Genomic DNA, 72,089 nt, shown 5'->3' with positions numbered 1-72,089 from the left:
TAGATATTTTATATTGCAATAAAAATGCATGAAAACATAAAAGAAAGATAATAAAGAATTAAAGAGTTATAAGCAAGGAGTCCTCTCGAGTGATCGCACAATTAGTTCCCTAAATTTAGGAGAGAACTTATAAGCACTGGAGGGTTCATTTTCGAGGGGCCATGAATTTTGGAGAAGGAATTTTTATAGAGAAGGTTTTGAGAGAAGAAATTATGGTGGGACGGTGAATCAGTTACCACTAAAATAAATCTCAGATCCCTTAGATGTCAACAATAAAAGTTAGTTTGATAAAACTAATCACTGGTGCAACTTGGTAAACATACAAAAATTGTTGTAACTCAGTAAAATGTAGAGTGTGTGTTACTTTAGCAGATCTAATACTATCAATAATTATCTTGCACACATGAGAGAACAGAAATGAACACTTGAGACACTAGATTTTAACATGGAAACTCAATATGGAAAAAACTACCAATGTAACTAGTTACTGCTTTCCACTCTTCTAAAGTGAGCACTGTTAGGAGCCAACCTGATTAAAGGTTACAAAACACACTATTAGGTGTGACCTTGATAGAGGATTTAATCACCCTATTAGGAGTGGCCTTGTGAGAAGTCTTAAAAAACAATTCAATGGAATTGCCACCTTGTTAGAAGATTTACAATTGGCTGTTAAACCAATTCAATTAAGAGATTTTAGATCACTGCTACAATGGTTAGAGAGTAACAATGAAATGACTTGATTGTGATGCAACTAAATTTTTGAATCTACATCACTATTCTACTTAAACTTGATCCTTCTTGATCGAATATTACTTTTTTTCTCCACAAGAATATCTACTTATCCTTCAATTTCTCTTTCACTCTTTTCTTTTTTAATTCAATCAACACACTAGCACACACTTGAAAATCACAACTTGACCTTATATTTATATCATCTAGGTTGTCAGGTCAATTCAATACAAAGTAGAATGACCAATAATCATTATCATAGCCGGCTAGAACTAATACTTGAAATAATTAATCTTCATATGTCAAAACAACAAAATCCTTCTTTGGCCTACGCTGCTCGATAAACACTAGTTCTGAGATGATTTCTTGTGTTAACCAACAAAGTCTTGATTAACACTACAAACTTGCAAAAAACCTTTGATAACCAAGTGAACTCAGTTAGCACTAACTTTGTCCAACTTTCTCTTTGTTAACCAAGTGAACTTGATTAACATTCTTTTTTGCCAACATTTCTTTCGACAACTGAGTGAGCTCAGTAGACACTATCTTAGCAAAATAAACTCTATGAATGCTTGGTAGACAAGTAAAACTGTCTTGCTAACCAAGTGGGCTTGGTAAGCACTAATTGTCAACTGATATGACATTTGTGTAACATTAAAGACAACACACAATTAAACAATTGTATCCAACAATCTCCCTCTTTGGCATTGATGGCAACACAACATGTCATAGCACAATGAAATTTGAGAACAAGACTTTCTCTGACAGAGAGTTTTCTCCCTCTTAGATTTTACACCAAAAACTTCTTCTTCATGCATTAATCTCTCTGTGTGAAGGAATTACATAAATTATCCCACTTGGAATGACAAAAACAAATTTCAAAAAGATACGATAGTATACTTCTCCCTCTTTAAGAACACATGCCAAAGACAACACATACCAAACTAGTAGCAATGTACCTTGAGTACTAATTCATATGCAATATTCTCTTGACTATGTTGCATCAACTGATTGATCTTCAACTTGGTTCTTGTTGATGCATCACTAAAACTTCATTTATTGAGCTTCAGATAGGGTAATGACCCCTAAATTACCTCTTAGATACAAGAATGTATCTTTAGGTAATGTCTTGGTGAATATGTTTGCAATTTGTTCTTTTGTATGGACATATTCCAATCTGATTTCTTTGTCTTGCACCAATTCCTTGACAAAGTGATATTTTATGGCAATGTGATTTGTTTTGGAATGCATCATTGGGTTCTTTGATATATTAATTATGGTGCTGTTATCACAATACATGAAAAATAGTTCTTTTATTTCAACCTTCATACCTTACAACAATTGTTTAAACCAAACAATATTAAAACAATTCACTACTACTGAAACATACTCTACTTCTGCCATGGATTGGGATGTGCAGTTTTGTTGCTTTCTTGTCCAAGATACCAACCTTTTACCAAGAAAAAAGCTCCACCACTAGTGCTTTTTCTATCATCAAGATTTCCTGCCCAATCAGCATCAGTAAACACTTTTAGGTCTAGATTTCCTCCAAGTTTGTACCATAACCCATAGCCTTCAGTACCTTTTAGATATCTCAAGATTCTTTTGATTGCCATCATGTGGTTTTCTTTATGTTTTGTCAAGAATCTTGCCACTATTCCAACTGCTAAGGCAATATCAAGTCTTGTATGAACTACATACTATAATTTCCCAATCATTGATCTGTATAAGGTCTGATCTACCTCCTTGGAGTCATCATCTTTTGTAAGCTTTAGTCTAGTACACATGGGGGTTCCAACTAGTTTTGAATCTTCCATTCCAAACTTCTTGAGTATCTCTTTGATATACTTAGATTGAGTAATATAGATACCATTTTTTTTCTATTATATCAGCAATTCAAAAAAGAATTTTATCTCACCAAACATGGACATTTCAAAATCTTTTTTCATTTATTCTAAAAATTCTTTGCATAGGTCATCATTCCCTATAAATAGAGTATCGTCCATAAATATCTCTGCCAACACAATCTTGTTATATAGTCCTTCCTTGATGTACAGACTACTATTATATTTTTTATCTAAAAACCAATCTATATTAGATAGTTATGTAACCTTTCATACCATACTCTAGGAGCTTGTTTCAGACCATATAGAGCTTTGTGTAATTTGCAGACCATGTCCCTTTTTTCTAGATCAACAAAACCTCCTGGTTGTTCAATGTAGACTTGTTCATCAAAAATTCCATTGAGGAATGTAGATTTAACATTAATCTGATATACTTTGAATCCTTTGTGTGCTGCATATGCAAGTAAAGTTCTAAAACCTTCCAATCTTGCAACAAGATTGAAAGTTTCACCATAATCAATACCTTCTTCTCAAGAGTAGCCTTTACATACTAGTATTGCTTTGTTTCTTGATACTTTACCATCTTCATTCAAGTTATTCCTTAATACCCATTTTTTTCCAATCACATTTTTATCTTTAGGTCTATGTACAAGGGTCCAAGTTTTGTTCTTTTCTATTTTTTCTATTTCTTCATTCATAGCTTCAATCCAACTTTCATTTTCCAATGCATCTTTAACACTTATAGGTTCAAATTTAGCCAGTAGACATGTACCTTTTAGCTTATTTCTTGTCATAGTACCTTCTAATTTATCTCCAATAATCTGGTCAGGTGTATGATGCCTTCTAACATACTTGGCCAATACAGGTTCTTTGCCTTTTGAATGAATTACATTGTCTTCCTTTTGAATTTCAACTTGAGAATTGGTTGTTCAGTCTATGGCTTGGTTCCTATAGACTCGATAGGTGTTAACTCGATAGCTTTAGAATGTAGCTCAAGTTCTTGTGACTTGGTTTTCACTTCTTGCAACTTGGTAACTATAGGGGACTTGGGAGGTGTCTTGTTATTATCATATATGCTTGGGAATGTATCAGATTTGAACTGGACAAATCTTCTATAGTCTTCTAGTTCTTACTTGCTTTCTTCTTCAACCTTTTTTGCAAACTCATCAATTCTCACATGTGCACTTTCTATGATTTTGTGAGTAGACAAATTCAAACATCTATATACTTGTCCTTTGTAAGAATATCCTAAAAATATACCATCATCACCTTTTACATCAAACTTTCCTTTTCTATATTATTTTAAGATATAACATTTACTTCCAAATACTTTCAGGTAACTTACATTTGGTTTGTAGCCATACCATAGTTCATATGGAGTTTTGTCTGAATCCTTCTTCAACTAAACTTGGTTCAAAGTATGAACTATAGTGCTAATAGCTTCCTTCCAATATTTGATGGCAACATTTTTTTCAATCATTAGAGTCTTTGCACAATCTATGATGGATCTATTTCTTGTTTCAGCTATCCCATTTTGCTGGAGAGTAACAGGGGCTGACACTTGTCTTTTGATTCCTCTTTCAATGTAGAAATTATTGAATTCATTGGAAATGAATTCACCACCTCTGTGTGATCTTAAGAATTTTAATCTTTTTCCTATTTCCTGCTCTACTCTTTCTAGATACCATTTGAATTTCTCAAATGCTTTTGACTTTTCTCTTAGATACATAACAGTCATCAACAAAAAGAATAAAGAATTTTTCTCCACTATAACCTTGTACACCAATTGGTCCACATAGGTCAATATACACAATCTCCAAAACATCTTCAGATTGATAGTTTTTTCTTTTAAAACTAGTCTTCTCCATTTTGCCAATTTGACAGTTCTTGCATAAACCAACATTTGGTTTCTTCAAACAAGGAATACCTCTTACTTTTTTGAATTTTCTTAGTTTGACCATATTATCAAAGTTCACATGACATAACCTTTTATGCCATAACCAAGATCAAGATAAAATAGGTTACCTTTTGTTTGTTTGCATGATCCAATCAGATTCCCTTTGTCATCCAGCAGTCTTGTCTTCTCATGCATGAATTCTACCTTGAATCCAATGTTTATTAGCTATGCCACACTTAGCATATTATGTTTTAGTCCTTCAATCCAATAATAATTTTCACATACAAGTTCATTGGTTAATGAGATATGACCTTTTCCTTTGATGCAACAAGGTTCATTATTTCCAAATCTTACACTACTTCCATCATAATGTTCAAAATGTTCAAAAAAATTTCTGTCTCTAGTCATATGAACATCCACTATCTATGATCCATGTATCATTTTTACTAACATGAGAGATAAGTGTCATCTTATCTCCTTCATCATCTAATTCATCTTTTACAGCAATGTACACTATTTCATCCTCACTATTATTAGAATCCTTAGCCATAAAACAAATTTTCTTACCTTTGTCTTTGTATGATTTGTGACTTTTGAAATCCTCTTTGACTTTATGCTTGTGTCTCTTCTTCTCATTATTATTGTCTTTGTTTGGGCACCTAGTAGTAGTATGACCAATTTCTTCACATGAAAAATAGATTAGGTGAACTTTACCTTTGTATTTTCCTGTACTTCTAGAATATTTCTTTGCAAGTAAAGCTTCAACAACTTTAAGATCACTATCTAAGATTTCCTTAGTTTCTTCTTCACTATCTAACTGATTATCCTTTATCTTCTTGCCTTTTTCATTGAGTAAAAGTTTGGCCTCAAATGTAAATTCAATACTTTTAGAAGCTGGAACATAATTGTCAAAGTTCTCTAGCTCAAAAGTTGTCAATCTTCCTACTAGGGCATCCAAACCTATCTTGCTATTTGTATCACATATCACTTCTTGAATAGCAGATACTCTAATTACATAGATGGAAAGAAATTTTTTGAGAATTTTACTTATAATAGTTTCTTCTTTGATCTCTCCTCTAGATTTTCTAATTGCACTGACACTGGCTTTCATTCTTTCCACATATTTGGCAGCATTTTCATCTTCTCTCATCCTCATTTGATCAAATTTTCCTCTAAGGCTCTCAGCTTTGGCTCTCCTTACATTGTCATCACCACCATAGATGTCCTTGCATTTGTTCCACATTTCAAAAGTAGTTTTATAGTCTTTGACCTCATAATATTCTTCATAGCTAAGAGCAAATGCAATGTTAATCATCATGATGTTATGGTTCTTTTTTCTAGCAAGATCTTCAATGGATAATGTACCAGTAGGAGTTTTGTATTTTGCATCAAGGTATTTGAAACCTGAATCACTAATGGTAGCCAGATGAAGTCTCATGAGTTCCTTCCATGCTAAAAAGTTATCTCTATTTGTCTTAGAGATTTCTCTCTTGTAAGACATCTTGATCTTTTACTTAGGTCCTTGAAACATTCTTGCAAGCACCAAAAGCTTTGATACCAATTGTTGGAAATATAAGAGTAACAAAGAGGGGGAAAGGGGTGAATCAGTTACCACCAAAATAAATCTCAAATCCCTTACATGTCAAAAATAAAAGTTAGGCTGATGAAACTGATTACTACTGCAACTCGATAAACAAATAGAAATTGTTGTAACTTTGAAAATGTAGAGTGTATGTTACTTTAATAGATCTGATACTATCAGTAATTATCTTGCAAACATGAGAGAAAAGAAATGAACACATGAGACACTAGATTTTAATGAGGAAACCCAATATGGGAAAAACCACCAATGTAAATAGTTACTACTTTTCACTCTTTTGAAGTGAGCCCTGTTAGGAGCCAACCCTGTTAAAGGTTACAAAAAACACTATTAGGTGTGACCTTGTTAGAGGATTTAATCACCCTTTTAGGAGTGGCCTTGTGAGAGGTCTTAAAAAAAATTCAATGGAATTTTCACCTTGTTAGAGGATTTACAATTGGTTGTTAAACCAACTCAGTTAAGAGATTTTAGATCACTACTACAATGGTTAAAGAGTAATAATGAAATGACCTAATTGTGATGTAACTAAATTGCTAAATCCAGATCTCTATTCTACTTAAACTTGATTCTTCTTGATCGAATATTACTTTTCTACTCTGCAAGGATATCTGCTTATCATTCAAGTTCACTTTCACTCTTTTCTTTCTCAATTCAATCAACACACTTGCACACACTTGAAAATCACAACTTGACCTTATATTTATATCATCCAGATTGTCAATTCATCTCAATACAAATTAGAATGACCAATAATCATTACCATAGTCAGCTAGAACCAATACTTGAAATAATTAATCTTCATATGTCAAAATAACAAAATCCTTCATTGGTTGACCCTGCTTGGTAAACACTGGTTTTGAGACAATTTCTTGTGTTAATCAATAGAAGCTTGGTTAACACTACAAACTTGTGACAAACCTTTGGTAATCGAGTGAACTTGGTTAGCACTGACTCTATCCAACTTTCTCTTCATTAAACAAGTGAACTCATTTAACACTCTTTTGTACCAACATTTTCTTCGATGACTGAGTGAGCTCAGTAGACACTGTCTTCATAGAATAAACTTCAAGAACACTCGGCAGACAAGTAAAATTATCTTGCTAACCAAGTGAGCTCGATAAGCACTAATTGCCAACTGATATGACATTTGTGTAACATCATAGACAACACACAATTAAACAGTTATATTCAACAGATATTTCTCTCACAAATCTTTTGGGTTGTTTGCAATTTTAGCATTAGAACCAGGTAGATTCTTGTGTTTTGATTCACCCAGTTAATTATGTTCTTTATTATTCCTATCTTCTTTGTGACTACAAATTGTTTATCTAATTTCTTTTGTGACAAATATTTCAATTTGTAATTACTAGTATTCATATTGATTTATTCTATATATGTAGAGATTAAAATATCCTAGAATCCTTATTCAATAATTTTACAAATTAGTTTTAAACTTGGAAGGGTTTTGAATTGAAAAAGAAATTTTAAATTGACAATTTGACTAGTTGGTCATATTTTCCCTAACAGAGTTTTGCTAGGATATATATATATATATATATATATATATATATATATATATATATAAGTTTGTGGGAGGGATTTTGTTTTGAATTGATTAAAAATAAATTATAAAAAATTATAATTTGCCAGGGGGGTGGGGCGGGCTACACACATGATCTCCCAAATACCGCAGATTTAAATGCCACAACTATTGCTTGCAGTAGTGCTGCATCAGGAGCACTTAATACTTGTTGCGGTTGTAGCATGCCTATAGCAACAACTGTATATTATATGGCTGGTGGGCCTCAAACGTATTATCATTTCAAATTTTATTTTTTAATAATTTATTTATAATTTTATTAAATTTTAATTGTTATTTATTAATAATTTTTGTTAATAGTTTTAATATTATTTTTTAATTTAATTAATGATTAATGGATATTAATATAGTTTTTATTTCAGGCAAAAGCCTACAACACAACGGTAAATTGCGAGCCTCTTATCGAAGAGGTATTGGGTTTGAATCTACCCATGCTTATAAAATAATAATTAATAATAATACATAATAATTAATCTTGGCTTCGGCCTCTTACTGATAAAAAAAAAAGTTTTTATTTTAAAATTATTAATTAATTAAATTAAATTTAGTTTAATTAAGTTTAATTAACACTGAATGTTATAAAATGAAGTTTTAAATTTATTTAATTATTATTATTGATAATATTGATTTTAATAAAATTGTAAAGAATTTTACCTAAAAATCAATAAGTATTATTTTAATAATTTAAATAAATAATTACCCCTAAATTATTTTTGAATAATTGGCTTAAAATCAAATAGGGATAATTGTGCATTTTATTTGAATATAAGAATGGATTAAATTGTGGGGTAAAAAATGAATCTTATCTGCTTGAAAAATTTCATTGAAATGAGAACTTTACCTTACAATTAACTCAACTATATGTTTTCAAATCAAACCAAACTATGAAACTACTATGTTATATGTATGTTGTTTATGTTTTGGGTTTTGGTTGACTAGAGTGTTGACCAATTTTTAAAGATGTCTACTAAAGGCTTGGGAGTTTTACGATTGTGGTATTATGTTGATTTGATCTTTGATCTTTTAAACTCAACTATGGTAATGTGTTGGTACACTCTATGATGAGTTTGATTATATTGTTATTTATTGGTTTCAGTGTCATTGTGGGATAATGAGATGGAGGTTATGACATACTTGACTTAACCATTTTTGAGTCTTCAATCAGTATATTTGGAATATTTTTTTGTTCCTTATATAGAACTGATGGGTTATTGTGAATTATCTTTTGATGCTTTCCAATCACTTGTATAGGATTGAGGTGATATTATATGAATATTTGATTTGTGATTTCATAAGCTTAGGGTAGGTTATCTATATGTAATGTTAGGAAGTGGCTTGCAATGGAGGTCGAGGCCCTAAGTCGCTGGCAAGATAACCCATTGTAAGTTTTTAATAAGTGAAAATACTAGACTAAATGAGAGTAAAATGAACCTAATAAGAGTATTTATTTGTTCTCACCCATGCTTCAAGTTCTAGTACAAACTAGGATGAGAGTAGAGAGAACACTTGGTTGTGACCATGCATTGTTTGTATGCCACATAGAGTCACTAGGGGGCTAGGTCAAGTTAGACTGCCAGGGTAACTCTAGCATTGATTCATGCAATGGCACTTGCCCACTTACATAGTAGATTCCCTATGTGTCTTTTTGTGCCTCTAGTTCTAGATGTCAATTTATCTTGGAACCTTTGAGTTAGATTACTTTTTAGGATTTCCTTGACATAGAGATTATTTGTGATTTTGGGATTGATATCCTATTTGGGACTTGAGACTATCTCCTTAGCATAGTGGGAGTGGGCCTTTTTGGGTTACCATGCGGTCTAGTGGTATTGCTCTTTTACTCTTACCATTGAGATCTATCTATTGGTGATGTGGTTGGAGTTCTTTGTTTGCATTTCCTTTCATTCTATCTTTTGTATTATGATGGATGGTTATATCTTTATGATGGATGATTTCTCTTATTGTATTGTACTTTGTTTCATGGATTCAAAAGGGATGATGTAATCTAGTTTTATAAATGTATATTCTCTTAGCCTTTCATACCCTATGGCATGTACAGTGGATGATTGAGCATTCCAAATTTTATTGCCAAGTGGCATTAAAAAAAAAAGTATATTATTTAAATAGACTTGGACTTGTAATTATTCTTTGATGTGGATGTGGTATTTATTAGACTTAGTTTTGATTAAATTTAAATTTGATTCGATGTCTTAGGATCCTTAAGGAATTTAATCTATTATGTTTGCTTATATACGATTATATGGTATTGCTTCTGCTACTTTATAATTGATGTGTATGTTATTCTTTCCTAAAAAAAAAGTTTGGAAAACTTAGTAAAACTTTAGGTTAATTCTTTTGGATCCCTTAGTGGGGTATTACATGGATTGTAGAATGAGGTGAGGAGGTATGTAGAAAGTTTTTTGAATTGTCAAAGGGCCAAAGGAACATCATCTAATGCATGGTTATATCAACCTTTTCCAATACCTACAAAACCATGGGATAACATAAGAATGGACTTTGTGCTTAGGTTACCTAAAACTACTAGAGGAGTAGTCATGGTGTTTGTAGTAGTTGATAGGTTCACAAAAATGGCTCACTTTATACCTTGTAGGAGCAACCAGGATGCATCTTAGATTGCAAACCTTTTCTTCAAAGAAGTAGTGAGAATTCATGGAATCCCTATGAAAATAGTGACTGATAGAGATATCAAATTCATTGGAAATTTTTGGAGAACCTTATGTAAGAAACTTGGCACACATTTGGCTTATTCATCAACTTACCACCTCAAACTGATGGTCAAACTGAGGTGGTGAATAGGTCATTGGAAAATCTACTTAGGTTCCTAACAAAACAACATGATCTGGTTTGGGATTAGGTAATCAGTCAAGTTGAATATGCATATAATGACTTTGTTAATAGGTCAATAGGGAGGAAACCTTTTGAGGAAATATACGGGTCTCATCCAAGATGACCCATGGAACTAAGGGATTTACAAGTCATGAAATCTAGAAGTACCACTAGGGAGACACTTGCAGAACTAATGAAGATAGTCCATGATCAAGTGAAAGATCACTTCGAACAGTCAATAACTAAGTATAAAGACAAGGTAGATCAAAGGAAGAAATAGATTAATTTCAAATTTGGTGATCTAGTGATGGCATTTATAAACAAGGATAGGTTGCCTAAAGGTCTAGGAAACAAACTAAAAATGAAAAAGATTGGTCCTTGCAAAAATTTACATAAGTATGGAAATAATACATATGAATTGGAAATACCAAAAGGGATAGGTATATCACCTATTTTCAATGTAGCATACGTCACATTGTAAAAAAGGGGATAACAACAAGATGAATCCTAGTAGCAACAACAAGGTAGATTTTGAAGTGGAATGGTTGAAGCACGCACCTCCCAACAAACCATTGTAGTTAGAGTGCATACTAGAAATCAAGACAATCAAGAAGACAAGAAACAAAATATACAATGAGTACATAGTGAGGTGGAAAGGCTTACCTAAGGTGGAAGCAATCTAGATGACAGATGAAGATATCATAAAGCATGATACAACTCTTCAACACTTAGCAACTCAAGGGACTTGAGGTTTTCAAACTATGGGAGTATAGTGTAGGGGCCCAATGTCATAAATAAGGTGGTCAAACACTAATTTTGTGTAGATTAGGAGGTTAATAAGTGTCCAAGATGACACAAGTCAATAAGACAATCTCAAACATCCTTAGAATACATTTAGGCAATTTTCTTGGATGTTGTAATAAAGCCTATGGGAAAGTCAAAGGTCGATCAATGTTGGTTGAAGTTATAAGTTGACCAAAAATATTATTTTTATGTTTTTTGATATTCTTGCATGATTCATCAAGCTTTGGTAGGAATTTTATTTAACTTATTTTGAAATGTGGTAAAGTTGCAAAAATTGTCAAAAAACTTGTCATGCAACTTTTATTGCAAAAAAATGGACTGTCAAAAGTTAGATGTTTGTTTTGATCAAACATGTAAAGGTGAATGTGTAATTTCAAGATTCTTGGCCTATAAAATTGATATCTTGACCCTAGGAAAGGGTTGGAATGTGTTGTACAAAATTTGAATCAATAAAGCAAGTTTTTGGTGTGAAACCATGTACAGACAGTGAGTACAAACTTAAGATCTTCTTGCAAAGTGACAGTAAGTACATTCTATGATTTAGATTTTTTTTTGGATTACTTGTGCATGCATTAATTTGGATTGGTCATGTAGAATAAGCTTATATTTCTTTTGGCTTTATTTGTGACTATTTGTTAACCTAGTTTGTAGTTAGGGTTTTAACTACAATTAAGCCTCCCTCCTAATTCCCACATCGAAAAACCTTAGTTCTTGGTGTACTAGATGGTATTAGGATGGAGATAACTATTTTAGTTTTATTTTTTCTCCACTCACCTACTTGGGGGGTTTTGAGAACATTTGAGCTAAGTATCTAATGTGCTTAGTGTGCTGAGAGTCAAGAATAATATTATAGAAGCTAGAAGGACGATAATGGGTGCTTGAGATTTTGTAGATAGAAATGGGGAAGTATATCCTAAGTTTTGATGGAGGTATTTCTAGCATGGGTTTCTGTATTGGATATCTATTACCAAAAACTATGATAGTAAGCCTAATTAGTCCTAAACTAGGGCTCAAGATTTAAGGGGCTAGGAGAGTCAACCCAAAACCCATCTTGTGGAGTTTGTTAGGTATTCATATACCATTAGAGATTTTGTAACTATTTGGGTTATTTATTTGGGTTTTATTAGATTTTGGTGATTTTTTTTGGTTGGACAGAGCTACTAGGAAAGAGACCCTATTAGGCCTCTTAGAGCAACTTGTGGTTCTGGTTGAGAAGGAAGCCAAAAACCTATCAAAGGGTTATGAAACTTGGTGAAATGGTGGAAAAGGGTACATAGAGGTGTGTTGTAAGGTGAAGCTAGTGTGTTGTGGAAACCAATCACTACCACCCTTGTCTTGAGTAGGTCTTAGGGAAGGATATTAGGATATCCTTGTGGATTACACCCATTACTTGCATTAATGTCACTAGATGTTATTAATACGAATGTACCTAAGGATGAAAAATTTGATAACATTCCATTGATTTCTACTACATATGAAAATATTTAATGATCAATATAAGTTGGTACATATAAATATTTGTTTCATAAATTTTCTTCATTTATAATTTAAATTAGTAGTCATGTACATTCATACATACATATATACTCATGTACATTAAATTTATACATATACTTTGTCTAGGATAAGTTTTTGTAGTCATGGCAAAATTTGAGAATGTAGAAGGTGTTAGATATTATTTGTTTGGTTGCACCATGGAAAGAGAGAAGCAAACAAGGACTAAAATAAGTGATGAAATTATGTTTCCCACTAGTTTATATAGTTGAACATACATCTATAGTTTATCCAAGTCCATCTTGATAGAGCCCTTATTTACCCTATTTGGCTGCAAACTCACTCTTGTAGGCTTTCTCTTCTCCCTAGATTGGGATTGGACCACTCCCCCATCTCTGTCTCATTTTTTCCCCTTTCTTTCAAAAGGTCCTTCCCTTTCTATTTTGAGAAAATGTGGATTTCTCATCCAGTACTGGAAGCCAAGATTTCTTCATGGTGGAACATCAAGGTGGAGGGTACTACAATTTTTGGGGTGGCCAAAAATTTGAAGAATGTGAAAAGAAATATTAAAATATGGAGCAAAATGAACATTGGCCACATTTTCTAGGAAAAGGATGAGAGGACTGATCAACTTTGCACTATCCAAGAAGTGATATAGCAAGATGGATATAATGATCAAAATTGGTTAGAGGAAAGGACTATTCTCTCTGACCTTCATATCATCATTACCAGGGAAGAACACTAATGGAAGCAAAGATCAAGTGTAAATTGGCTTAAAGAAGGAGATTAGAACACTAGGTTTTTCCACTTAACCACCTTAAAACATAGGGTTGTTAACAGGATTTCTAGCATTAGGAAAGGGCAAGCTTTGTTATCTAAGGACAATGAGATAGTGGATGAAGCAATACAAATTTTCTCTACTCTCCTCACTAAGGATCTCACTCTATCGAGGCTAAATCAGGAGGATATTCTATCTACCATTCCTACTATTCTGCAAGCCCACCATAACTCAATGCTAAAAGCTATTCCTACCCTGGAGGAAATTTTTCAAGTTTTCACTTCTCTTTCAGGTGATAAGGCCCCTGGCCCAGATGGTTTCCCAACTTTCTTCTTCTAAGTCTACTGGGAAGTGGTCAAAGGGGACATTATGAAGGTTGTGCAAGAATTCTTCAGGGCCAAAAACCTTCTAAAAGAACTCAATGCTACTTTTTTGGTCCTCATTCTGAAATCCCCAAGGGCATATTCGATGGACAAGTTTAGGCCCATTAGCCTTTGTAAATCCTACAAAATCATTTCCAAGGTTCTAACTACTAGGCTTCTAAGAGTTCTTCACCTAATTTTTTCCCCTCAGCAAACTAGCTTTATTCCAGGGAGACAAATTTTAGATTCTATTATCATAGTGCACGAGGTGATTCACTCTCTTGAAGCTGGGAAGAGGGAAGGTTTTTTTCTTAAGATTGATATGTACAAAGCTTATGACAGTGTGGATTGGAATTTCTTGATGGCAGTCCTTCGAGCTTTTGGCTTTGACTCCTAGGTTTGTAAACTCATCTCTCGGCTCATTTCTTCCCCTTCCTTATCTATTCTAATTAATGGGTCTCCTTCAAATTTATTTTTCCCTTCAAGAGGGCTGAGATAGGTGATCCCTTATCCCCTGTTCTCTTCATCATTTTGGCTGACTGTCTGGGAACACTTATTTTAAGAAAAAGATAGGACCAGAGCTTGCAAGGTCTCAAGCCTTCATCTGGTCATGTTTCCTTCACCTACCAACAATTTTTGGATGATACTATTCTAGGGGGAAAAGCCACAGTCCAGGAGGCTAGAGAGTTCAAGGGCTTGCTCAATACTTATACTAGGGGTTCGGGCCAAGCTATCAACTAGGACAAGAGTTTTGTTTACTTCATCAATACTTCATTGGAGAGAGAAAGGAAAATTGCTCGTATATTAGGAAGTAGTATTGGCACTCTTCTTGCAAGTTATCTTGGCATGCCTCTAGGTTCCAAGCCTCCAGAATCTTTTTGGAATAGCATCATAGATAGATTCAACAAGAAACTTGCAGGTTGGAAAGGTGTGTCTCTTACCCAGCTAGGCAAATGCACTTTGCTAAAATCTATTTTCCAAAACCTCCCCACTTATGCCTTAAGTCTCTCTAGGATCTTGACAAAGCAAGCTGATGGAATGGAGAAGATTCAGATGGACTTTCTCTGGACATGGGTTGAAGAGCATAAAATATATCATTTAGTTGCCTAGGACCATGTTTGCCTTCCCAAATGTTATGGAGGCCCTGGTATTAAAAAAATCAGACATCTTAATAATGCCCTTCTAGCCAAACAAATCTAGTGCATCTTTCATAGTACAGGAGAATGGAAGGAAATCATGAATGAAAAGTATCTGAGAACACAGTTGCTTAGCCTTTTGCTTCATGAGGCTGATATCCCTCAAGGATCTTACATATGGAATGGGATCCTAAAGGCTATGACATTGGCTAAGTCCAAGGAAAAATGGAAAGTTGGCAAAGGAAATAAATTCTTGTTTTAGTAGGATGATTGGACTAGCCAGGGACCTCTCATTGACCACCCTAATTATGGTAGATGGGCAGAGCAATGCATAAGAAGATATGGTCTGGAAGTCAGTGATTATAGAATCGGTAATGGATGGTAGGACTTTGGTTTGATATCCCCTAGTCTTAATCCCCTGATGATTACTCTGAATGCTATTCCAATAAATAATAAGGATGATGAAGTCATTTGGGGAGGTAACTTGAATGGCCATTACTCTATTTCCTTTGGATGCTTTTCTTTGAGGGATAGAATGGAGAAACCCATCTGGGCAAAAGCTTGGGTCCCTAGTCTTACCCCTAAAATAAATATATTTTTCTAGCTTCTACTCCAAGACAAGATTCTTACTTTGGACAATCTTGCTAAGCATGGTCAGATTATCCCCAACAGATGCAGTTTATGCAAGAAGGCCTTGGAAATGGTCAATCATTTATTTATCCATTGTCCCTATTACTCTAATGTTTGGAAACTCCTTACCAGGGACTTTGGGATCAACTAGTTTCCTTCGACCAACATTCAAGATTTCTTCAGCCAATGGATGAGTTCACATAATGGCTTAATTTCTCATTTAATTGGCCCCTAGTCCCTTCTGCATTTCTGTTGTGGCATTTAGAAAGAGCAGAATAACCAAATCTTTAGAGACAAGGAAGCCCCCAAGTTTGTCATTCCCAAGAAAATTGAAGGTCTAATGAATGAGAACTTCACCACCAACAAGAAAGGTAACATTAAAGAAGGAGGGAATAGTAGATAGAGGAAAATGGAAAGGGATAGGAAAATATAGGAGGCCAGGTGGTCTTTTCCCCTTAAAAATTGGTTCAAGGCCAATTTTGATTGGGCAACTAAAGGGAACCTAGGTCCAGTGGGTAGTGAAGGCATCATTAGGAATAGCCATGAGGGAGGAGTTGTAAATTTTTCCTACCTGCTTAGACATCAGATAAATCATTTCATTGAAGCCAATGCTGCTAGTCACATTGTAAAGATGGCCCTAACTTCTGGGATTGAGAACCTATGGCTGGAGGGGGACTCATTAAACATCATTAATTGTCTCAATGGTCATGCTAAGCCCTCATGGACCATTGCAAATATAATATAGGAATTAAATTCTAAACTAAGCAAGTTCAACAAGACCTATATCACTCACGTGTACAAGTAGGCTAATTTGACAACTAACTAATTTGCCAATGAAGCAGTCACTAATAATGCAGAGATGACATGGCACGTCGGTGACATCTTTCTAACAGTAATAAATAATTTTCTATTGCAAGATTGCATTCAAGGAAGTACCAAAAATATTCAAAATAAATGATGGAAAGATTTTCAAGATTGCACGTAGGAGGGTGAGTTATTAAAAATCATGCAAAACTCTTTTTTCATAATAGTGTGTACGTATGGTATGTTTTATGGGCTATTTTGAATACTACCATTAATACTAGTATTTTCAAAAATATTTTAGAGTTTTGCAATCCAAAGAAGGCTAAAGCCTATAAGAAATCAGTGAGTAGGTGGGGGCTTTCAATATCAGAGGAAACCATGGTGGGAGAGATAAATAGGAGGAGCAGTCAAGAGAGGTGGGGAACTGGAAGGAGAAACTGAAGGTTTGGTGCAAACTAGAAAAGGGAAAGATTTCTTGATTCTTGGAGAAGCTCCATGGTTTTGATGTAGGGATAACCAAGGTTATGGTGGATTCCTAGAAAAATGGGAGAGTCAAAATTGATGGGGTCTCCCACCAAGTCAATGTGGAATTGATAGCTTGGGTTGCCAAAATCCCTTTAGAAGGGACCAATTTTTTCAAAGATAAAAAAATTTTGACAAACGCTATCAAAGTTTTTGTGAAGGATGAAAAGGAGCTGAATAAGCTCATTAAGGTGGAGACATACTACAAGATGGATTCAATCAAAAAGCTATGGCGGTATGTTCTCAAGATCATCATTGAGTATATTTCCCTGGACCCCATATTTGATAGGATTAGAATGCATCATTTTGTCTTGCTTAATCACTTTAGGCATAAAATCAAAATTTCTTTTCCTTTCTACCTTTTCACCTCCATGAGCAAGGGTATTGAGGGTTTCAAGAGAAAACCCACCACTAATCCTACCCTTCGTGAGGGATTAGTCCTCTTGGTTTATGAGTATCTGAAGACTCAAACCAGGGGAAAATCCCTTGGTGATGTTGGGTGTGCTTCCGAGGAAACTGGGAGGTCGGGCTCTAAGGAAGTGTAGAGCATAAAATTGGAGGAAGAGCAGTCCAAATCCAAAGAAGAAAGGAAACCCTCTTCCCATATCCCCTACAGAAAAAGCCGAAGAGGTTTACTCCTCATTCCCCCTAAGCCTAAGTCTCAAGAAGTGGAAAAGGATAGTGAGGATGAAGAGGACACTCATTCAGAGGAAGAGGAGAAGGAAGAGGGTGATGAGAAGGAGGAGGAGAAGGGGAGGGATAGTGAAAAGGAGGAAGAGGATTCTATCGACGTGTCAAGGAATCTTAAGAAAACGAAAGCTGAGGAGGCCTTTAACACTAAAAACTAGATTCTTGAGATTCCTGGCCCTGGACCCACATCTTCCCTAACTGTAGACATTCTAGGAAAAGAGAGTGGGGAGGTGATAATGAAAAATAGGCAGAGGTCTTGGAGGAATTTTAATTAGAATAATGTCAAATTGGGGATTTTCAAGGAGCCTTTGAATATTCAAGTGATGGAGAATATTGATGGCAAAACCCATTATGATGATCTCATTGATCTTGGTCTGGTTATGATTTCATATAATGCTAGGGAAACTAGGCTTAGCCTTTTGAACGATGCTAGGAACAACATGATAGACAATTTTTGGTCCATCAAGTGGTTGTTCCATGAAATTGAAGTACTCAAGGGGAGAAAAAGCAAGGAAGGTGACCAAAATAGAGGCAGCAACTAGTGGAACAATGAAGAGGATAGAAGTTAGGATGGAAGCCAACCATATATCAATGTCTAGGATCATAGGGTTGACTAGGAGGATAGAATCATAAAGGTTGAAAAAAGAGTTCAAAGGATGGAGTTCTTCTACCAGAACTTGGTGAATCAGGTGATCGCCACCTCGAGTACCCTAAATGAAAATATTAGTAGCTTGGGTGAATCATTGATTAGTGTTGGATTTGGTAGGGAAATTTTGGAGAAGGCCAACCTAGACAATGGGCAGGCTAAGGATTATCCAAAAGAGACCAGGGACCAGGTAGATGCTCAGAATCAAGACTAGGTGGATATTCAAAACCAAGACTAGGAGGACGCAAACAACAAGAAGACCATAGAAGCTATAGAATCCCTATAGGTTCTTGATAACGAGAATTGATAGTTAGGCTATTGTTGTTTCCTAGTGTATCTGGTTCTCTTTTGATCTATTTTTACCAATTTTTTGTTCCTGGCCGTGGGTCAATTTTATAGTTGGCTTTTGTTAAGCTGCTTTGCTTACACTAGACTTTACTGAATTCTTCTATTTTTGATATGCTATAATACTTTCAGGTTTCAAGATCCCTATAAAACCTATTTTACTTAATAAAAAACATACATCTATATTTTTTATGAAATTTATTGACTTATATGATTGATGTACATGGATATGTGTACATATATATTCACTAAGTGATTAATCTATGATCATTTTTAAATGTTAATGTAGGTTATGTTTTTGTATAGGGAAAGTATTTGAAGTGAAGAAGAGTAATTAAAAATGGGATTCATTTCATTGATTATCAACCTAACAAAAAGATTTAGCACATAAAAATGATATAACTACCACTGCTCTATCTCTTCATCCAGACAAAGGAACTAGAATACATAAGTGCATGCTAGATATTCATGATCATGAGAGAATATTACATAGTATCCACCAATGTGTTGACCCACTTGAAATGAGATAGAAGGAATTTATAATATATATGACATATTTTCTTGAACTATGCACTAAATTTGGTCAAACATTTTCAAAATTGGTTGAACTATTTGAAATTAGGACATGTGTGTTAAGGGGTTGAACTATATTGCAATACTATTTTAACTCTTTCATTTAACTTCTCAAGATGAAATTATGATTTGTAACTAGTTCTTTAGATTAGGATATGTAACAAATCAGGACATGTGCATTAAGGGGGGAAAAATAGAACATTTATTTTAAGGGGATGAAAATGGAATGTTTCTTAAGAGGATGTATCATATTGCAATACTTATCTTATTCTTTAATTTAACTAATCAAGTTTAAAGTATGATTTGTAACTAATTACAACATGATTCTTGAGCAGAAGAAATTAGGAAATGTGTCTTAAGGAAATCAAATTCAAGGACATTTCTTAGGGCCTGATGAACTATATGTTGGAAATTTGTTCAGCTCTCCCCTCAAGATTCATAACAAGGGCTTAACTGCCTCTTGTGTACTATATGTTGAGTGGTTGTATCGGGCATTGACAGGTCAATCTTTTGGTGCAACAACAACTCTAGCTTGTAACAAGTGGTATCAGAGCTTGGTCATAGGTTCAAATCCTTAAAACCTTGGGTAATGCTGAGGAGGAGATTATTGGAAACTTGTTTAGTGCTCTCCTCAAGATTTGTGACAAGGGGTTAACCACCTCCTGTGTACTATAAAATGAGTGGTTGTATTGGGCATTGATAGGTCAATCTTTTGGTGCAATGACAACTCTAACTTGTAACACTATATATTTACTCTTTTATTTAACACTCAAGTTCAAATTCATTTGTATCTAATTATTCAAATTAGGATATGTAACTAATTATGGCATATGTCTTAAGGGGAAGAAATTACAATATTATACTTAAAGGAATGAAATTCTAGGATGTGTCTTAATAGGACGAACTACATATTTACTCTTTAATTTAATTACTCAAGTTCACTTTATTTTGTATCTAATTATTTTAATTAGATTATGCAACTAACTAGGACATGTGTCTTAAGGGGAAGAAATTAGATCATTTTTCTTAAGGGGATAAAATTTTGCAATGTGTCTTAAGGGGGATGAACTATATATCTACTCTTTTATTTAAGTACTCAAGTTCAAATTATTTTTGAATCTATTTATTCAAATTAGGATATGTAAATAATTATGAGATGTTTCTTAAGGGGAATAAATTGGAACTTTTTTCTTAAGGGGACAACTTTCTAGGATGTGTATGAGCTATATATATTTGCTCTTTCATTTAACTACTCAATTTAAAATTATTTTTTGTTTCTAATTATTCAAGTTAGGATATGTAACTAATTAGGAAATTTGTCTTAGAGGGAACAATTTAGGATATGTGACTAATTATTCAAATAGGGTTATGTAAATTTGGATTTATGAAAATAATTCCAAATACATAGAACAAAATAAACATTTAGAGAATTTTACTAATTAGGACACATGTTTTAAGGGAATGAAACTAAATTAACTACTTGTTCAAATTAGGATATAAATTACATTATGAAATATGTAGTTAACTTAAATTAAGTAAAAGAATCATTTGATTTTGAAAGATCATCTTGACCATGTTTCACAATAAACACCATCATACATACATATATGTGCACATATTATAAATTTTAGATAAATTTCATTTAATCATGTCTAAATATCACTTGCATAGAACAAAATTAATCACATAGGTATACATCAATCATCAAATGTTTATATACTAGAACATAATCCAACATATAAAAGAGATGCCTAGAATGTATATATGTAGATCATTCATCAAATGTATATGAACTAGAACACAATCATATGTGTCAAATATCATTATGAAGTCTACAATATGTCAATCATCAAACGTATAAAAAAATTTGTCTATGGATCTCAAAAGATAATATCAATTATAAATAGTGTGAATATACATCTATAGATCAAATCAAATGTAAATAATTTATATATAAAGTTTCTATCTAATCTTAGAAATGTCTCTCATGATGCAAGTAGATAAAATAATCAATAAAATGAACTATGGATTTCCAGGTGCATGAGTCTCATCGTGACATCTCCTCACAATGCAATCTAAAAGTGGCTACCAAGATTCTCTGAAAGATGTGTAAACCCCACTATACTAAAAAGAAATTGATATAAATTTTTAATCATAAATAAAATAGATATGTAAAACTTGTGCATTTTATATATGTTTGTGTGTCTAATGAAACATTTAAAACTCACAGCTCCATTACTCACATCATCATCTAGTGAGTGTTGATGGTGTACATGATCAAGAACCACATATGGAGTAATAAGAGGCATCTCCCCATACAATACATATGTGTAAAAAATCAGATTAAAAAACATATACATACACATGGCCTAGACATAAATTATTTTGAAAAATTGAAAAGTACTTTACAAAAATGTAAGATTTAATAATGCAGATGTGTTGAAAATAGATTGATACAAGTATGAGAATGTGTTTCAATCATTGTTTTGTCATTGATGTCAACCTTTCTACTTGTTGGTAAGAAAACTTTTTATTTGATTTGAGTAGTATCATTTGTTTAATTAATGATGAGGTTTTGATCAAATGAGATAATAAATGTACCTAGAGGAAATGTTGAGTTATGGTAAGAAAAAGGAGTACAATGATCAGTTAAGACATTGATGTTATAGTGTATTGATTATTTACTTAAATTTGGAAAGGTTGGATACACTAAGTAAGTATAGAAGAACAAGTAAGAAGAATTTAATCTGCCAATCTTGACCTAGCGGACTATAGGTGCCAAGAAAAGTTAGTGCAAGTTGAGCAGAAAATCAGTTGGAGCCAAGCAAAGTGAAAGTTTAGTGTATGTCGAGTAATATAGTGTAAGCCAAGTACAGTTTAGTTGATGCCAAGAACAAGTAAACTTTAGTTTTTGCTCAGTGATCTAGTTGAAGATTAGTGGAGGAATAGTTTGGGAGCTAAGTGATAACATATTGATGCCAAGTTCCAGTATTCTTGTTAAATCTTAGATTTGACAAATCTGAGCCATCTATTTTTTTCTTGAATTTTGTAAAGCATGTGGAAGATAACTATGATGATTTGGTGGCACAAATTTTACAGTAAACCATTTTGAGTAAAGTTCAAAGAGTATTGAAGAAGAAGTTTCTAGAAGGGACTCAAATGAAAAGATGGGTAGATTTATTGAATCTTACCTAATCCTACCTAACCTTAAAATGGACAATATAGGATGCATGACAAAAGATCTTAATTTTATATTTATAAAGATGGTTGGTCAAAAGCATTGTTCATCAATGCTTGAGAACCTAAGTTAGACAAAAGGTATAAGGTATGTCTTCATTTAGTGACCAAACAAAAGAGACTATTATTGACAAGAAAAGCAAGAAGGCTTAAAAGTATGAATGCTTGAAGGGTGAACAAAATATCACAGCTGAAGTGTATGAAAGCCACACAGAATGAAGGAATGAAATAAAGATGTGTAATTTTCAACTGAGTTGTAATTTTTTATCAAATCAAGCCTTACTATTAGTTTCTAATAATTTTATTAGTCTAGGGTAAATCCTTTGGATTAAGGTTGACCTAATAATCATTTGTAAATCCTTTAACTAGGTGACATTCCAAGTGAATGATTTAAAGTCTTCTAACAAGGATCACTCCTAATACGGTGATTGAAATCCTCTAACTAGGTCACATTGTATAGTGTCTATTGTAACCTTTAATAGGGTTGGTTTTTCACAGGACATCACTTCAAAAGAGTGAGAATGAGTAGCATGTTACTCGTGACTTTTCCCAAATTAGGTTTCCATGTAAAATTCTATTGTGAAATGTGTTATTGAATCTGTTATGTTACATGTTTACATTTCTAAAAAAAATTGTTGACCTAGGATAGTAATCTACAAATTCAAGTGATTGTATTTTCTAATGGATGCATGCATGAATATATTTTATGTATATGAGTTCACTAAGATGTGAAAATTTTTATTTGTATATTTGGGTCTTAGATGACTAATTAACCCCCTCTCGGTTATTCTAAATAATTCTAATAATTGGTATCAAATTCATCTAGTTAAGAGGACTAGTTTGAAGGTACTGAAAGCAAAAGATCATGATGTCAAAAAGAGAGGTACCCAAGCTTAACAAGGAAAAATTTCCTATAGAAAAAGTCCAATGAAGCTACACATAGGAAGTCTTGGAGACCATGCACAATCCACCATCACCACTAAGCATGTTGATCCTGTTGGATCCCTAACTGCTAAAGATCTAAAATAGAAGAAATAACACAATCTAAAAATTTTGGGGATTGCATCTTCCCTAGGTTATGTCGAGTTCGATGACACCAAGGGTTGTGATAGTGAAAACAAGATGTGAGATTCTCTTCACACCATCTATGGGAGAGATGCAAATGTTTTGAGATCCAAAACTAAAAATCTTAGAGATAAGCTCAATGATATGAGGATGAAAGAAGGTGAGATGTTGCTCAGTATTTCTCTAGAGTAAAACATGTTGTTAATGCTATAAGAGGATTGACTGGTAAGATGGATGATGATATTGTATTAAGAAAATTTTTGAGAACACTACTTCACATCTATGCTATTGGAGTTCTGCAATACAAAACTAAGATGTATATTAGGTTCAAATCTGACTCTTGAGGGTGTAGTAGGTAGGCTCATTTCTTTTGAGCTATCTAATTTTGACAACTTCAAATTTGACAATGTTGAATTTGATTTCAAAGCTAAGCTTTCAATTAAGGAACCTAATGAGAAGAAGAAGAAAAATGTAAAATATATTTCCAATGATAGTGATATAGATGAGGAGGATGTAGAACAACTTGAAGCACTACTAGAAAGGAGGTAAAGGAAAATTCAAAGGTAAGTTACCTATCATGTTTTTTAACTACAATGAGGTTGGTCATATTGTTGCTAGATGTTTAGAAAAGAAGAAAAATAGAAGTGGAGACAAATACAAAAGTAGAAGAGGATGAGTACATCAAATATTAGAAGGACAAAGGAAAGAAGTCTTGCTACATTGTAGAAGAGGAAATTGAAGATGGATCTGATGATCATGATGATTAAGTGGAGTATGTTGCAATGGAAGATGATTCTAACGAGGATGAGGCAATTACACTAGTATCTTGTGTGAACAAGAGTGACATATGGATCATTCATAGTGGATGTTCACATCACATGATTGGAGATAAAAGTAAATTCATTACCTTGAATTATTATTATGGAAATAGTGTAAGGTTTGGTAATGATGCACCCTATCTAATAAAAGGGAAAGGATCTATCAAACTCACAAAAAAAAAAAAAAATTATATGAAAATGCTTATTATGATGAAGGACTTAAGTATAATTTGTTGAGTGTGTCACAACTAAAAAGTTCAAGTTGCAAGGTCTAGTTTTAGAAAAAGATAGCTAAGATATATGATACTAATGGAAAACTAATGAGGAAAATAGAATAGAACCAATATTTTTAAAATATATCAAAAGACATCACCCTTCTACAAAAATTATTGGAGATAAAGATGCAAGGCCAATGACAAGATATAAGATAAGAAGTGATACATTTTTTCTTAGCATCCATGAACCTAAAATAGTAAAAGATGCCTTAGAAGATGAGGACTGGAGTAAAACCAAGAAAGAAGAGATTGAATAGATTTAGAAGAACAAGATATGGACCATAGTTCCTAGACCAATAGATAAAAATGTGATTGGCACCAAGTGGGTGTATAGAAGTAAGTTAGATGAAAATGGTGAAGTCACAAGGAATAAGGAAAGATTAGTTTTCAATGGGTATGCACAAGAAGAAGGGATTGAATATGGAGAAAATTTTACCCCAGTTGGAAGATTGGAGGGAGTAAGAAATCTACATACAAAAGTTTCAAAGTTTATCAAATGGATCTTAAATCTACATTTTTGAATGGCATATTGGAAGAAGAGGTCTATATAGAACAACTAGAAAGATTTTTTGATGCTTAAAAAAAAATGGCATGTAGACTACACAAATCTTTATATGGTTTAAAGATAGCACCAAAGTATGGTATGAAAGGTTTCACAATTATCTTGTGAAGATTGGATTTAAGAGGAATGATGATAACAAAAATCTATACTTGAATCAAGAAAAAGGCAAAGGTATTTTGCTATCTAAAATTTTTGTTGATGATATCATATTTGGAGGTCAAGATACTTTATGTAAAGCCTTTTCAAGCGAAATGAAGAAAGAATTTGAGATGTCTATGTTTGAAGAGATCAAGTTATAAATGGGTTTGCAAGTACATCAGATGAAATATGCTATATACACCTCTCAAATTAAGTATGTAAAGGAGATACTGCAAAGTTTTGGATTGGAAGATTCCAAGCTAGTAAGAACACCTATTGTGATAGGTGACAATTTGTCAAAGAATGATGATTTGGCTAAGGTGAATCAAATATTGTTAAAGTCTATAATTGTAAAATTGCAATATGTAGTGCATAGCAGACAAAATATTGCACTATCTATTGGGATAGTTGAAAGATTCTCTGTTAATCTCAGGGAGAACCATTTGATGGTTATTAGGAGAATAATGAGATATCTAAAAGGAACAAAAGACTATGGTTTATACTACAAGATAAATAAGAAGCTTGAGTTGAGTGCCTACACTAATGTTGATTAGGCTCAAAATATTTGTTGGAATTACAAATGGGAAACATATACTTCTGAGGGGGGGGATGGGTGTCAATCAAAAGTATTAATCTTTAACTAGTAAGACTTTTAATTTCAAATAATACATTCATTAACATATTGAAATAACATGTAAAGTAAATGCATCCACATAAACACTTGACACCAGATATGATTATCTAGAAACCTTCCAAAAGAGAAGGTAAATTGGGGTGGGGATGACACCCACAATTCTTCACTACTGTAGCATTAAAGTGCAACTTGCTATGGTTACAAAATTTGACTATGAAACATGATTGACCCTGTGAAAGGCCTACCTATTAAAGGCTTGCAAGAGACTATTAAGTCCCACCCTATTAAAGGATTTCACACCCTGCTAGAAGTGTACCTATTTAAAGGATTTTTGAACATTCACTTGGAATGTCACCCTATTAAAGGATTTCACAATGACTATTAAGTCAAACTTAGTCCAAAGGATTTCACTCTATTGATACAATTGTTAGAAAGTAACAGTAGAATGTTTGATCTGATAACTTACAACTTTTTTTGCTGATTTCAAATCTTATTTATGTCCTGCTTGATCCTTTCTGATCTGATATGTAAATGTTGTATCCTCAATCCTTTATTCTGTAAATTGATTCTACAATTATTTTACTATAATAAGTCATCTTGAATGCTTTCTAATCAATTCACCCCTTTGCTCCCTTCTACTCTTCACTTGCATACTATTTGAATTATGGGACTTCATCTTTCTTATAAGGACTTTGGTGGCTTAGGGTTGGGTATGAATCTATAACTGAGATTCATACATTTTCCCCCTTAATCTTTCCAATTTTTTGATTGGTTACATGTTGATTGCATAGGGAATCCAAATATATTCATCCTTATCTTCAAAGCTTTGAGATCTATCCATAAATTGGCATAAAAATGGTTCACATAGTTATTTGTGCCATCACAAACAACTAGGTCCAATCTGTGTTACTTGGCACTTGATAGTACTAATGTTTGGTACTTACTGTAATTATGTCTATTTTAGCACCTAAACTTGCTTGACATCAACTGTATGCTCGACACTTGAATCACTTAGCACATGAGTGACATGGCACTCATTTCAACTTGGCATCTATACATATTATACTTGGTATGTACTATTAGCTCGGCTTGAATTTAATAAATATCTTAAGTGTGTTGACACTCAATTGTCAAAACCAATCTGAGATCGACAATCTCCCCCTTTGACATGAGTGTCAAAAGCACTTAACTATACATAACAAATCTAATCATCTTAAGTATAATACATTCACAATTTGGCATATATACAAAACTTCACAAAATTTCAAAATTCTATAATAGACTATACACCTCAAAATTTTGTAACTCCCCCTGAGTTGATATGCTTATTCTTATCCAAAATCTCTTCTCTTCTCTGAGTAGATTTTCCTCTTGCTAATACTCTTTGTCTTTAAAAAAAAAAAATCGATACTCTTTATCTATCTAATATACTTTGTTTCTACTCTTTTGTTGTTTGCTCCCCCTTTATTTGCTCTCCCCCTTTTGGGTTATCTCCCTCTTACTCTTTATCTCCTCCTTTTTGACACTTATGTCAAAGGGACTATACACTAATTATGTATTTCTCCTATAATCTTTAGAGTAGCATCCTAGTTGTCTAATGCAACATCTAAGGAATTTATTTGGATGGTTGTCTCTACTGCAAGGTGAACTAGTCCATCCAAAGTTGAAAGATTAGGATCCTTCTTTAACACTTTTTTTGCATATGCTAGTTCCTTGTGGAGTATTTCCATATGAGGGGTAAGGGAGGCTTGAATTTCAATCAACTTGGCTCTTATATTAGCCTCATCTATTCTTAACACAGCTAGTTGATTACATGTATGAAGCACTAAATGAAAATGCTTCTCACTCTAAGTTGGGTTTTGAGGTAATTGCATACCTGATACCTTCAGGTTTCTTTCCAGACTCAAAATCCTATGGCTTGTCTCTTGTGTGAAGAGTGTGAGATCACAAAATTTTGTGTACAATGAGAATATGTTCTCAAGTACCTTCTTCATTTTCTCAATTTTGGTATCCAATTCATCTTGTGATAGTGCTATTTCACTCGATATTTTCTCATTAACTCTCCCTTGAAATTTCCTTTCAAACCATTCCATAAGTTTAACATTAGTATCTTGGTCTTCATTAGTCACCTATTCCACAATTTCTAATAATTGTTCTAATATGGGCTTGGATTCTTCAAGTGTTTGCAAGCTAAAAGAATCTAAAAAGATGTCCTTAATCTCTTGTAATTATTTTCATTGTTTATACTCCTTTCTAAGTATTTCTTGATTTTTCTTTCTCTCCAAGGCTTCTTCCATTATACCTATCTGTTCTAGTGTCATGGTTGCATAATCATATTTAGGTATCACTATTTCTTCATCTAAAATTGCATCTCCATAGTGAAATACCTTGGAAACCTTGGGTGCACTAGAGCATGGTGCTAAAATCTACAGTGGCATTGGATCAATGTTTAGTCTCTAAAGGATTTTAGTAGGAGTGCCAGATGTTGGTAAATTTACCAATGTTTGAATGGCTTCTTGCCCCTTTTCCTTTGGTATGTCCCTTTCATCAGATTTTCCTTGATCAATACAATTATTTGAATTTCTCCTTGCATTTTTGTATTAGGTACAAATACCTCTGCCTATCCTGTTTGTGCTTCTGTAGTCTTCTCTTCTTTAGCAGTCTAACTTTTTGTTCAATCATGAAAACTTTTACAGTAGTTTGAACCTTTGAAGATGTATCATTTGATGTTTGCACTAGAGGTTGAACACTAGTAGCTAAAGGGATGATAGAAGGTGGTTCTTGTGTATTCACCTTATCCCTTGTTATATCAACTATTGTTTTTTAAAGTTCATCCACACTGACCAACACAAGGTTCTCACACAATCTAGCTTGTAGTGTGGATTGGTCAAGGATCTTCTCTAGGTACTCTACAGTTAATGGATTGATGTGAAGTGAGTTGTCAAGAACATTCTTTACTATCATGGTTTTTTTAGGTGTGTTGGTGTCATGTGGAGGTCTCATGGCTAGCATTTGTGTGTCTTGCACAATCTATTCTATTTGTTTCTCTTCAGTTGTTGACATTTTCGCTCTTTTCTCTTGAGTCTCCTCTATAGTGGTATCCTATTTTTCTTTTCTTGTCTCCTCTTCCTTGTCTTCCTCTTCTTCTTCATTATTTCTTCCCTCAAAGTGATCCTCTTCTCATTCTTTGACTATTGTCAATCCATTTATTAGCTTCCACATTTGGGTGGATTTCTTGACAACATCCTCGATTTGGTTCTACAGAATGCTAAATGCCTTGTATTTTGGTGCAAATCTACTACAATATTTCTTATTAGCCTTGGTAATTTGTCCTCTTATTAGTTCAGACATCACTTGGGCTAATGCTGTTTCTCTTATTTGTTTTTCAACATTCAAGAAATAATGCCACTTATTTTCTACAAAGGTGTACAACTCCTTCCGCATTGTATTATCTAAATGAAGAGGAGTGTTCTTGAATTTTTCCATCATGGCATACACTAACTCTTCGATCATATTTTTGTCTTCTCTACCAAGATTTTCAAAATTAATACCTTTTAATCATGTTAAGTCTTCATTATCTCTAATATTATCACAAATATTTTCAAGATCAAATTTAAGTGTATGACTTACCACTCTAAACTAACTTGTATCTTTCGATTTTGTCTTTTCATCATCTATTTTAGGCTGAGCAATGCATTTTCTCCTCTATTTCTTTTGAATTGGGCCATTCTATTTAGTGGCTTTTGTTTTCTCCTTTGCCTACTCTTTTTCCTTTTGTGTAGTGCCCCTTGTGCTAGCCCTTGTTGATGGAGTAGTAGGCTTTTTGTGCTTGGCTTCGTAGCCCTCTTTTCTTTTGGTTCAACTATAGGTTGTGCCTTATCCTTCCTCTTTTTAGGTTCTAGCTTTGTTAGTGCTTCCTCGACTTCTTATTCCTTGGAACCTTCTTCTTCTTGGTCTTCACCTTTTCCTTGGGTCAAAGCTAAAGGTTCTTAACCTTGCACCTCTTCTTCCTCTTCATCTTCATCATCATCATCTCCTACACCTTCTCCAAACTTGGCCTTCAGTTTCCTCACCATTTTGTCCTTCTTTTTCAAAATTGAGGCTATCTTCAGTTCCATCTCAACCTTTGACTTCATAACATCATAATTACCAAATATTTTGGCACTTTTGTCAACTTCTTCAGCAAGGAGTGCAATAATAGTAGTTGAGGCTTCATCAATTTTAATTTCATATCCTAGGGGCCCTAACCATCTAACCCTAGCTACAACAGCCTGCATGTAAGTATATAGTCAATGTCTACAAGGAAAAAAATTTCATTGTAGTATTCCTCTACTAGAGAAATAAGAATTCTTAACCTTTGCTTCATAGACTTCTTAAAGTACTAAAAGTAACTTGTCATTACTTATTCAAAATTCTCTCCCATTTGTTCAATATACTCATTTATTTGAATAGAAATTGACCTATTGGTCTTCGATCGTACTTTACCAAAAGATAGGAACTCATTTTGTACATGGTAAAATATGCATACTAGTATTGATCTAAATTTACATTGTGCACTTTTTGACTTTCTTATTGCTCCTAGGTTCTCCATTATCTACTATATTTGGAGTTCTGCAAGATCATAGGTATGATCTTTCTTGACAATTTTATAACCTACATCAATAGCTATGAAAAGAACATTGTTTAACCCACTTGATTAATAGAATTTATGTGAAATTACTCTAATTAAAAAATGAAGAAGTGGATCTGCAATAGTATCAATGGTCATTCCATGCTTGTTCCACGTAGCACCTATGTTTTCTCAATTACCTCTTTAGAGTCACTTCTCAGGGTCTTGGGCTGATCTAGGGTTGAATAACCAATGACCCTATGAAAAATTCTCTTCAAAATTTTAATAGGTCCTTACTCTAACCATAGATATCCATCATGTATTCTACTTAGAACTATTTTGATCCATTTAGTTTTGAAAATGGTTGGGAATTCTAGGGCATGGGTTAAGCCCTTCCTTTCTATAATTTTGAATTCCTCCTTTAATAAACCATTATCACACAACTTCTCATATTCTTGCATTATTTCCATGTATCCAATGCCTTCTACCTTGTAGTTATATCACTTTCTTACATCTTGTACCATTATAATCTTAGGTTGAATCATAGATAATGTGCCTAACGGGTCTTGCTCGTAAGCAATGTCTAGTATAGCCTTAAAATTAGGTTATTTAACTTTGTTGCTCACTAGTTGGAGTTCAAAAGTCTCTTTCTCCTTTACATTCTTTGCACTAGAGCCCATTATGCAAGCTAGGGTTTAACAAATAGGAAACTCTGTAGCTTGGCAGATGAAGAATACATTAAAAATCGATGAACTGATGCTTGATCTTCACTATGATCTGTGCAAATGCTTTCATCTGTCTTGTGAATTTCTTCTTCACTCTTCTCGCTCTTTGCTTTAAATTTTTAAGGACAAAAAAAAGGTAAAAATCAACGTTATGCCCTTCAAAACATCACATTTATTGCATGGTGTATGCACAATTGTAAACTCAACTTCAATACAATTTTTTTTTACTCAACATTCATAGTGATTTACCATCACTTAGTAGCTATTGGTATTGCCTTTACTTGGTAGCTACTATTGACTCAGCTCCAACTAACTTTGGCTAACAACTTAACACTTACTTGTATTTTACTCGGAATTTGAAGATAACTTTTCACATTTGGCAATAATGTGAAAACTTGAAGATTTGACCTTAGACTTTCCTCATTATCTTGCATCTTTATTCATGCTAACCTATCCTTTTCAGTACTAACTTATCTTGGAACTAAAGTATGATAAAGTATTTTAAATATTAGTCCCACATACCTTTCTTTTCTTAGTTTGATGAGGTGTGACCACTTGACCTATTATGTGAAGTGATCTCTCCATTTGATGTGTTGTTTCCATCTCTTTTCTTCCATGTTTTTTTCATTTCTCCTCTAGTGTATTCAAAATCTACCTTTCCTTTTCCTTTTTTGTACTTAGAATTAGGTGCCTTTGACCTTGTTGGGAAATGCTTGCTGATATGACCAGTCTTAAAATAGCCAAAGCATGTAGTTTGACTCAACCATCTATTGTAGTTACCACTGAAGTGTGTTCTTATGCAATTCTTAGGGATGTGTCCATACTCTTGACAATAAAGATAGCTTTGGCTAGTATTGTAATTCCAATTATAGAAGTTTCCATGACATCCTTTTTTTGCTAACTTATTTGGTGCCCACATGGATTTGGATCTACACTCAAAGGCTCTATGTCCATACTTCTGACAATTATAGCAGTAACCTTCAAATATTGGTGTATGCATGGTTTTGATCTTGCATTAATGAGGCTGATGACCTTGCTTATTGAACTTGTGACAATGACCCATGTTTTTAGGTTTGTCATGCTAATTTTCATTCTTTCTCCTATACACATTAGTAGTATGTCCTTTCTTACCAGAAAAGTGACAAGTGGGTTTGGAGTTCTTACCTTTGTCATTTCTTTCTTTGGTAGTCTTGGATGATTCTCCTTCTTTAGTGCTTGTGTAGCCTAGTCCTGATGTATCATTAATAGATCTAGGGGTTTTTAGTAGTTTCTCAAAGTACATGATGACTTTATTTGGCTTGTTGAACCTTTCAACAATTTCTCTTTTTCTTGTTAGATCATTTTGCAGTTGTTCATTTTGTGACTTTAATGTAATGATCTCAATGTCTTTGACATTCAATTCATGATGAGCATTCAACATCTGGCTTATAGTATCCAATTGCATGTTGGATATTATGGCAAGTTCTATTGACTTTTCTTCCAGTTACAAAATTTGACCATGAAACATGATCTACCTTGTAGAGGGCCTACATTGTTAAAGTCTTACAAGAGATTGTTAAGTCCCACCCTCTTAAAGGATTTCACAATGACTGTTAAGTCAACCTTAGTCCAAAGAATTTCACTCTGTTGATATAGTTATTAGAAAGTAACAGTACAATATTTGATCTGATAACTTACAACTTTGTTTTGTTGATTTTAGATCTCATTTTTGTCCTTCTTGATCCTTTCTAATCTAATATGTATATGTTGTATCCTCGATCCTCTGTTCTGCAAACTGATTTTGTAATTCTTTTACTCTACTAAGTCACCTTGAATATTTTCTAATCAATTCACCCATTTTATCCCTTCTACTCTTCACTTACATACTATTTGAATTATGGGGCTTCATCTTCCTTATAAAGACTTTGGTGGCTTAGGGTTAGGTATAAATCTATAGCTAAGATTCATGCATTTTCTCACTTAATCATTCCAACTTTCTAATTGGTTGCATGTTGATTGCATATGGAATCTAAATAGATTTGTCCTTATCTTCAAAGCTTTGATATCTATCCATAAGTTGACATAAAAATGGTTTACATAGCTGTTTTTGCCATCACATACAACTAGGTCCAATCTGTGTTACTGGGCACTTGATAATACTGATGCTCGACCCTTACTATAATACTTGCTCAACATCAACTGTATGCTCGACACTTGAATCACTCAAAACATGAGTTACTTGGCACTCATTGCAACTTGGGATCTATACATATTATAATCCAAATGTATTACTAGCTCAGCATGAACTTAGTAAATATCTTAAGTGTGTTGACACTCAATTGTCAAAATCAATCTGAGATCAACAATATTAATGACAAAAAGAGCACTAATGGAGGGGCATTTTTCTTAGGAAAAATTTTACATGGACTAGAAAGAAACAAAATTGTATATCTCAATCTACTGCTGAAGCTAAATATGTTATTGCTATAGTAAATTCTACAAACATTCTGTGGATCAAAAATCTACTAAAAGGAATGGAGGAAATCACTGAACCTATGATACTTTATTATGAAAATCAAAGCGCTATAAATATATCAAAGAACCCTATGATGCATACTAAAAGTAAGCATATTGTAGTCACATATCATCACTTGAGAGGATTATTTCAAGACAAAGAGGTGAAGATGGAATATGTGAATACAAAAGAATAGATAGCTGATATCTTCACAAAAGCATTACCTAAGGATGTTCATGAGTATCTAAGAGATAAAATAGGGGTGATACCCCTATCCAAGGCTATTTAAGGAGAATGAAAAGTTCCTTGCATCAACTGATATGATTGACACATGTTACACATTGATGCAGTGGATCTTATTTTAGGAGCTACCTAAAGTAATCAAAGAACTAGAGCTGCAAACTAGTCACAAGCTAGGTGAAAGAGGGAGAAACTAGATATGTTCACATCTTCATAATAAGATGAAAATTCTTTTTCATTTTTGTCAAAGAGGAAGATAGTGTACAAATAAAAGAAAGAAACATGGAATATCTACTCAGAGAGAGATAGTGTACCTAATGATTACTAAATAGATTTTTCCTAGTAAGAGGGAGATAGTGTTGATGGAGATATAAGAATTGAATAGACAAAGATAGATACATAAATATTAAAAAGAGGAAGTGATCGAGAGGGAGTCATAAGCATGAGTTTATTGTCTATTGATCATAACATAATTTTGTGACCTATATAGAAAATGAAAGCTGCTGATAGAGGGAGAGATTTCAATACAAGGAATTATTTTCTTTTTAGTATTGTTTTTGGTACTAGTTTTCCATCAATGCCAAAGAGGGATATTGTTTAAAAAAATATTTACACAAGTATGAGAATGTGTTTCAATCATTATTTTTTCACTAATGTCAAGTCTTCTACTTTCTGGTAAGACAACTACTTAGTTGATTTGAGTACTAGCATTTGTTTGATTGATCAAGAGGTTTTAATCAAATGAGATAACAAAATTTCCTAGAGGAATGGTTGGGTTATGGTAAAAGGACTACAAAGATTAGTTAAGATAGTGATGTTATAGTGTAGTGATTATCTACTTAAGGTTGCAAAGGTTGGATACACTAACTAAGTATAGGAACAAGTAAGAAGGATTTAGTTTTCCAAGCTTGAGTAAGTGGATAGTAGGTGCTAAGAAAAGTTAGTGCAAGTTGAGTAGAAAATCAATTGGAGCTAAGAAGAGTGAAAGTTGTTGTTTGCCGAGTGCTATAGTGTAAGCCAAGTAAAGTTTAGTAGAATCTGAGCACCAGTAAACTTTAGTGTTTTCCAAGTGATCTAGTTGAAGATGTGTGGAAGAATAGTTTGTAATTTAAGTGACAACATATTGATGTCGAGTGCCAGTATTCTTGTTAAATCATTGATTTGATGAGCCTAAGGTGACTATTTTGTTTTCTTGATTTTTTTGAAGCATGTGGAAGATAAATCTAATGAGTTAGTGGCATAGAATTCATGGTAAACCATTTTGAGGAAAATTCAAAAAGGATTGAAGAAGAAGTTTCTAAAAAGGACTCAAATGAAAAGATGGACAGATTCATTAAATCCTAGCAAATCTTGCCTAACCCTAAAATGGATGATAGAGAATGAATAAAAAAAGATGTTAATTTTATTTTTACATAAATGAATATTCAGAAGAAAGGTTTGTCCATGTTTGAGAACCAAAGTTAGCAAAGAGGTCTAAGGTATTGCTTCATTTAGTGACCAAACAAAAGAGACTGCTATTGGAAAGAAAAAAAAGAAGGCTAAAGAGTATAAATGCAAGAAGGATGAACAAGCTATCAGAGATAAAGTGTATGAAAGCCAAGAAAAATGGAGGATTAAAATGGAGATATATATTCTATAAGTGACTTGTAATTTGTTATCAGATCAAGCCTTGTTGTTACCTTCTAATCATTGTACTAGTCTAGGGAAAATCTTTTGCATTAATGTTGACTTAAGAGTCATTTGTAAATCCTTTAATTAGGTAACATTCTAAGTGAATGATCTAAAGTATTGTAACAAGGCTCACTCCTAACATGGTGATTGAAATTCTCTAATTAGGTCACATTTAACAATGTGTATAGTAACCTTTAACAAGGTTGGCCTTTCATAAGGCATCACTTCAGAAAAGTGAGAATGTGTAGCATTTAACTTGTGGTTTTTTCCAAATTGGGTTTCTACATAAAATTCTAGTGTCAAATATGTTATTGGACATATTATGTTTCATGTTTACATTTCTACAAAGTTGTTTTGACCTAGGACAGTAATCTACAAGTTCAATTGATTGTATGATCTAAGGGATACATGCATGAATTTTTTTATGGATATGGGATCACTAAGATGTGAAATTTTTTATGGATATGGGATCACTAACATGTTGGCATCTAATAATACATAGACTACATAGAATCGATTACGTTTGAAAAATATATCTAGATTTTTTTGGGCCTTGTCTAGCCCCATATCTACAGATCTACAAGATGACTAGTGATTGACGCATGTCCTAATAATGATGATCAAAGTGTAGTAACTAGATTAGATGGCATAGAAGTAGAATCCTCATGCATTAGCAAGTCCATTCATTATATGGTCGAAGAGCTGAAATCACCATCATCGAGGCCCATGTGTGAACTATGACCATGCCATACAATGGATGAAGGGTCTATAGTATATGTTTGTCCCTCAACAACATTGAAGTGGTTTGTAGGTAGATCATGATGTGCACTACCACTATGACCACCACTTGAGTGATGAGAAGAATGTGGTTGGGGATGTGACCTAGTACTACCCACACAAGCTTGAACATATGATATGGGTATACCAATCTCCATTACTATGAATGTCTATCAACCCAATAAATATTCATCCAAACTAGTCAGACCCTATAAGATGGATACTGAAGGGATCCTAATGCATTGTACATGTTTACTAAAGATTATGTGGCAAGACATCAAGTAATGACCAAACTAATTACTTGATATGGATGTGACAACTATGAACATGTCCCCAACTCCTTGAATTAACTCCCCCCCCACCCACTTAGTGCTACTCATAGCCTCATCATTTGAGGTACCAAATATAGTGGCAATGGTATATGCTCTCTCCCAAATAATATCCCTCTATGTCATTGCCTAACAATTCACCTTTCAAAAAAAGTCCTTGTCAACTAGTCTACTACACCCCTATCCTAAATATTGTGATAAATTAGTGTAATTCACCACCCTACCTAATCAAACCTTGACAAAACAATTTGAAAACTAGTGTGGAATCTAGTAATTATTTGGATAACAACCATGATCAATAAGGAAGTCTAGGTATATCAATGCAACCATACATGGATTTGTTCACCTCATTACCTGATACCCATTTACAAACTTCTAATCTACATAATGAGGTAGACATTCCCTCTTTAGGCTTTTCTTGGGCACTAAGCCCTATACCTCATGTGAAGTATGACCCAAAGAGACTTCTTAGCTCTTACCCTCAAGGACTTCCTACGTATTGTGTGCAACATATGGAGAAGCATCATGAATCTCATTTCAAATGTAAGTCAAGCTACATAAAATACCTTGGCATGTACTACTATATACACTAGATTATGTACCACTAGCTAGGTATTCTTGAAGTCTCTAAATCTCCTTATTAGTGTGATCATATAGCTCCTAAGGTGGAATACATTATTGTTGGGGTGGTGCAGGGATAGAGTTTTGCAAGGATATAAGCCATTGAGGTGGAATAGGCTAATCTTCCATGTCTCAAGCTCTAGTATGTAATGTGTGCGCGCGCGCGCGCACGTGTGTGTGTGTGTGTGTGTGTGTGTGTGTGTGTGTGTGTGTGTGTGTGTGTGTGTGTGTGTGTGTGTGTGTGTGTGTGTGTGTGTGTGTGTGTGTGTGTGTGTGTGTGTGTGTACTTGAAAGTTATTAAAATGATATTTTAAAAATAAGGGAAAAGCATGTACATGTTTATCTATAAGTCCTAAACATGAAATGAGGATACACATATAACTCAAATATATGTGAAATGAATGCACACATTTATAAGTCCTAAACATGAAATCAACATATAGTTGTTAATTGTTCTTCAAAAATAAAATGAAAATACAAATTTTTAAATTAGGATATGAAAATGAACATGTACACATATCAAATTATATTTAATCATGAAATGATCTTGCACATGTATAAGTCCTAAACATGAAATGAACATATGTGTGTATGTACATAAACTTCCTAAACCTAAAATGAACATACACGTAGATCATTTATGTAAAAATTAAATGAACATGTGTACATATAAGTCCTATACATACATGAAATCAACATACACATATAGGTCTTATACATAAATGAAGTGAACATACACATATAAGTCCTAAAAATGCAATAAACATACACATATCATGTAAATGGTATTATTAAGTCAAGTTGATAATCGAAAAACTAATTAGTTGGTCCTATGATTGCTATGAACCCCTTATAATACACAATAACCTTAAAATTGATCCTATTTTGTGTACAAATAGGTCATAACATACAAAAAGGGTCATTAGAGACCATATTAATCCATTAAAAGTTTAGTTATAAGGGTCATAAATGGTTCCATGACCCATTAGAACCCCTTCTAATATGTGGTGGGTTCTCATGGGTCTTAATGTATAATAATGGTTCTAAGGAGTAATATGACCCATCAATGAGTCATGGGACCCCTCCTAATATATTATGGATAATAGGTGATCCTAATGCATATATAAAGGGATGCAAAGGGATACTTACATGTCCTTATTCATATTTGGGAGTACTAAGGCATATTCAAAATAGGTTAATGGACTTGGGATACATTTTAGGTGTGCTAAGTTAGGGTCCAAAAATACTTTATGGGTGAATAAAATGGTAGTAAGAGGTGGATAAATTAATGGGTTCGATGGGGTCATAATTGTTGATTAATTAGTACCATGGTTCCTACAATACTTAATAGGTCCTAACAAATGATTGATAAAAATGTTATAGTTGTATATATAAGGTCTTACAACACATACCGAATTTCAACTATATAGGGCTCTTCTAGGATATAAACTTTTTCATCTTAAGATCTAATGGTGTTAGTTATTTTTTGTGCAATTGATATATTTTAAATTTTAGATGTTACATACTACTGAATTGTTATCAGCTATTGGTATATATAGTTTCTATATTCAAAATAATTCATTTTAAGGGTTTTTAATTAGAGAAGTTATTTATTTAAATAGGGTTACAATTTTAGTTTTTAATTTATAGTTATCATTCAAAGTTTTTAGTTTAAGTTGTGTAACTTAGGTCAACTATAAAAAGACAATTGTGTCTACATATATTCAATTTTTAATTTTTTGAGAAAAAATTGTAACTATAAATTCTATACACACACACACACACACATATATATATATGCATGCATATATACTAATGAAGGGCACTCCCCTTACTACCACAAACACATAATAGAAACAAATAAATAACAACAATTTGTCAAAACAAAATATGGGCTTCTTATTATCGCTACAAATGTGAAATTGTAGTATTTTAAAATATAATATGCAAACTTGCATGGATGCCTTTGTTACAATAATTTGTAATATGGAGCTCAAAACTATCACCCAAAGTTGTCCAAGATAATGTATAGGCATTCCTTAAATAGACATTTTTACACTACCCAAAAAGTTTCTAGACATCAAACCCTAACTATTAAGACTAACTAACTCTAAAACTATAGATAGAGTTGGATCAATACAACTTTAACACTTATTTTCAAAATTTTGGTTTGTCCAACTTTGGATGGCTATAACTTTCAAACCATTTCTCTAATTGTCTATTATAACCACATTTCCAAATCCTCAGCTTCTAATCTAGAGAGATTGACTTGTGCAACCTCTGATCAACCACATTTTAGAACTCATCTGGGGACTCTCATGTCCTCAACAATGAGCCTAAAGTTTGTATACCAAAATTTTACACTAAAAATCTATAATCAATCCATGAATACTCTAGATATGATACTGAGCCTCTATTGGTAGGTTGATATATCCAAGATGAACATCCACCTCTGAAATTAGGACATGCCAAGATCGTATGACTAACTTATTAAGTAGCATGCCTTCACAAACAAAAACTCTATACTAAGACAACCCTTATTTAAAAAAAAAAAAAAAGGAAATATTTTTAGGTGATGAAAATTTTCACTCTTACACCCAGGATATGCCTACATCATATACACACAAATGTATATGTGCACATGCATGTATACCACATATATGTGCATATATATCATGTGATTCTGTACATATATATACACGTATACATATATGTATGTATATATATACATATGTATATGTGTATGTATGTATATATATGTATATGTATACATATGTATAGATATACATTTATATACATATATATATATATGTATATATGTATATATATGTATATCTATACATATATATACATATACATATGTATACATATACATATATATACATATATATGTATTGTTGAAAAAAATTATTCAATTGTATATTGTCATTGATATTACACAAATGTTACATTCTAACAAAGAATTGCTAGTAGTAATCAAGATCATAACACTCTAGTATCAACCGAGAAAAAGATTAGATTAAACCAAGTTTAATGATCAAATGTAAATCGAGCTAGGCTAATCATTGAAGGATTCTTGTGCAAATCGAGTCAGGTCGGTTACCAAAGGGGTTCATTATAAAATGAGTTAGGTTGGTTACCAAGGAACTCAATGGTAACTAAGTGACCCAATTCTAGTGTCAGTCGATCTACAACAAAACAATTCTTTTAAATTTTTTTTTGCAAGCTGACTTATTGGATGTTTTGATTATGTAAAAATAGGTTTTAAAGGACCCAAAACCTCTTAACAAAGTATCAAATAAAAACTAACTTAAAGGGTTTAGAAAATAGAAGGCCTTAGAGAATAGATGAACAAATATAAAAAAATGAGGCCAAAATCAGCTATGCTAAAAAAGATAGCAAAAAGAAAGCAAAAGGATAGAACCCATATAGCTACAAAGTTTTCAATAGGTCCACTACTTGATCTACAATAATTTTCATACTTTCTATAGTGGCCTTCATTTCCTCCAGCTTTTTCACTCGCCCACCTATACTCTTCTTGGAGTTGGCCCTCATGCATTTTCTCGACCCTTAGTCCACATTCACAATAGAGGAGTCAAGTCCTGTAGCCTAATCCATCTTATTTAGCTTCCATGCGTTCCAACATTTTTTGGTTATCTTTATTAACCTGTTCCAAATTCTTGTTTTTGGTTTCAATTGGAGGCACCCTTTTCATTAAATTTTTTACCTCCTTGGCACTGCCAATGACCTCTGAAAGCCTATCAATATGTTGGCCCAAAGTATGCTCCCCCCTTGCCATCTTATTAAGCTACTCAAAATCTTTTGAAATCCCCTACATTTTTTGTTTAAAGGTCCCAATTTCCTTCAAAATCAACCCAGGGTTACCCATGATCTCTTTAAGGAATCCTTTTTCAACTCCCTCCCTGTTATGATCAAAATGATGTTCCTATTCCCCTCATCTTCTTTTTCCTAAATCCTCCTCATTTGGGACATTATCATCCCCTCATTTTGAGTCAACAATGGGTTCCTTTTTCTTTCCATCCTTTCAATTAATGGTTCATCATCAAAGGGAATGTAAACCCTATCCACATTCAAACCCTTATTCTAACTTATTGGATGTTAATCATTTATTTTTAAGGGTATTCAAGATGAATTGATATTAGGTTTCATATATATGAAAGGTCAAGTTGTGGATTGAAATATGAAGTTGCAGAAGAAGATAAGATGTGAATAAAGAAGGATATCTGATCAAGCACAAAACATTCAAGGAGCTACAAAGAATATTTTGATCAGGAAGGATCCAGAGGATAAGTTAGAAAAATGATTTGGATCTACAAATTAGTTGCTACATAAATCATGTTGATCATTTTTACTCTCTAATAATTGTAGCAATGAAGAAATCTCTTAATAGAGTTGACATAATAGTATTTCTTTTAAATCCTCTCACAAGGTGGCATTTCTATATTGAAGGTCTTAAGACCTCTAACAAGGCCATTCCTAATAGGGTCACAACCAATAATGTATCTTGTAACCTTTAATAGGATTGGCTCCTAATAGCTCTTAGTTTAGAAGAGTGAAAATTTGTATTTAGTTGCATTGGTGGTTTACCCAATTTGGGTTTCCATGTTAAATCTTGGTGTCTATGTGTTCATGTTATTTTCTTACTACATTATCTTTATCCAAATAAGTTACTAAATATAAATACACAGTCATATCTCAAGATTGCTTTGCTAACTGAGTTATAGTGAATATCTAGTTCTAACCAAGTTGTGCAAGGATTTGTGTTAATAAGAATTGTGTATTAGTATCTAAGGGATTTGGAAATGTTTTAGTGGTAACCAATTCACCCCTCCCCGCTCTATTATTCCTATTATATATCCAACAATTGGTATCAGAGCTATTGGTGCTTGTAGAAAAGGTTTCAAGGACCTAAGCTATGAATCAAGATATCTTATAGAAGAGAGATTCCAAAATTTAGTAGAGAAAACTTCAAAGCATGGTAGGAACTCATGAAGTTGCATTTGGGAACTGTTAGATATATAGGCCCACACTTCTTGGAGAACTAGTATGTGGAACCTCCTAATCCTTTGACAATGGATCCAATTGTTGATAAAAAAGAATCATATCACAATGATTATTGGCATTACTACCTCTCTCAAATATTATGAATTTGACCATGTCAAAGGATTTCCTACTGCCTTTGATATGTAGAACAAATTGGAAATGATCTATGGAGGAGGTGACAATGTAAAAAGAGATAAAGAAAAAAGTATAAGAGGCAAGTTTGATCAGATGAAAATGAGAGACAATGAAACCATTGCTAAATATAGTGAAAGAATCAAAGAAGGTGTTAGTGCAATCAGAGTTGTAGGAGGAACAATTGATGATGTAATAGTAGTCAACAAGGTGTTAAGAAATCTTCTTCCTATTTATAAAATTAGAGTTTTAGCTATTGATTAGATAAGTTGTGATCTCAAAAATGATATAGCTTTGGATGCACTAGTGGGAAGGTTAAATTTTTTTGAGTTGGATAACTTTGATAACTATCATCCTACATCTCACAACATAGAATCACCATTTAGAGAAAAACCAACTCTAGGTAAAAAGGGAGGAAACTCAAAAGGAAAATACTCTAAAAGTGAAAAGGAAGAAGAAACAAATGATGACCTTGAAGTTATTGAAGCCCTACTTTCAAGAAGGTTACCAAAAGGAAAAGTTAAATATAAAGGAAAAATTCCATTTATTTGTTTCTCTTGTAAAGAAGTTGATCACATTTCTATTAGGTGTCCAAAAAAGGAAAATAAAGATAATAGAAAATCCAGTAAGTTCAAAGAAAAGAAAGAGTTCAAAAGCTACAAAGAATACAAAGAGAAAGGTCAAAAATCTTGTTATATTGCTAAAGATTCTAATAGTGATGAGGAAGATGAAATGGTGTGCATTGATATTAAATATGACTCAAATGATGATGATAATAGAAAGATAGAACTTATGTCTCATGTCATAAAAAATGGCACATGGATAATAGATAGTGGCATTTCTCATAACATGACTAGTGATAAAACTAAGTTTGAAAATTTGGAGCACTATGATGGTGGAAAAGTTAAATTTGGAAATAATGAACCTTGTTATGTGAAGGGAAAAGGATGAATTGCATTGACTGATGAACTCAAATGTGACAAAGCTTACTGGGTTGAAGGACTAAGACACAATGTTCTAAGTGTGGCATAGCTAAACAACACTGGATATAAGGTAGAAATCATGAACAAGGAGGCTAGGCTCCTGTATGGTAAGGGAAACCTAGTTGGAACTAGCAATTAGACAGAAATAAATCTATTCTATCTAGATCTCACTAAAAGTTCATAGTTTTTGGCACAAGTAGAGGAAAGTTGGCTATGGCATAAAATAATGTGTCATGTAAACTATGATAATCCGGTTACTATAAGTAAGAAAAGAAGAGTATGAGGTATTCCAAATCTAAAGAAAAATGAAATGGCCAAATGAAAAAACTATCATATTGGAAATATGAGTAAAAATAGATTCAAAATTATGAATTACAATATTTAAAAAGTCTTGGAACTAGTTCATATTGATCTTTGTCAACCAATAGGCATAGAAAACTATAGTAGAGATACATTTTTTAATTTATTTTTTGATGATTATTCTAGAATGACTCGACAATAATGTACTTAAAAGAAAAATATAAAGCTTTTCAAATGTTCAAGTGGTATTTGGCTAGAGTTGAAAAACAAATAGGAAATAATTTAAAATGCCTAAGATCAAACAGAGGAGGAGAATGTTAAAATATGTATAGTCCAACAATTTAACTAAGAGAGGGGCAGTGTGAATTAGTTATCAAACTAATATCACATTTATCAACCTTATTAAACTTTAACCATATAAAAATATAATCAAAAGACACAAAAAGATACTCATGCATAATAACACTAGATATGTTAACTAGGGAAACCCTGGTGGAAATGGTACCCACTATTGGATACAATTGTTCAATTGTGTGTTGTCTTTGATGTTACACAAATGTCATATCAATTATCAGAGAGAGTCTATCAAGCTTAGTTGGTCAGTAAAGTAAAAGATAGAGTCTACAAAGCTCAAATGGTTAGCAAAGTGAATTACAAAGTCTACCAAGCATTTATGTAAGTTACACTGTGGGAATAGTTTCTACCGAGCTCACTCAGGCATTGAAGGCTTCTGTGAAAAAAATTAGTTTCTACCAAGCTTAAAGGTCAGCGAAGAAAAATCAATTTCTACCGAGCTCACAAGGTCAGCAAAGGAAATTTAGTGTCTATCGAGTTCACTTAGTCTCCAAAGGATTTTGCAGAGTTTGTAGTGTTTACCGAGCTTCAATTAGTCAACACTGGAAATGATTTCTAGAGCATTGTTCACCGAGTAGGGTTGGTCAATGAAGGATTTCCTTGTTTTGGAAAATAAAGTTTAATTGTTTCGTGTAATGTTTGTAACCAACTGATGTATTGATTATTGGTAATTATAACTTGTAAATAAGCTGACTTGATAATTTGTATGGTATAAATAAAAGGTCAAGTTGTGAATTCAAATGTATGGATGAATAAGTGAAAATGCAAGTGAATTTATTGTGAAGAAGGAAGTGTGAGCAAATTTTGAGGAAGAATCAGATATCCTTGAGGAGCAACAAAGTTGTATTCAATCAGAGAGGATATAGTGAAGCAGAATAGAGATTTGTATCAGTAAAGTTTAGTTGCATCTCATTCAGGTCACTCATTGTTACTTTCTCACAATTATAGCGGTGATTTCTAAATCTCCTAACAAATTTGGTTTAACAGCCATTTTGTAAACCCTCTAACAAGCTGGATAGTTCTATTGAATTTTTCTAAAGTCCTCTAGCAAGGCCACTCCTAGTAGGGTGAATAAATCCTCTAACAAGGTCACACCTAACAATGTGTTTTGTAACCTTTAATAGGGTTGGCTCATAATAGGTCTCACTTTAGAAGAGTATTAGCTAGTTACTTGGTGATTTTTCCCATATTGGCTTTCCACATTAAATTTGGTGTCTCTTGTGTTGATGTTATTTCTTTATGCATGAATGTTAATAATTATGAATCCTTAAAATTAGTAATAAGTTAATACACAGTACATCTACCAACTTACAACATTTTTTTGTGTGGCTACCGAGTGATAACAATAACTAGTTTTATAAGACATCTAAGGGATCTGTGGATTTTTTTTGTGGTAACTGATTCACCCTCCCCTCTCAGTTACTCCATTTATATTTCCAAAAATTGGTATTAGAGCTTTTGGTGCTTGTAGGAAAGATTTCAAGGATCTAAGCTAAAGATCAAGATGTCTTACAAGAGGGAAATTCCAAGGCTTAACAGGGATAACTTTTCAGCATGGCAAGGTCTCATGAGAATCTATTTGGCTTCCATTGGAAATACAGGATTGAAATATCTTGATGAAGCATATGTGACTCCTACTGGTACATTATCTTTCAATGACATTGCAGAGAAAAAGACTCTTAACACCATGATGATAGACATTGCATTCCCCCTAAGCTATGAAGAATTTGATGATGTTAAGGACTACAAAACTACCTTTGAAATGTGGAACAAGCTTAAGGATGTCTATGGAGGTGATGATAATGTGAGAAGAGCCAAAGTAGAAAGTTTAAGAGGACAATTTGATTAGATGAGGATGAGAGAGGATGAAAACATTGCCAAATATGTTAAAAGAGTCAAAGTAGTTGTCAGTGCAATCAAAGCTTTTGGAGGAGACATTGAAGAGGAAATAGTTGTAAGTAAAGTTCTTAGAACATTACTTCCAATTTATGCAATTAGAGTTTCTACAATTCAAGAAAGAAGATGTGAAGGAAATCATAAGATAAATTTAGAGGTCATAGAAGGAAGATTGACTGCATTTGAGCTAGATAACTATGAAAACTATGTTCCATCTTCCAAGAACATTCAATCAGCATTTGAAGCCAAGCTTTCACTTAAAGATAAAGGCAAGAAGATAAAGGATTTTTAGTTAGAAAGTGAAGAAGAATCAAAATAGAGTTCTGACAGTGATATTGAGGTGGATGAAGCTCTATTTGCAAGGAAATATTCTAGAGGTAAAGGGAAATACAAAGGTAAGGTTCCTCTAATCTATTTTTCATGTGAGGAAATTGGTCATATCGTTGCTAGGTGCCCAAAAAAGCAAAAAGAAAGGTGAAAAGAAAGGTCACAAGTGCAATGGCAAGAAAAACTTCAAATCATTCAAGGACAAAGGTAAGAAAACATGTTTCATGACTAAGGATTCTAATGATTTTGATGATGGTGAAGATGAAATTGTTTACATTGCTGTGAAAGATGAATATGTTAATGATGCAAAAATGGAACTTATATCTCATGTGAGTAAAAATGATACATGGATCATAGAAAATGGTTGTTCTCATCATATGACTACTGATAAAAAAAAATTTGAACATTTTGAAGACTATGATGGTGGTAGTATGAGGTTTGGTAATAATGAACTTTTTTGCATAAAAGGAAGAAGAAGAATCTCACTAACCAAAGAGCTTGTATGTGATAATGCCTTTTGGGTTGAAGGACTAAAACATAATCTGTTAAGTGTGGCACAACTAATCAATATTGAATTCAAATTGGAATTCATGCATGAAAAAGCAAGACTGTTGGATGACAAAGGAAAGCTGATTGGATCTAGCATAAAAACTAAAGGTAAATTGTTCTATCTTAAACTTGGTGAATGTTCATGTTTTATTGCTCAAGTTGAAGAAAGTTTCTTATGGCATAGAATATTATGTTATGTAAATTTTGATAACCTAGTGAAAATAAGAAAATTCAAAAAGATAAAAGGCATTCCTAGTATAAAGAAACCTAATGTTAGTTTATGCAAGAATTATCAGATTGGTAAGATGGGAAAAACTAGCTTTAAAAGTAAGAACTACTAGTCTAAAGAAGTTTTAGAAATTGTGCATATTTATTTATGTGGACCTATTGGAATTGAGAGCTATACTAGAGAAAAGTTCTTCATTCTTTTTATTGATGATTACTCTAGAATGATGACTATCATGTATCTGAGAGAGAAATTAGAAGCATTTGAAAAGTTCAAGTGGTATTTGACCAGAGTAGAAAAGGAAACAGGCAAAAGACTGAAATGCTTTAGGTTAGACAAAGGTGGTGAATTCATCTCCCATCCCATGAGTTCAATAACTTTTGCATTGAAAGGGGAATCAAAATATAGGTATTAGCCCCTATAACTCCTAAGCAAAATGGAATAGTTGAAAGGAGAATAGATCTATCATGGACTATGCAAAAACTTTAATGATTGAAAAGAACATTACTATCAAATACTAGAAGGAAGCTATTAGCTCTAGAGTTCATACCTTGAATTGAGTATAGCTAAAGAGGACTCATTCAAAACACCCTATGAGTTATGGTATGGCTATAAACCTAATGTAAGTTACCTAAAACTATTTGGAAGTAAATGTTATATTTTAAAAGAACCTAGAAAAGGTAAATTTGATGTGAAGGGTGATGAAGGCATATTTTTGGGATATTCTTGCAAGAGTAAAGGATATAGATGTTTGAATTTGTCTACTCACAAAGTCATAGAAAGTGCACATGTGAAAGTTGATGAGTTTGTAGAAAGGGCTGAAGAAGAAAGAAAAAAGGAACTAGAAGATTACAGGAGATTTGTTTTCATTGAACCTAATATAGTACCAGATACATTTTTCAATCAAGAATCTTCCACTCCTGAGTATTCAGTCACAAGAAGTTCAAACTGAGCTGCAAGAACTCGAGTCACTTTTAGATGCTACCGAGCCAATGCCTACCGAGTCTAAAGGACCCGAGTATCAAATGGAGCAACCAGAAGTTGAAGTTGAAGTGTAAGAGGATGACAATATAATTCATTCAAAAGGAAAGGAACCTATATTAGCCAAGTATGTCAAGAGACATCATGCACCAGATCAGATTATTGGAGAAAAATCTGAAGGCACTATGACAAGAAGTAAATTAAAAGGTACTTGTTTACTTGCTAATTTTGAACCTAGAAATGTCAAAGATGCATTAGAAAATGAAAGTTGGATTGAGGCTATGAATGAAGAGATAGAGCAGATAGAAAAGAACAAAACATGGACTCTTGTACCTAGGCTTAAAGATAAAAAATGTGATTGGAACAAAGTGGGTATTTAGAAATAAATTGAATGAAGATGGTAAGGTGTTAAGGAACAAAGCTAGACTAGTATGTAAAGGATGCTCTCAAGAAGAAGGAATAGATTATGGAGAGACTTTTACTCCTGTTGCAAGACTTGAAGGTGTCAGGACCTTACTTGCATATTATACATACAAAGGATTTAAGGTATATTAGATGGATGTCAAATCTACATTTCTCAATGGTATATTGGATGAAAAAGTCTACATTGAGTAGCCTGAAGGTTTTGTTGATCCAAAAAAGAAGGACATGGTCTGCAAATTACACAAAGCATTATATGGTCTGAAATAGGCCCATATAGCATGGTATGAAAGATTGCATAACTATCTTATTCAGATTGGTTTTCAAAGAACTAATGATAATAGTAGCTTGTATATCAAGGAAAGACTAGATAACAAGATTTTTTTGGAAAAAATATTTGTGGATGATACTTTGTTCATAGGAAATGATGATATATGCAAAGAATTTTTAGAGCAAATGAACAAGGAATTTGAGATGTCAATGTTTGGCGAGATTAAATTCTTTGTTGGACTTCAAATTCAGCAAAGTAAGAATGGTATCTACATCACTCAATCTAAATACATCAAAGAGATACTAAAAAAGTTTGGTGTGGAAGATTGTAAACCAGTTGGGACTCCTATGTGCACTAGACTAAAGCTTACCAAGGATGACTAATCTAAGGAGGTAGATCAGACACTATATATATCAATGATTGGAAAGTTGTAGTATGTAGTTCATACAAGGTCAGATATTGCTCTTGCATTTGGTATTGTAGCAAGATTTTTGGCAAAACCAAGAGAAAATCACATGATGACAATCAAAAAGATCATGAGATACTTGAAAGACACTGAGGATTATGGATTATGGTACAAATTTAGAGGTAATCTAGATTTGAAAGTCTTTACTAATGCAGATTGGGTAGGAAACATTGATGACAAAAAGAGTACAAGTGGAGGAGCATTCTTTCTTGGAAAGAGTTTGGTTTCTTGGACAAGTAAAAAGAAAAATTGTACATCCCAATCTATAGCTGAAGTAGAGTATGTTGGAGCAGTAGTGAACTATTCTAATATTGTTTGGTTCAAACAATTATTTGAAGGCATGAAGGAGGAAATCAAATAACTTTTGGTTATGTTTTGTGGCAATACAAGTGCAATCAACATATCTAAAAATCTAGTGATGCATTCAAAAACCAAGCACATTGCAATAAAGTATCACTTTGTCAGAAAATTGGTGCAAGATAAAGAGATCAGATTGGAATATGTCCATACAAAGGAACAAATTGCTAACATATTCACCAAACCTTTACCTAAGGATGCATTCTTGTATGTAAGAGGTATGTTAGGGGTCATTCCTCTATTTGAAGCTCACTAAAATGAATTTTTAGTGATGCATCAACAGGTACCAAGTTGAAGATCTTTTAATTGATGTAGTATAGTCATGAGAATATTGCATATGAATCAGTACATAAGGTACATTGCTATTCATTTGTTTTGTGTTGTCTTTGGCATGTGTTGTCAAAGAGGGAGAGAGTATACTATCATATCTTTCTAAAATTTGATTTTGATTGTGGAGAGTTTGTTGTTTGTAAAGTAGCTATGTAAATCCTTCACAAAGGGAGATTATTGTATTTGAGAAGTTTGTGGAATAAAATCTAAGAGGGAGAAATATTCTGTCAAAAATAGATTTTTCCTCAAATTTCATTCTGCTATGATATGTTGTGTTGCCATCAATGCCAAAGAGGGAGATTGTTGGATATAATTGTTCAATTGTGTGTTTTCTTTGATGTTACACAAATGTCATATCAGTTATCAGACAGAGTCTACCGAGCTTAGTTGGTTAGCAAAGCAAAAGTCAGAGTCTATCGAGCTCAAATGGTCAACAAAGTGAATTATAGAGTCTACCAAGCATTTCTATAAGTTACACTATAGAAATAGTTTCTACTGAGCTCACTTGGGCATTGAAGGCTTCTCTGAAAGAAATTAGTTTCTACCGAGCTTACAAGGTCAGTGAAGGAAAATTAGTTTCTACCGAGCTCACAAGGCTAGCAAAGGAAAGATAGTGTCTATCGAGTTCACTCGGTCTCTAAACAATTTTTAAGAGTTTGCAGTGTTTACCGAGCTTTAGTTGGTTGACATTGCAAATCATTTTTGGAGCAGTGTTTACCAAGAAGATTTGGCCAATGAAGGATTTCATTATTTTGAGAAATAAAGTTGAATTGTTTCATGTAATGTTTGTAGCAGATTGATGTAATGATTATTGGTAATTGTAACTTGTAAATGAGCTGACTTGATAATTTGTATGGTATAAATAAAAGGTCAAGTTGTGAATTCAAATGTATGGATGAATGAGTGAGCATGCAAATGAATTGACTATGAAGAAGGAAGTGTGAGAAAATTTTGAGGAAGGATTAGATATCCTTAAGAAGCAACAAAGTTGTATTCAATTAGAGAGGATCTAGTGAAGTAGAATAGAGATTTGTATTAGCAAAGTTCAGTTGCATCTCATTCAGGTCACTCATTGTTACTTTCTCACAATTGTAGCAATGATTTCTAAATATCCTAATAGAGTTGGTTTAACAGCCATTTTGTAAACCCTCTAACAAGGTGGGTAGCTCTCTTAAATTGTTCTAAAGTCCTCTTGCAAGGCCACTCCTAGCAGGGTGAATAAATCCTCTAACAAGGTTACATCTAATAGTGTGTTTTGTAACCTTTAATAGGGTTGGCTCCTAACAGGGCTCACTTTAGAAGAGAAGAGTGAAAATTGGTAGCTAGTTACTTGGTGTTTTTTCACATATTGGGTTTTCACATTAAATCTGGTGTCTCTTATGTTAATTTTATTTATTTATGCATGAATGTTAATAGTTGTGAATGCTTAAAATTAGTAATAAGTTAATACATAGTACATCTACTGACTTATAGCATTTTTCTGTGTGGCTATCGAGTGATAGCAATAACTAATTTTATAAGACATCTAAGGGATTTGTGGATTTGTTTCTGTGGTAACTGATTCACCCCCCCCCCCCCCCCACCTCGCAGTTACTCCATTTATGGTTCCAACACCCACAAGATGATGTATTAATATAAATATTCATTGCTAGAGGATAGACCCTGTTAGGAGTTTATAACAACATTCATTACATATCAGTCCCTATTTGGAGATTCCAAACTTATTAGGAGTTGTGCCAACCATGTTAGGAGTTGTAGAAGACAAATGGAACCACTATACAAGATGCTTCAGGGAAAGACCAATGAACCCACTTTCAAAATGATCTTTGTATTATTCCTTGCAATATAATAGAAATGAATATTACTACCCCTTCCTCTTTCCCTCTCCTATCAAATACACTTTGGCTCCATCTAATATTGTAACCTGATCACAAATCTTGCATCTAATAATCCCTTGGATTGCTTATTTTCATTCACCAAATACTTTTTTCCTTTTTGCAATTCAAACTCAATACAATAACCATAACACTGACATAATTCCTTGAGTTGGCCTTGAGGCTTTTCCAATTAATTAAAATAAGATAGTTAATTAATTAATAATTAAAATAGTATTGGTGGCTCACAGTCTATTCAAAACTTCTCACACATATGACACTAGGGCTTTCATATTTGTTGATGTCATCATTAGACTATCTTATGTCATTGGCTGACCATACATCTCTAGATTATATCTCTATCAAATGATATAATACAAATATTAGAAACCTACTTCTCAAGTACTTTATCTCTCTATTGCTCTCTACAAATCAAGTATATCTTCCGTAGATGTTTGAATCATGTATTGCACATTGAAACTTCTCATTAGGACATAGTATAAAATATGTCCATGAACATGCATCACCAAACAACCAAAACATTGTGCGTACAACTAAGATCTTTTTGTTCTACTTTGTGAGTCTTCACAGACTTACTATTGTGTTAACATCAATGAAAAATAGTCATGAATATAACATGTCAATAATCTCCAATTATTAGAATACTCCCACAATGTAGTATCATTAGAATTCATGCTAACAATTTTCCCCTTTGGCATTGATGGAAACATAGATGAAAAACATCTAGGTTCCAAGAGTACCAAACAATACTCTACTCCTACTAAACTCATCTTTACAAATTCTCTTCATTAATCAAATTTGAAAACCTCTGGAAAATTATTATATTTTTTTTTTGAACTCATCTTTTCAAATCCTCTTCTTTAAAAAAAATATGAAAACCTCTAGAACACTTCTCTTTTTACAACTTCTTAGAATTGACAATAGTTATTCAAATTAAACAACTTACCATACACCAAATTTCTTCATAGTACATATATGCCCCATAGTGGTATTCCTCTTCTCCCCATATACTCAAAAGATTTTTTTCATGCATATTATCCCCCATTGACATTAATGAGAAATTGCTCATTATGTCAATTTACAGCTCGAAGTCTTCAACCAACTCAAGTGACCAAAGACATTTTTCAAGACCAAATACCAAGAGTCCTTAATGACTTAGATCATCACAGATACTCCCCCATATAGGAAGGATCAACATTCAGTCTAGTCAAAAAATAGTGCTTTGTACCATTAGACTAATGCACTATCTCCATCATCTACTTAGAAGTAGGCAAGGGTATAACCACAAGCATACCTCTCAAGTACTAAAATATATCTTTAGGTAAGGGCTTTGTAAATATATGTGTAATATGATCTTTAGTACTTGCATATGCCAATCTAATCTCTTTTTCTACTTCCTTCTCTCTCAAGACATGATACTTAATAGATATATGCTTAGTCTTACATTTACATGATTCTTAGACATACTTACTATACTTGTGTTATCACAATATATGATAATAGGTTCTATAAACTCAATTCCAATATCTTTTAGCAACTGTGTCATTCACATAACTTGATTACAATTATTTTTTGCTACTACATGCTCTTCCTCGATTGTACTCTATGAAATACAATCTTGTTTCTTTCTCAACTATGAAACCAATCTTACTCTAAGAAAAAATGCTCCACCACTGGTACTCTTTCTGTCATCCATATTGACTACCCAATTCACATTAGTATATGTACATAGAGTTAAATCACATGATCTAGCATACCATATTCCTTAATCAAATGTTCCTTTCAAATATCTATATATCATCTTTACTAGTGCATAGTGATACTCCTTAGGATCAACTTGAAATCTAGCTATAATCCCAACTATGTGTGCTATATCCGGTCTAGTGTGAGTCAAATACTACAAACTTCCAATCATGGATATGTACTTCTTCTATTCAACTAAAGGTATCTCATTCTTACTATACAACTTGTGATAGTTATCATAGATGTACCAATAGGCTTCAACTTTCCAATCCAAACCTTTTCAACAAATCTTTCAAGTACTTAGCTTATGAAATAAAAATACCATCACTATTCTACACAATCTACAACCCTAGGAAAAACTTCATTTCTCCTTCATGCTCATCTCAAGCCCATTCTTCATTTCTTTAGAAAACTTATCACTTGCTTCATCATTACCTCCGAATATTATGTTATCAACAAATATTACTATTATCAACAAACCATTCTCAATTTCTCTCAAATAAAAGTTACTATCTATGGTACCTTAAGCAAATCCAAGTTTTTCCAAATAGTTGTCCAACCTTGCATACCAGGTTCTAGGTACTTGGTTTAGTCCATATAGAGATTTCTTCAGTCTGTATACCATATCTTTGACTTTTGTTAGAGGGAAACCATTAGGATTCTCAATGTAAACCTCTTCTTCAAGTTCTCCATTCAAGAAGCTTGATTTAACATCCATCTGATAAACTTTGAATTTCTTATTCCTCATAAGAAAAGAACATTCTTGTTGCTTCCATTATGGTTAAAAGGGCATATGTCTCCTCATAGTCTATTCCTTCTTGATATCAACATCCTTTGGACACAAGTATAGTCTTTTTTCTTACAACTTTGTCATTCTCATTCATCTTCTCTCTAAATACCAATTTGGATCCTATAACATGCTTGTCTTTAGGTCTAGGAACTAATTCCCATGTTTCATTCTTCTCAATCTAATCTATTTCTTCCTTCATTGCTTCATTCCAATGATCATCTTTACATGCTTCATCTACAGTCTTAGGTTCAACATCAAAAATTAAACATAATTTCTCATTAACTCTATTTCTTGCCATCACACATTTGACTTTTCTTCTAATTATCTACTCTAGAGGGTGATTCTTTGTCATGTTTTTATTCGAGGTAAGAATTTCCAACTCAACTCTTATCTCATCTCTTGGTTTAGATATTTGTTCTCCTCTTTGCCCAAAAGTTTGTATATCATTCTGTAGGTCATTCCTAGTCTCAAAGAAAACTTCTACATCCTATCTAACAATTCTAGTATTCTCTTCTTCATCATCTGAATTGTAATCTAACATCTTTTCCTTAGTTCCAAACTTTCATTAATCTTTACACTTTCACATTTAACTATTATCTTATTTATATGATTAAAATATTTGTATGCCTTTCTTTTCAATAAATATCCAAGAAACATACCTTCATCACTTCTTGGATCAAATTTATCAATATCATCATCTCTCTTAATGTAACACTTGCTTCCAAAAATTCTAAAATACTTAACTAATGGTGAATGACCAAACCACAATTCATAGAGTGTCTTGTTTATACCTTTTATGATCTATACTCTATTCATAGTGTATACTATTGTACTAACTACTTCTCTCAAAAATGTTTTGGAAATATCATTCTCAAACACCATTGCTCTTGCTATCACTGCTATTGATCTATTTTTTCTTTCTACAATTCCATTTTGTTCAGGTGTTCTTGGTGAAGATAATTGTCTCTTGATTCCATTCTCTTCACAAAACATATTAAAATCTCTAGAGGTGACTTCCCCTCCTCTATCTAATCTCAAATATTTTATCTTAACACCGGATTCATTCTCAAATCTACTCTTAAAAATCTTAAACTTCTACAAAGCTTCAGACTTCTCTTTAAGCAATGCTACCCACATCATTCTAGTGAAATCATCAACAAAATTCATGAAATACCTTTCACCATAGAATCCTCTTATACTAAATGGACCACTCAGATCCGTGTTAAGAATCTCTATCTTATCTTTGGTTGTGAAATTCTTGCTAGGAAATTATACTTTCTTCTGCTTAGCCAAAATACATTCTTTGCAAACAACACTAGTAGGCTTTATTATCTTAGGAAAGTCTCTAACTACAAATGTTCTACTAACTTTCACAATATTATCAAATTTTGTATGGAAAAATAACATATGCCCTAACCAACTATTACCCACTTTTGCAACCAAACATGTCATTTCAGTGGGATTCAATAGAAAACTTTACCTCTAGACCTAGTTCCATTTCCAATCATCTTACCATGTTTATCTTTGATAGTGTGATTATTTTCTATGAATTATAATTGATACCCTTTGTTCACCAACTGTCGAACACTCAAAAAATTATGCTTTAATAAATCAACAAAGTAAATATCATTAGTGTTAGTCTTTGCATCTAAAGTACTAGATTGTATTCCTATAATGTGATAGGTTGCATTGTTACCAACTCTAACAATAGCTCCATCATAGTTCCTAAATTTAAAAAACTTGTTCATATCACTAGTAATGTGATGTGTGTTGGATACAATTGTTCAATTGTGTGTTGTCTTTGATGTTACACAAATATCATATTAGTTATCAATCAGGCTCTACCAAGCTTAATTAGTTGGTCAACAAGGAAAAAGATAGACTCTACCAAGCTTAGAAGGTTAGAAAAGAAGATTCATAGTTTCTACCAAGCATTCTCAGACTTTACCTTGTGTAGAAAGTTGTTACCAAGCTTTCAAGGTTAGCAAAGGAAATTTAGTATGTACCGAGCTTACTTGTTCATCAAAGAAAAATATGGCAGAGAATAGTTCTTACCGAGTTCTCATGGTCAGCGAAGGAAATTTAGTTCCTACCGAGTTCACTCGGTAGCCAAAGGATTTCATAGAATTTGTAGTGTTAAAAAAGTTGAGATGGTTAACTCAGGAAATTATTTCTGGAGTAGTGTTTACCGAGCAGGGTCAGCTAATGAAGGATTTCATTGTTTTGGGAAATAAAGTTTATTTGATTAATGTAATACGTGTAGCCAATTGATGTATGGTTTATTGGTAAATGTAACTTTTAATTGAGCTAACTTGACAATATGTAATGTATAAATAAAAGGTCAAGTTGTGGATTCTAATTGCAAGAAACAAGTATGCAATGAGCTGATTGTGCGAAAAGGTAGTGTAACTAAATTTTGAAGAATGATCAGATATCCTTGAGGAGAAGCAGACTTGTATTTGATCATCAAGGATCTATTTAAGAAAAGTAGAGATCTATATTAGAAAATTTTAGTTGCATCTCATTCAGGTCATTTATTGTTACTTTCTTACCATTGTGACAATATTTCCTAAATCTCTTAACAGAGTTGGTTTAACAGCCATTTTTTAAATCCTCTAACAAGGTGGATAGTTCAGTTGAATTGTTCTAAAGACCTCTAGCAAGGCCACTCCTAGCAGCGTGATTAAATCGTCTAACAAGGTCACACCTAATAGACTGTTTTGTTACCTTTAATAGGGTTGGCTCCTAATAGGGCTCACTTCATAAGAGCGAAAATTGGTAGCTAGTTACTTGGTGATTTTTCCCAAATTGGATTTTCACGTTAAATTTGGTGTCTCTTGTGTTCATGTTATTTACTTTTTCATGCATGTTAATAATTATGAATGCTTAAAGATCAATGACAAGTTAATCTACCGAGTTACAGCATATTTGTGAGCATTTATCGAGTGACAGTAGTAACTAGTTATTTAAGAAATCTAAAGGATATGAATTTGTTTTTATGGTAACTGATCCCCCCCCCTCTCTCTCAGTTACTCTATCTATAATCCCAACAATTAGTATCAAAGCTTTCAGTGCTTGCAGGAAAAGATTTCAAGGATCTAAGCTAAAGATCAAGATGTCTTACAAGAGAAAAATTCCAAGACTTAATAGGGACAACTTCTTAGTATGATAGGGATTGATGAGACTTCATCTAGCTTCTATTGGTGATACAGGGCTAAAGTACCTTGATGCAAAATATGTAGTACCTACTAGCACATTATTTGTCAATCATATTGCTTGAAAGAAGACTCACAACAACATCATGATAGATATTGCATTTGCACTAAGTTATGAAGAATTTGATAATATCAAGGATTGCAAAACTACTTTTGAAATGTGGAACAAACTAAAAGATATATATGGAGGTGATGATAATGTGAAAAGAGCCAAAGTAGAAAGTTTGGGAGGTCAATTTGATGAGATGAAGATGAGAGAGGATGAAAACATAGCAAAATTTGTTGAAAGAGTTAAAGCAAGTGTCAATGCAATCAAAGCATGTAGAGGAGCTATCTAGGAGGAAACAATTATAAGTAAAGTTCTTAGAACACTACTTCCCATTTATGCAATTAGAGCTTCTACAATTCATGAAAGAAGATGTGAAGCAAATCATAAGATAAATTTAGAGGCCATAGTTGGTAGATTGATTGCATTTGAGCTAGATAACTATGATAATTATGTTCTATTTGCCAAGAACATTGAATTAGCATTTGAAGCCAAGCTTTCACTCAAGGAGAAAGGCAAGAAGATAAAGGATTTTTATTTAGATAGTGAAGAAGAATCAGAATTGAGTTCAAATAGCGATTTTGAGGTGGTTGAAGCTCTACTAGCAAGGAAATATTCAAGAGGCAAAGGGAAATACAAAAGTAAGGTTCCTCTAATCTTTTTTTCTTGTGAAGAAATTGGACATATTTTTCCTAGGTGCCAAAATAAGTAGAACAAGGATGAGAAGAAAGGTCACAAGTGCAATGGCAAGAAGGACTTCAAATCATTTAAGGACAAAGGTAATAAAACATGTTTCATGGCTAAGGATTCTAATGATTCTGATGATGAAGAAGAAGATGAAATTGTTTACATTGCTATAAAGGATGAGTCTAATAATGATGAGGAAATGGCACTTATTTCTCATGTGAGCAAAACTGATACATGGATTATAGATAGTGGTTGTTCTCATCACATGACTAGTGATAAAACTAAGTTTGAATATTTTGAAGACTATGATAGTGGCAATGTGAGGTTTGATAATAATGAACCTTGTTGCATAAAAGGAAAAGGAAGAATCTCACTAACCAAAGAACTTGTATGTGATAATGCATATTGAGTAGAAGGACAAAAACACAATCTGTTGAGTGTAGCATAGCTACTCAATAATGGATTCAAAGTGGAATTCATGCATGGAAAAGAAAAAATGTTGGATGGAAAAGGAAAGCTGATTGGATCAGGCACTAAAATAAAAGGTAACTTGTTTTATCTTGAACTTGGTGAATGTTCATGTTTTATTGCTCAAGTTGAAGAAAGTTGGTTATGGCATAGGAGGTTGTGTCATGTGAACTTTGATAACTTGGTGAAAATAAGTAAATAAGTAAATTTAGGAAAGTAAGAGGTATTCCCAACATAAAGAAACCTGAGGTTGGTCTACGCAAGAATTATCAAATTGGTAAGATGGGAAAGACTAGCTTTAAAAGTAAGAACTATCAATTTGAAGAAGTTTTAGAAATTGTGCATACTAATTTGTGTAAACCTATTGGAATTGAAAGTTATACTGGTGAAAAGTTCTTCATTCTTTTTGTTGATGATTACTCAAGAATGATGAATGTCATGTACCCAAGAGAGAAATTAGAAGCATTTGAGAAGTTCAAATGGTATTTGGCTAGAGTAGAGAAGGAAATAGGCAAAAAACTGAAATGCTTGAGGTTAGACAGAGGTGGTGAATTCATTTCACATGAGTTCAATAACTTTTGCATTGAAAGGGGAATCAAAAGGAAGGTTTTAGCACCTAGAACTCCTGAACAAAATGGAATAGCTAAAAGAAGGAATATATCTATCATGGACTGTGGAAGGCCCTTAATGATTGAAAAGAGCATTGCTATCAAATACTGGAAGGAAGCTATCAGCACTACAGTTCATACCTTGAACCAAGTACAACTGAAGAAGGACTCATTCAAAACCCCCTATGAGTTATGGTATGGCTACAAACCCAATATAAGTTACTTAAAAGTATTTGGAAGAAAATTTTACATTTTGAAAGAATTTAAAAACGGTAAATTTGATGTGAAGGGTGATGAAGGAATATTTTTGAGATATTCTTGCAAGAGTAAAGCATATAGATGTTTAAATTTGTCTACTCACAAAGTCATAGAAAGTGCACATGTGAAAGTTGATGAGTTTGTAGAAAGAATTGAAGAAGAAAGAAAAAGGGAACTAGAAGTCTACAAGAGATTTATTTTCATTGAACCTAATATAGTGTCAGATACACCTATCAATCAAGAATCTTCTACTCCTAAGTCTTCAATAACTAAGTTGGAGGAAGTTCAAACTGAGCTACATGAATCCGAGTCACATTTTGATGCTACCAAGCCAATGCCTACCTAGTCTGAAGGACCTGAGCAGCAGACAGAATAGTCAAAACCTGAAGCTGAAGTGCAAGAGGATGAAAATTCAAATCATTCAAAAGGAAAGGAACTTGTATTAGCTAAGTATGTCAGGAGACATCATGTACTAGATCAGATTATTGGAGATAAATCTAAAGGAACTAGGACAAGAATTAAGTTGAAAGGTACATGTTTACTTGCTGATTTTGAACCTAGAAGTGTCAAAAATGCATTAGAAAATGAAAGCTATATTGAGGATATGAATGAAGAGATAGAGATAATAGAGAAAAAAAAAACATAGACTCATGTACCCAGGCCTAAAGACAAAAATGTGATTGAAAAGTTGTAGTATGTAGTGCATACAAAACTAGGCATTGCCCTTGCAGTTGGTATTGTAGCAAGATTTTCAGTAAAACTAAGAGAAAATCACATGATGACAATCAAAAGGATCATGAGATATTTGAAAGGCACTGAAGATTATGGATTATGGTATAAAATTGGAGGAAATTTGGATTTAAAAGTGTTTACTAATGTAGATTGGGTAGAAAATATTGATGACAGAAAGAGTACAAGTGGAAGATCTTTTTTTCTTGGAAAGAAGTTAGTTTCTTGGACAAGTAGAAAGCAAAATTATACATCCCAATCCACAACAGAGGCAGAATATGTTGTAGCAACAATAAACTATTCAAAGATTGTTTGGTTTAAACAATTATTGGATGGCATGAAGGTAGAGATTAAAGAACCAATTGTCATGTTTTGTGACAATAAAAGTGCAATTAACATATCCAAAAATTTAGTGATGCATTCTAAAACCAAGCATATTTCTATAAAGTATCACTTTGTCAGAGAATTGGTGCAGGATAAGGAGATCAGATTGGAATATGTCCATACAAAGGAACAACTTGCTGACATATTCACAAAGCCTTTACCTAAGGATGCATTCTTGTATCTAAGAGGTAAGTTAGGGGTCATTTCCCTATCTGAAGCTCACTAAAATATAGTTGTAGTGATGCATCAATAAGAACAGAATTGAAGATCTATCAGTTGATGCAGCAAATTAATAAAGACGTTGCATATGAATCAGTACTTAAGGTACATTGAAATTCATTTGAGTTGTGTTGTCTTTGGCATGTGTTGTCAAAGAGGGAGAGTTTATTGTCATAGCTTACTGAAATTTGCAAGAAAAAGAGAGTGTATGCAAGAGGGAGAGATTACTATGAAAGAGGGAGATTATTGTATTTGAGGAGTTTTGTTGAATGAAATGTAAGAGGGAGAAGCATTCTATTAGAAAAGACTTGTTTTAAAATTTTATTCTACTTTGACATGTTGTGTTGCCATCAATGCCAAAGAGGGAGATTGTTGGATACAATTATTCAATTGTGTGTTGTCTTTGATGTTACACAAATGTCATATCAGTTATCAGTCAAACTCTACCAAGCTCAGTTGGTCAACAAGGCAAAAGACAAAGTCTACCAAGCTTATAAGGTTAGCAAAGAAGATTCACAATGTCTACCGAGCATTCTCAGACTTTACCTTGTGTAGACAATTGTTACCAAGCTTTCAAGGTTAGGAAAGGAAATTTAGTATCTACTCTACCAAGCTTACTCAGTCATCAAAGGAAAATATGATAGAGAATAGTCCTTACTGAGTTCTCATGGTCAGTGAAGGAAATTCAGTTCCTACCGAGTTCACTTAGTAGCCAAAGGATTTCACAAAATTTGCAGTGTTAACCAAGTTGAGATGGTTAACTCAGGAAATTGTTTTCAGAGTAGTGTTTATCGAGCAGGGTTAGCCAATGAAAGATTTCATTGTTTTGGGAAATAAACTTTATTTGTTTAATGTAATATTTGTAACCAAATGATGTATGGTTTATTGGTAAATGTAACTTATAATTGAACCGACTTGACAATTTTTAATGTATAAATAAAATTCAAATTGTGGATTCTAATTGCAAGAAATGAGTATGCAATGAGCTAATTGTGTGAAGAGGCAATGTAAGAAAATTTTGAAGAAGGATCATATATCCTTGAGGAGAAGTAGAGTTGTATTTGATCAACAAGGATCTATTAAAGAAAAGTAGAGTGTTGTATCATCAAATTTCAATTGCATCTCATTCAGCTCAGTTATTGTTACTTTCTCACCATTGTAACAATATTTCCTTAATCTCTTAACAAAGTTGGTTTAACAGCCATTTTGTAAATCCTCTAACAAGGTGGATAGTTTAGTTGAATTTGTTCTATAGACCTCTAGCAAGGCCACTTCTAGTAGGGTGATTAAATCCTCTAAAAGGGTCACACCTAATAGTGTTTTTTGTAACCTTTAATAGGGTTGGCTCCTAACAGGGCTTACTTCTTAAGAGTGAAAATTGGTAGCTAGTTACTTGGTGGTTTTTTTCAAATTGGGTTTCCATTTTAAATCTGATGTCTCTTGTGTTCACATTATTTATTTTTGCATGCATGTTAATAATTATGAATGCTTAAAGATCAGTAATAATTTAATCTACCGAGTTACACCATTTTTGTGAGTGTTTATCGAGTGACAACAATAACTAGTTATTTAAGACATCTAAGGGATATGGATTTATTTTGTGGTAACTGATTCACCCCCCCCATCAGTTACTCCATCTATAATTCCAACAATGTGAACATTCACTATCTATTATCCAATTAGATTTCTTTTCAACTTGAGAAACTAGAGCCATTTATTCTCTAATTTCTTTATCAAAAACATCTTCCTTAATAGCTACACCTCCTAGCTCATCATCACTTTTACTTTAATCTTTTTCACTATATTCATCTTCCTCATTACCATATAGACAATTCCTAGGTCTTCTAGGATTAAAATTTCTTTTGTACTATTTCTCTCTTTTAGGATATTTAGATGCATAATGACCAAACTCATTACAAGCCTATCATTTAATATATTCTTACCATGTTTTTCTCTTCTAACAAGAAAGGCTATACCTTCTTCAATCTTTTAATCTTCATCATATCTAGTTATGTCATTACTAGCAAAATCTCCTATGTACTAGTGCTTCTAGATAGACTTGGTCAAAAATTTAGGGCACTAAAAGTTGTCTCCACTCTTGTCAGTTCTCATGATTGCATCAGACCTACTTCTACCACATCCAATCTTCCAAGCAACTCTTCTCTAGTAAGCTGCTTAGTACATCATATAAGTAGTTGAATCATCTAAGCTACTTGTCTAAATGGTGGTCTTAAAGTCTTCAAGATCTTCTGTGACACAACATCATCTTCCTCTTTTGTTCCACCATATGTCTTGATTCCTAAGATAATCTTTGATATCCTACCAATATAGCTTCTTATAGATTCATCTTCCATCATGTTAGAACCTTGAAATGCACATATCCAATTCTGCAATCTTACTCTTTTTGTATTTGTATCACCTTCAAAAATAGATTCCAATATTGTCCAAATCTTATAAGATGTTTGAAGTTACTTTACCTAACTGTATTCATTCTCCAAAAGAGTTGATAGTAAATATTCTCTAGTTCTCATGTTACACATGAATAAATCTCCCTCTACTTTAGTGCATTCATCAATCTTCTCTTCTTTGACATTTTCCTTTTCACTTTTAGTCAAAATCCAATAACCCAAAACCATACATAATAGATGAGTCTCCATACTCTCCTTCCAACTATCATAGTTGGCCCAATCAAATCTAGGACTTTCCTTTTTTAAAAGATTCACCATTCATCACCCAAATTCGTTAAGCTTTTCCTTCAAGGACGTAAAGCTCTGACACTAATTGTAAGAATATATATATAGTCCATCAATATAACTAAATTGGGGGGGGGGGGGGGGGTGAATCAATTATCCAACTAGTGTCATTGTTACCAACCTTATTAAACTTTAACCATATGAGCAATACAATTAGAAACTACAACAAGATAATCATACACAATAACACCATATATGTTAACTTGGGAAACCCTTGATCAGAGGGAAAACCCCAGTGGGAATGGTACCCACAAGATGATGTTCTAATCTAAATATTATTTGTTAGATGATGGACCCTATTAGGAGTCTATAACAAAATTTAGTACAAATCAATCCTTGTTAGGAGACTTTGAATCCTTGTTAGAAGATTACAACCCTATTAGGAATCATGCCAACCCTATTAGGATTTATCGAAGATAGATTGACCCATTTGGCAAACAACTTTAGGGAAAGACCAATGAACCCACCGTCCAAATGATCTTTGCATTATTCCATGTAGAATAATAGAAATGAATAGTAGTACTCCTTTTTTATTTGTCCTGTCAAGGACTTTTTCTCCTAATCTTGTAACCAGATCACAAATCTCACATCCAATGATCACTCAGATCACTTACTCATATTAACAAAACACTATGCTCATTTTTGCACTTTGCACCTAATACAATAACCACAACACTCACTCACAAACAAGGAAAATATCTTTCCTTTATTCTGTATCTTCAAAATAATTCATTGATTTAGCCTTGAGGCTTTCCCAATTAATTATAATAAGATAATTAATTAACTCATAATTACAATAGCATTGTTGGCTCACAATCTATGCAACTTCTCACATGTGTGACACTAGGGCTTACACATTCACTGACATCATCATTAGATTGTCTTATGTTATTGTCTAACCATGCATCTCTAGATTATATCTCTGTCAGACAATATAGTAGAAACATCAAAAACTGCTTCTCAAGTATTTTGTCTCTATACTGATCTCTACAATTTAGGTTTATCTTCCATACATCTTCAACTCTGGCATTGTACATTGAATCTTCACATTAGGACATAGTATCAAATATTTCCATGAACATGCATCACTAGACAATCAAAACATTGTGGATACAGCTAAGATTTTTCTCTTCTACTTTTCTAATCTTTACAGACTTATTGCTATATTGAAATGAATAGAAAACACAAGCATGAATGTAACATGTCAATACTCTACAATGCTTAGGATACTCCCCCAATGTATTATAATCAACATTCATGCTTATAGAGAATTCATCTCTAATTAACTCAATGAATTTTGCCATGAAAGAGGAATCAAAAGACAAGTATCTACACCTAGTACAACTCAACATAATGGCATAGTAGAAAAAAGGAATAGATCCATCATGGATTGTACATGAATATTGATGATAGATAAAAATTTTACATCCAAATGTTGGAAAGAAGCAATCAACACCTAAGTTCATACCTTGAACCGAGTTCAACAAAAGAAAGGTATAGATCAAACATCTTATGAATTAAGGTACGGCTACTACCCTAATGTATGTTATTTCAAAGTATTTGAAAGTAAATGTTATATCTTTAAAGTGACAAGAAAGAGACAATTTGATGTAAAAACTGATGAAGGTATATTCCTAAGGTACTCTAACAAGAGAAAAGCATATAAATATTTAAATCTTGCTACACACAAGCTTGTAGAAAGTGTACATGTAAACATTGATAATTTTGCAAAAAAGAGTGAAGAACAAAGAAGCAAGGAGCCTAAAGACTATAAGAATTTTATTTACTTTGAGTCTAATACTTTACCAAAGGTATAATAATATGTAATTGGGAAACATCAGATAACATCATTCCAATAGTCAATGTCACCCAAGTCACCTAAGTCTATAGTGCAACATGAGAAAATTGAGCAATACTCAATGTAAATTGAATTGTAGCCAATAGAAAAGGAATCCAAATCACATTCAGAGAAAACCAAGTCTTAGATAGTAGGACCCAAGAATAGTTTAGAGTTCCACAGAATGTTTGAGCATGTTGAACCAAGTGAAACAACTCTAGAATCTAGAAGAAAGGAACATGTACTTGCTAGATATGTTAGAATGCATCATGCACCCGAACAAATAGTTGGAGATCAGATAGAATTCATAGTGTCAAGGAACAAACTAAAAGGTACATGTTTTCTTACTAAATTTTAACCTAGAAGTGTAAAAGATACTATGAACAATGAAAGTTGGATAAAGTCAATGAATGAAGAGATTGACAAAATTGAAAGGAATAGTACCTAGACTCTTGTTCCTAGACCCAAGGAAATAAATTTAATTGGTACAAAGTGGGTCTTTAGAAACAAATTGAATGAAAATGGTAAAGTATCAAGGAATAAGGAAAGGTTAGCATGTAAAGAATATGCTCAAGAAGAATGTGTAGACTACATAGAAACATTTTCTCATATCGTTGGACTTGAAGCAATCAAAACAATGCTTGCATATGTTTCATTTAAAGGATTCAAAGTGTATTAAATTGATGTAAAATTAGCTTTCTTGAATGGAATTCTAGAGAAAGAAGTTTACATTGATCAACCTAAAGGTATAAAAGAAACATGGTTTTCAAGTTACACAAAGTTTTCTATGATTTGAAACAAGATCTTAGAGCATGGTATGAGAAGCTACATGAATACTTGGTAAAGATTTCTTTTTTAGAGAACCAATGATAGTAGTAGTCTATATATTAGAGATGGACCACAAAATAAGATATTGTTAGCAAAAATATTTGTGGATGATATATTATTCATAGCTCATGATGACTTATGTAAATCATTCTCTAAAGAAATGAGGAAAGAATTGAAATGACAATGTTTGGAGATATAAAAAAATCTGTTGGTTTATAAGTTCATCAAATTAAGGATGACATTTGACTCACTCAGTCAAAATATATCAAGGAGATATTGAAGACCTTTGGAATGGAAGATTCCAAACTAGTTGGAACACCTACATGTACTAGACACAAATTATCTAAGGATGGTGATTCAAAAGAGGTAAATTAGACTACCTACAAATCTATGATTGGAAAAATGCAATATGTGGTTCACACAAGGCCTGATATTACATTAGATGTTGGTATAGTTGCAAGGTTTTCTACAAATCCTATTGAAAATCATATGACAATAGTCAAAAGACTTATAAGATATCTAAAAGGCACTCAAGACTATGGTCTACAGTACAAGAAAGGAGGAAACCTTGAGTTGAAAATCTTTATTAATGCAGATTGGGTTGGAAGCATTGATGATAGAAAAGCACCAATGGAGGAGCATTCTTTCTTGGAAAGAGGCTAGTGGCATGGACTAGTAAGATGTGAAATTGCATCTCTTGGTCTACAACAAAGGAAAAATATGTTCTTATAGTAGTTAATTATTCCAACACAGTCGAGATCAAGTAACTATTGTTAGGAATAAAGGAAAAAATAAAGGACCTAGTAGTTATCTATTGTGATTACACAAGTGTAATAAACATATCCAAAAATCTAGTGATGCACTCTCAAAAAAAATACGTTGCAATAAAGTATCTTTTTCTAAGAGAATTGGTTCAAGGTAAAGAGGTTAGATTGGAATATGTAAACACAAAGGAGCAAGTTGCTGACATATTTACCAAACCTTTACCTAAGGATGCATTTTTGTATCTCAAAGGAAGGCTATTGATCATTCCCCTATCTGATGCTCACTAGAGTACATATTAGTGATGTATCAACCTAACTACATTAAAGATCTATCAAGTTGATGCAAAAAAGTCAAATCTCATTGTATATGAATTAGTATATCAGGTATATTATAAATTCATTATATAAAGTCTTTGGCATTTGATGTTAAAGAGGGAGATATTGAATATGTCATGTTCATATTAAAAGAATTAAGGGAGACCAATTTATGAATCAAAGGAAGAAACTTGTATCTTGGCAAGAGGGAGAACTTGATTAGATGGAATTTGAAGATAAGATGTCAGAGACAAAATCTCAGAGGGAATTATCATGGATGAAGAACTAGAATAAAACTAAGGATATTATAAATTCTTATTAATCATTTTAATTTCTCTAAGTTTCCTTTGCTTATGACATGTGTTTCCATCAATGACAAAGAGGGATATTGTTGAAAACAATTATTCAATTGTATATTGTCATTGATTTTATACAAATGTTACATTCTAAAAGAGCACCTTTAGTAGTAACTAAGCTCAGAAGACTCTAGTATTAGCCAAGTAGAAGTTTAGAATAAGCCAAGTTCAGTGATCAAGTGTAAACCAAGTTAGGTCAATCATTGAAGGATTATTGTGTAAACTAAGTTAGGTTGGTTACAAAAGGGGATTAGTGTAAACAAAGTTACATCAATTACCAAGGAACTCAGTAGTAACCGAGTGACCCAGTTTTAGTGTTAGCCAACCTACAACAAAACAATTTTTTTTATTTTTCTATTTTGCAAGCCAACTTAGTGGATGTTAATTGTTTATTTGTAAGGGTATTCAAGCCAACTTAACATTGGGTTTCATATATATGAAGGGTCAATTTGTGGACTTAAATATGAAGTTGTGAAAGAAGATAAGATGTGAATAATGAAGGAGATTTGATAAAGGGAAAAACATCAAAAGAGCTACAAAGAATACTCTGATCATGATGGATCCAAATGATAAGCTACAATAGTTATTTTAACCTGTAAACTAGTAGCTTCATTAATCAGGTCAATCATTGTTACTCTCTAACAATTGTAGCAATGAAGAAATCTCTTAATAGAGCTAACGTAACAGTCATTCTTCTAAATCCTCTAGCAAGTTGCTAGTGTGTCTCCTTCAAGACTCAATTTATTATAATATAATTATAAGATAGACTTAAAGGAAAGTACCACAAACACTAAGTTTAATCTTCAATTATTTAATAAAAATCATAATCCTCTATAAGATTCATCGGTTGCTTAGTTCATTTTTATGTCATATACCTCCTTCCCATTAATAAATTACACTACTATGTATAGGCATTCACTTATTTATTTTGTTTCCACTTTAATTCCTTAATAGATGTTATTTACTCAAATAACATCCTTAAATTGGTGACTTAATTACCTTACTTTTATTTAATCTCATATATAATATTTCAAGATATATATAAATCAGCCTTACTTTATTTCCTTATACATTTAAGCTCCTATATCTTTTATCTCCTTCATTCTTTATTAGTTTCATAGATTTATATTTTCTTATGCTTTAAATCTACTATTCTTGTTACCAACCTTTTGTGCATTAAAACTTACTTCTCCTTATCTTATGCATTTTCCTTATGAATCTTATTGGCTGCAAAAATAAATAGTTTCTCCATTTTATATGTTATGCGCATATTTATCCATTGCATTTATTATATCCCTTCTTTAAATTGTTGTTTTTCCTTCTATTCCTCTATTGCCTTACTCGTTTATTCTCTTCTTTATATGTATCCTCAATACCCTATATATTGAAAGCATTTGTTGTTTATTGCACAAATCTTGGTTTGATCTCCTTTTTACTTCGTAGTATTTTATTTTATATTTCCCCCCTCCTATCTTATGTGTTGTGTCTTATATATATGCCATAATATGGGGGTTGTGTCCTATTGGAAAGGCTGCTCCATTTGAGGATTATTTTATTAGGATGTCATAGTAGTTAGACAAAGCTTGTTTAAAAGTAATTATTTTTAGATTTATTTATTTGATCTTTTTTAATTGATATTATTTATTTTAATATTTAATTAATATTTTTTATGAACATCAATTTAATTATAGTGATTTGTAATTATAATTTACATACTAATAATCATTTCTTTTATTATTATACATGTATATCTATTTATTCAATTATCTTAATACATCTAAATTTTTTCTAATAATCGATTAGATATTACTTGCATCTATTTACAAATAGAATAGTCCATTATGATTTAATATTAGATTCCTTTATCAGAAGGGATATTATAGCTCTACCCTCCCAAAATTGCTTGTCTTCAAGAAATTACAATTATCATTTCATATATTAGATTTTAACCAAAAAAAAATTCTTTTTTCTTTTACACAACTTTATCTTAGTTTGATCCGACTAAGAGTTGACTGATAAATTGATAAGTACATATGTATGTTACATAAACTTTGATGGATTAGAATAATGAGATCGGTGAATGTAGGATTGATCCTTATCAAGAGTGATTCAAATTATGAGTTATTACACTAACAAGATTGGTGAATGGCCCCTAATAATTAGCACATTAAACTGTAGTCCATTCTTTTCTTCTTGCACAAACTCTAGTCCATTCTTTGCTTCTTGCACAAACTCTTTTAGAAAGATGAAATTTTTTATGTTGTAGGGCACTAGATACTCATCTATGAGTAAGTTCCCGCAAGGTATTGGGACTGCATGTTTATCACCCATCTGGGATTCTTTCCTCGGGGATTTTGGAATCACGTTCTTCCCTATCTTGGATTCTTTCCTTGAGGCATTCAAAACCATGTCCTCAACCATCTTGGACTCTTTCCTCAAGGCATTGTAATCCATGCCCTTACCTATTTTGGAATCTACCTACTTCGAGTGGATTTATTCTGCCTCTCTTATCTTGAAAACAAACCACTATTATGAACTTAGATTCATCATTTGTTTAATCATATTTCTAAGCTTATTTTACAGTTGTATTCAATAGTTTGATCCTTTTATAATTGTCTTCACCCTATAGGATGGAAAGATCATGCTCTGATACCACTATAATGTCTCCTTCAAGACTCAATTTATTATAATATAATTATAAGATAAACTTAAAGAAAAGTATCACAAACACTAAGTTTAATCTTAAATTGCTTGGTAAAAATCATAATCCTCTACAAGATTTATCAATTGCTTAGTTCATTTTTATGCCATATACCTCCTTCCCATTAATAAATTACACTATTATATAAGCATTCACTTATTTATTTTGTTTCCACTTTACTTCCTTATTATATGTTATTTACTCAAATAACATCCTTAAATTGGTGACTAAATTACATTACCTTTATTATTATTATTATTATTATTATATATCAACCTTACTTTATTTCCTTATACCTTTAAGCTCTATCTTTTATCTCCTTCTTTCTGTATTAGTTTCATATATTTATATTTCCTTATGCCTTAAATCTACTATTCTTGTTGCCATCTTTTTATGTATTAAAATTCACTTCCCTGTATCATATGTACTTTTCTTGTGTATCTTATTGGCTGCAAAAATAATATTTAATACTTTCTCCATTTTATATTTTATGTGCATATTTATCCATTGCATTTATTATATCCCTTCTTTAAATTTCTATTTTTCCTTCTGTTCCTCTATAACCTTACTCGTTTATTCTCTTCTTTATATGTATCCTCAATACTCTTTATATTCAAAACATTTATTGTTTATTGCATAAATCTTGCCTTGATCTCCCTTTTACTTCATAGTATTTTATATTATATTTCCCCCCTCCTATCTTATGTGTTGTGTCTTATATATGCCATAATATGGGGGTCGTGTCCTATTGGAAAGGCTACTCCATTTTAGGATTATTTAATTAGGATGTCATAGTAATTAGGCAAAGTTTGGTTAAAAGTAATTAGTTTTAGATTTATCTATTTGATCATTTTTAATTGATATTATTTATTTCAATATTTAATTAATGTTTATTATGAGCATTAATTTATTTATAGTGATTTGTAATTATATTGTATACTAATAATCATTTTCTTTATTATTATACATAGTTATCTTAATACATCTAATTATTTCTAATAATTGATTAGCTATTACTTACATATGTTTACAAATAGAAGAATCCATTATCATTTAACATTAGATTCCTTTATTAGAAGGGATACTACAACTATTTCAAGATTGAAGTGTGTTAAGACCTCTAACAAGGCTACTCCTAATAGGGTGTTTCAAATCCTTTAACAGGGCCACACCTTACAATGTGTTTTGTAACCTTTAACAGGGTTGGCTCCTAATATAACTCACTGTAGAAGAGTGAAAAGTTGTAACTAGATGCATAAGTGATTTTCCCAAATTAGGTTTCTACGTTAAATATTGGTGTCTCGTGTGTTCATGTTATTTGCTTACTGCTTTATCTTTCTGCAA

The sequence above is a fragment of the Cupressus sempervirens genome, chromosome 8, assembly GCF_028749045.1.
Source record: "Cupressus sempervirens isolate cs-2001-9-10 chromosome 8, ASM2874904v1, whole genome shotgun sequence".
Lineage (NCBI taxonomy): Eukaryota > Viridiplantae > Streptophyta > Pinopsida > Cupressales > Cupressaceae > Cupressus > Cupressus sempervirens.
The sequence above is the reverse complement of the archived record's forward strand: the minus strand, read 5'-3'. Positions refer to the sequence as shown.